The 72089-nt window shown below is 36.1% G+C and overlaps 5 protein-coding genes and 1 pseudogene across 6 annotated transcripts in view; 2 read left to right on the top strand and 4 right to left on the bottom strand.

Annotated features, from left to right (window-relative positions):
• Positions 1–1688: 1688 nt before the first annotated feature.
• LOC132049994 (uncharacterized) lies at positions 1689–9467 on the bottom strand. The gene is made up of 4 exons (XM_059440991.1): positions 9152–9467; positions 2730–3170; positions 2436–2500; positions 1689–2331 (listed from the first exon to the last, which is right to left on the bottom strand). The coding sequence occupies exons 1-3, from the start codon at positions 9326–9328 to the stop codon at positions 2453–2455; spliced, it is 666 nt and encodes a 221-aa protein (XP_059296974.1). The 5' UTR covers positions 9329–9467; the 3' UTR covers positions 1689–2331; positions 2436–2452.
• Positions 9468–44893: 35426 nt separating this feature from the next.
• On the bottom strand, positions 44894–46747 carry LOC132051013 (6,7,8-trihydroxycoumarin synthase-like; annotated as a pseudogene).
• Positions 46748–50073: 3326 nt separating this feature from the next.
• On the bottom strand, positions 50074–51260 carry LOC132051014 (uncharacterized). The gene is made up of 2 exons (XM_059442324.1): positions 50930–51260; positions 50074–50499 (listed from the first exon to the last, which is right to left on the bottom strand). The coding sequence occupies exons 1-2, from the start codon at positions 51189–51191 to the stop codon at positions 50234–50236; spliced, it is 528 nt and encodes a 175-aa protein (XP_059298307.1). The 5' UTR covers positions 51192–51260; the 3' UTR covers positions 50074–50233.
• A 2935-nt stretch (positions 51261–54195) lies between these two features.
• On the bottom strand, positions 54196–55551 carry LOC132048751 (F-box protein At3g26010-like). The gene has a single exon (XM_059439439.1). It carries the CDS (start codon positions 55549–55551, stop codon positions 54196–54198), a length of 1356 nt encoding a protein of 451 aa, XP_059295422.1.
• Positions 55552–58987: 3436 nt separating this feature from the next.
• LOC132051015 (uncharacterized) lies at positions 58988–60179 on the top strand. 2 transcript variants are annotated; one of them, XM_059442326.1, is made up of 2 exons: positions 58988–59304; positions 59778–60179. In XM_059442326.1, the coding sequence occupies exons 1-2, from the start codon at positions 59046–59048 to the stop codon at positions 59942–59944; spliced, it is 426 nt and encodes a 141-aa protein (XP_059298309.1). In that variant the 5' UTR covers positions 58988–59045; the 3' UTR covers positions 59945–60179. The 2 variants fall into 2 exon arrangements, with proteins under 2 accessions (XP_059298309.1, XP_059298308.1); XM_059442325.1 differs by having other exon boundaries at positions 59679–60173.
• Positions 60180–69285: 9106 nt separating this feature from the next.
• LOC132049995 (putative F-box/kelch-repeat protein At1g15680) overlaps positions 69286–72089 on the top strand; it is a 27843-nt gene continuing 25039 nt past the window's right edge. The window contains exon 1 of the mRNA XM_059440993.1: positions 69286–69568. The gene's annotated coding sequence lies outside the window, so the exon portion shown is untranslated. The remainder of the gene's footprint in view (positions 69569–72089) is intronic.

Here is a 72089-nt window from a genome sequence, read left to right on the forward strand (position 1 = left end):
TTCTAACACCTACGCACTGGGGCATCCATGCATCTCCTCTACACATGTATCATCCGCCGAGGCCACTCCCACCTTGTCCCGGATATCTTCATTTCTAACCCTATATCCCTAGTATGCCCACACATCCATCCCAACATCCCTATTTACGCAACTTTCATGTTCTGAACGTGAGAGTTATTGACTGGCCAACACTCCGCCTTATACCTTTAAGTTTTGATGGCACCTTCTTGTCACACAAGACTCCAAATGTGAGCATCCATTTCATCCACCTTGCCCCAATATGATGCATGACATCATCATCAATCTCTCCATTTTCTTAGATAATAGACCCAAGATACTTGAAACTTCCGTTCTTTTGAAGACCTGAATACAAAACCTCACTATCCCGCCAGCCTCATGTGTTGCGTCGCTGAGCTTGCACTCTAAGTATTCTGTCTTGGTCCTACTCAACTTGAACCCTTTAGACTCTAGGGTTTGTCGTCAAACCTCCATCTTAGCGTTAACTCTAATACGAGTCTCGTCAATCAGAACTATGTCATCCACGAATAACATGCACCATGTCATCTCACCTTGGATTTTCTACGTCAATCCATCCATCACCAAGACAAATAAAAACGAGCTTAGAGCTGATCCCTAATGCAACCCCACTGAGAAGTTCTCTGAGTCTCCTCCCACAATCTTTAACCTGATCTTTGCTCTCCATCATACGCGTCCTTGATTGCCCTAGTGTATGCCACAGGTAAACCTCTACCCTTTAAGCATCTCCATAGTACCTTTGAGACATTATCTTATGTCTTTTCTGGATCGATAAATATCATATGAACATCCTTCTTCCTCTCCATATACTGCTCCATCAATTTCCTTAAAAGATGAATGACTTTGGTAGTCAAACGCCCCAGCATGAAACTGAACTAATTCCCAAAAATAGATAGGCCTCTCCGCACCCTCATCTCCACCACCCTCTCCCAAACTTTCATTTTGTGGCTTAGCAGCTTTATACACCTATAGTTGTTGCAACTCTGAATGTCACTCTTATTCTTGTACAAAAGAACCATTATACTCCACCTCCATTCTTCGGGCATTTTCACCGTCTTAAAAATGACTTTAAACAACTCTGTCACTACTCCACAGCTACCCTGCCTGCGCTCTTCCAAAATTTCATCAGGATCTTGTCAAGCCCGATCGCTCTTCCCCTGCGCATTCTGCGAATGACAACCTTAACCTCCTCAACCTTTAGACTCGTACAATACCCAAAATCCCGACACCTGCAGAGTGCTCCAAATCTCCCAACTATCTCCGCCCCCTTCTTCGTTCAAGAGTTTATGGAAGTACGACTGTCATCTCTGTCACAATAGCCACATATGCATAGATACAATATTATCACTTCAACTTTCACTTTAAACATTATTTGCAATTTGCAAATCAACATTTACTTATAATTTGATCCTTATTTCTTATATAGAGTGAATAAGACCACGTAAAAATAATATGACAAAAGAAGACTCTGTGCAGGTATCAAAGACCACGTTATTTGATCCTTTTATTTCTCTTATGGAATTTGGTGTACCTGGTGAAGACTCTGTGCAAGTACAATTTTTTCAAGGGCAGCTGATTTTAGGTAGGCCACGAAAGAAAAAGAGGACTTCTAAACCTTCGGAAAATATTTGATTGAAGTTTTAAAAAAGTACTTGAAAATTACCTGCCTGTATTTCTTTGTTTTGCATTAACATAAATGTCTAGCTTGTACATTTCTTGCTGCTTTTCACAAGTAGGATATTGTCAAAGATGGCCTCAGTAATCTTCAACTAACACATCAGAAAATCGGGATCAGAGAATGGACAGGAGGGAAGCGGAATTGCTCACACGTAGTGTGCCAGACTTTCAGCCATACCACTATACTGTGAGCCCCGATTATTTTACACCTAGACTGAGGAAAGACGGAGTAGATGCCAAAACTGAAGGCCATGTAATTCATTTCCCAATGGCTTCACCCTGCTAGATTTGTGGCTATCACAAATTGAGGATTTAAAGGGATGAAGTAGAAGAAATAGTCACCTCAGCTGCTCAACCGCTATCCAGCAGATCAGAGCAAAGCATTCCAGCTCAAGTGCTCAGACCTATCTCATACAAAGCAACATGTTTACCATCCATATCCAACTGAAACCGAAGTATCATATTCAGAAACGCGGACCAGCTAAATTGAAAACTCATCCAACTTCTACACTATAACTTGTAGCATGCTGGCTTTGTACACATAACCATGAATTACTTGGACCGTCATACATTGGAATACGTCTGGTTATTACTTGAGTGGGACTAGTATTCAACTCCCTGTGAGGAAAGTGATACATAGTGATGGACACCTGTGACAGAGTTAGTTTTGGCATCCATTCAAGTTTAGCTGAAAAAGAAAAAGATCAAGTATAAAATCATACTTGTTTTCAACCAATAGTCATGGAAGACAGAGATTAGGATCTTCTTCATCTGAGTCAAACTCTACCTGGCAACAAGTCAAAAGGTGCAACCCAGATTAGTTTTATATGGACCTTATCATACCTTCGCTCAACTTAAAAACATTTACTTTGATCGATATAATTGATAAAACAGCAATCAATGTGATAAACCCCTTGTCATAGTTTAGCAGTACAAGAAAAAATTGTTGCTTCGCTATAAGAAACAATAAGAGAAAATTTTCAGCACTGGTTCAGTGCTTCAAATAGAAAACTCACATTTTCATCCCTAAACCACCTCCCATGGCCATCACGCTTCCAGCCAGCAGAGGTGAACTTAAGCTCCCTCTCTCGAAGCTCCCGGTTGTATGCTTGAGGCATGATAGTTTGATTTGTTGCGACTCCTACATGAACACATTGACTATGTCTTTTATTAGCTAGACCACTTGTAGTATCACCCTTGTTACATTTGATCTCATCCACTTCAGAAGCAGTACTTCGTGCCAAATTTTGATGAAGTATGTCAGAAGCAGCTTTCCTTGTGCGCTCGATCAATGGTTTGCTTGCTGATTTACGTAACTGGCTGGATGTCAAGGTGCTCGAGGTGGCAGTACCACATTCTGACAAGGCTATTCTTTTGTTTATTTCATCTTGCCTCCCTAATTCTCTTTCTCTAAGCCTTGACTCTGCTGCCCGATGGCATGAACCTTTCACATGTACCTGCAGATGTTTTTCTGATAATCAGGGAATTATCACAGAAGAGAGGACGCATCCCCAAGTTCAGTATTATAACGTGAGAAGTTTTTTTTTTTGTTTTTTTTTTTTGATAAAGTTATAACATGAGAAATGTCTTAATACATCTATCAATGCAAATATAGAGACATATTGATCCACATTTTGAAAAACTGTAAACATGGATACACTGTCTGTATAGTTTGTCTATCAATTAAACACAGAATTTCATTAATCGAAGACATCGGTCCAAGGAAGTAGATGTCCTTCATCGACCGAGTCACTTTTCTTTCTTTCCTCGCAGCAGGAAGCACCTCAGAAGCGTGTGTGGCATGATTAAGATAATCATGCTCTACCTACCTTCCACAGCTCACTTGGACCTATTAACAACATTTTGTCCGAAGAAGTAGAGCTCTTTCTGATAATTAGGGAATTATCACTGACGAAGATGGTAGGAGAACAAGCATCTCTAAAGCTGAAGTACTATAACGTAAGAATTTTCCTAATACATCTATGAATGCATACATAGACATACATGTTGCATTCACGCATTGCAAAATTGTAATATGCATGCACATTATGTCTGTATGGTTTGTCCGCCAATTAATCACAAAACTTCACCAATTAAAAATTATCTGTCTGACACCACCATCAACAACCCCCGCCCCAAAAGGAAGCGTATGTGTTTTTTGTAGGACACAAATATGCTATTTTAACCTTCCTTCCCCCCTAACTCTTTCAAAACCAATCCAAGCTATTTCTACCCACATGTAACCATCCTTATAACCTTACAAATCAAATTACAACTATATTTCTCATATTCGAATGACAATATTCTCATTCTGCCAAAATGCCAAGAGAGGTTTTATGGAGATGTTTAGAGGCTACAGGTGTACCTGTAGTGTACATTAGGGCGATCAAGGACATGTATGAGGGAGCCAAGACCAGGGTAAGGACAGTAGGAGGAGACTCGAAGCACTTTCCAGTAGAGATGGGGTTGCACCAGGGATCAGCTCTTAGCCCATTTTTATTTGCCTTAGTAATGGATTGTTTGACGCGGCAAATTCAAGGTGAGGTGTCATGGTGTATGTTATTCGCGGATGATATAGTCTTGATTGACAAGACACGCAACGGAGTGAACGCTAAGCTGGAGGTTTGGAGACAAACTCCGGAGTGTAAAGGGTTCAAGTTGAGTAGGACCAGCCAGTACATGGAGTGCGAGTTCGGTGACATGACACATGAGCACTGGCGTGAAAGTGACGCTTGGTACCGGTGCCGTCAAAAGAAAAGAAGTTTCAAATATCTTAGGTCTATTATACAAGGAAATGAGGATATTGATGATGATGTCTCGTCGTATTGGTGCGGGGTGGATGAAATGGAGGCTCGCTTCGAGTCTTTGTGTGATAAGAAGGTGCCACCAAAACTTAAAGGCGTTGTTCTACAAAGTGGTTGTGAGACAGACTTTATTGTACGGGATAGAGTGTTGGGCAGTCAAGAGCTCTCACGTCCAAAAGATGAAAGTAGCGGAAATGATAATGTTGCGATGGATGTGTGGGCACACCAGACGAGATAGGATTAGGAATGAAGATATCCGGGATAAGATAGGAGTGGCATCAGTGGAGGACAAGATGAGGGAAGCGAGGTTGAGATGGTTTGGGCATGTGAGGAGAAGAGACACGGAAGCTCCAGTGCGGAGGTGTGAGAGGTTAGCTATGGATGGTTTCAGAAGAGGTAGGGGTAGGCCGAAGAAGTATTGGGGAGAGGTGCTTAGACAGGACATGGCGCAGTTTCAGCTTACCGAGGACATGACCTTAGATAGAAGGGTATGGAGGACTCAGATTAGGGTAGAAGGCTAGTAGGTAGTCGCAGTTTTTGATCTATAGTCTATTGTCCTTTGATTCTTGTTACTATATGTTGTTTGTTGTACTTCGATTATCTTATTTATCTATGGTAGCCCTTTGCACCTTTTTTCAGACTGCTCTATCATGACTTATTCGCTTTTTTTAGTTTCGTTTTCATTTTGCTTTGAACTGCTTGTGCTTATCTGACCTTTTCTCGTCGTGTTTTCTCTTGAGCCGAGGGTCTTTTGGAAACAGCCTCCATATCTTCCGAGATAGGGATAAGGTTTGCGTACACTTTACCCTCCTCAGACCCCCACATTGTGGGATTTCACAGGGTATGTTGTTGTTGTTGTAATATTCTCATTCTGCCATTGTTGACAAGCAGATGATGTACTTAGTATTCGTTAGTGCACTTTAGAGACTTAAATTTTAACAAAATTATTCTGGGTCATTACAATTTGGTACAAGTCCCTAGTCTCTTTTGGTACGCAAGGCGTTATCTCTATGTGTTGTTGGCACACTTTAAAGTCTTAAAACCTTCCAAAAAAAAATTCTGGGCTTTACAACAACATGAATAACTTATAATAAAGTGACAAAACTATTCTTTTAATAGTTAAAGATTTTTTTTTTTTTTATTATTTTTTTTTTGCCATAAAAGTTTCTTAAAGAGAAAACTTTCTAAATCATACTTGACTTTATAGACAACTCAAATTTAACACTCACAATATTTGGCTACCACCATTTGGAAAGTAAGCGCAGCCCGGTGCACAAAGCATCCCGCGTTAGCAGGGTCCAAGGAAGCGCCGCACCTTAAGAGGTATGATGTAGACAGCCTACCCTAATGCAAGCAAGTGGCTGCTTCCACGACTCAAATCCGTGATCTATAAGTCACACGGAGACAATCTTACCGTTGGAATGTAGTTGACAAATTTTAAATTTATTTCTAAAATACCTATATTTCAAGATTTAGAGTCTAGATCAATTCCTCCTTAGGTTAGTCTTAATTGATCTCATGAAGTTGAGCAATAATATCAATTTCTTACCATTTTCTTAAGATATACAAAATTTTCAGAACTCATTAATTTCCTAATACAATAACGTGCACTTTGATATTATGTTTGGTAAGCACATTATGAGATCAATCTATATAAAGGGATTTTCTCCTCTCGAGAGAAGCAAGTCAAATAGCAAACTAAAGAAAAAAATTCGGATCCTCTTCTGAAGCTAAACACAGAAAAAAATTTGTTTCTGAAAGAAAAACAGAACTAGAAAAACTTCTTTGTTCTTAATTACTCTAGTTTCTAATTAACCAATGAATTCTGCCAAAAAGAGTGCTTGTTCATAAACAGCGGGATTTCCAATATTAAAAAGCAAACAGATTATCTGTTGGCAACAACTAAAGTTGACCTGATAGTGTGAAATATATTTACATCGTCAGTGAATAGAAAGGGGGAAAAGAAAAAGAAATGAAAAAGAAATGACTGACTTTTCAAGTTCTTGTTTTGAACTAACACCCTTTTTTGGCAATCCATTGGTTAATTAGAAACTAGAGCAAATTAAGAATAAAGAAGTTTTTCTAGTTCTGTTTTTCTTTATGAAACCAAACTTTTTCTCTGTGTTTAGCTCCGGAAGACTATCAGAAATTAGCCTTCTCAGAATCAGTAGTCGAGGCGCGTCAAAATCTTAAGGTAAGAACATGAAGATCCCTTCGCAATTCATGATTTCTCGTCTTCATGATTTCATTTGGGATCTTTTATGTCTCTGGTTGAATATCAAGTTAAATTTTGTACTTTTCAGATATCAATTCTACAATTAAAAAGAGAAACTTCTGTATTTGATTTGAAAATACTGATTTGATGGATCAAAAATTGATCTTATATAAAATTGATCTTATATAAGAAGACAATTCAATCTTTGTCTTTCTTTATTAGTCCCTATTTTTTGTTCTCCTTAAAAAAACCAACATACTCCTTGAGTGTTATCTGAATTGCAGGAACTATAGAAAGCTCGAGGATTCAGACCAACCAAACATGGGAAAATTGGAAAACATTTCTGGAAAGTGTTTTCCTCCATACCAAACACACCCTACATCTTATTTTATTTTCTGTGCACTACTTACATCCTATGTTATGCCTTATAAAAAACTTACACCCTCTATTATACGTGATCATTTCTAATTTGTCCAATCTTGAAAGATCACAATATCCATTTTAACATCTGCAAGTTTATGGCATTCACCCTGTGAATATGTTCGGTGTTCAAGCAAACATTCACTCTCATACAACATTGTTGGTCTCGCAGTGATTTTACAAGATTTCTATTGGTGATTCTCGCCAGCCATTTCAATCTTTACATGAACCTGGTTCATGTTGAAGGCCTCCAATTATTCATCCTATAGAGACGGGATACAGGAAGAGTCAGCCCCCAAACTTTTAAAGCAAACTATGCTATTTCGTCAATAATAGACTTTAAAACTTGTCTTACTCTTTAGGGGCTTACTCTTGTACTTAAATTCAAACCAAAGCTGAATGACATGTTAAGAGGGACTTGAAGATAGGAGAACATATATGCCAAAAAAGTATGAAGTCAGAATAATCTGGTACACGGGTGATTTACGTTCCTAGTACTTCATCTCATATTTGGTTTCTAAATATTTTAAAGTTTGAACATCGTGATCAGGAATTTAAAGTTTAAAAATGATCATCGACATCAAACTAAAGTTGGTGCATCAAATTCCTAAGCTCAGGCGGTTAAGTTCCAACTGTTTTAAACGTTACTAAATGAACCTAATTCATTCCAATCTCATCTAAGGAGTTATCGTTGTTGTAATTGTTGAATATGTCCTAACCATTATTGCACTCATTGTGACAAACCACTGGGTGCAGAGATACTTCACCTACCACAATACTGGATCCAATATCAATTTCTTATTATTTTTTTTCATAACCGTTGTGTCCCGGGCCAGCTTGCGCGCACCTCAACTAATTCTAAGGGATATCTGCTACCTCCCACCAGCAATAGCGTTTTTGTCTGCGGTGGAATTTGAACTGAGACCTCATGGTTCCATCCCACTTCATTAACCACCTAAGGAGGTATCATTGTTGTTATTCATGTGGCACATTTCGAATTACAAAAGACAAACAGTTTGATTTTGACCGTGAGTTCGGGAATGAAATGTTTAAGTTTTTTCAAATAAAATTTACATATTTGAAAATTACGTAAAAAGTACTATAAATCACAATAATTGACAATTCAAAATATTTAAAAGATATATGAAAAAATTAAGACTTGCTTGAATCTCGAAATCCGAAAGGTGCCACATAAATTGCGACAGAGAGTATTATTTTTATCTTCACTAGAATTTGAACCTAAGGCCTCATAGTTCTCAGTCGAATTCAATAACCGCCACAGCCTTAGGTGCTCAATACTCCCTCCGTTTCATAATAATTAGTTGTTTTTAGCTTATGCACACCCCTTAAAAAAGTGTTAACTCTTAGAAAATTAGGAGTGATTTTACTAAATTACCTCCGATTAAATGCCTAGAAAAAGAAAAGCTACTTAATAATTTTTGGTTATGTAATTATGAGTATAAGGGTAATTTTGGAAGAATAAGATCAATTTCTTAAGCATCACTTATTTTGAAATAAAATGAAAAGCCTAAAACACCATTTATTTAGAAGCAGGGGAGTATAAATTTCTTATAATTAGAAGTTACGATAATCAAATATAACCAAAATCAAGATTAATAGCCTATTTGGTCAAGCTTATTTTTCCCCTAAAAGTGTTTATTTTAAAAAGAGTGAGGTGTTTGGCTAAGTTTTTGGGAAAAAATAAGCGCTTTTGGGAGTAACAGAAGCGATTTTTTAAAATTAAAAAATAAGCTTTTTTCAAAAGACTTTTTTTTAAAAAGTATTTTTTAAAAAATACACATAGAAGCAATTTTTAAAAGCTCGATCAAACATTAACTACTACTCAAAAATATTTTTAAATTAATTGACCAAATATAAACTGCTTTTAGCTAAAAGCACTTTTTTGAAAAGTACCTTTTTCTTTTTAAAATAAATTATTTTTAGAAGCTTGGCCAAAACAGGCTATAAAAGAGACCACCGGAGCAAAATAAGTACGTACAGAGAGCATGAGGGGAGTATCGAGGACCGGACGATGAGCGCAAACGAGGCAAGCGAATTTGCCGCTAGAGAGCTTCTTATAAACAGAGGAATGGATGTTATCAACCATCAATTCATCGAGTCTTCTCTTCCTATATTGTGCTTCTCTTGCCCAACTATCTCCTCCAAATACACTCATAGTTACTTTATTCGCCGGAATATGCTAAAACAGCGGAAAATGTGAACGGTGAATATTCGCCGCTGCCGGAATTGAATCGCCGGTAAGTAACGGATTTAAACTAGTAAAATGTGAGACCCAAAACACCGCTTTGTCTTTCTCTTATTTATATGTAATTATTTTGAGAAATATTTTTTATCAAAGAAGTATTTTTAGCGGAAATCAGATTGTATTTGACCAATTAATTTAAAAATTATTTTTAAATATAGTTTTTTCAAAAGTATTTTTAAAAAAGTGCGCAGAAGTAACTTTTTTGAACTTCTTAAAAATAATTTTCTTTATTAAAATGCGTTTATTTTTTGAAACGTCAAATCTAACTTTTTAAAATAAAGCTTACTTAAAAAAATAATCAATTTAGGAAAAAAATAAACTTGGTCAAACAGGCTAATCACTTACTGACCAAATACCTATTTATTGTCGAGAAATCATATTTAAAAAATATAATTAAGAAAAGGGCCTCAAAGGAGGGGGGAAAAGCAATCACATCTCAAGTTTACATTCCGCTAATTTTAATATTACAATCTTTTTTTCTTTTCATTAAATTTATTTTTAATTTTACTTTTTCAAGTTCACATTTATTGATTTCTTATATAAGTTGTTTGATGTTTAACCTAAAACATTTTTCATAGATTCTTTTATGAAATTTATGAAATATGTGTGATTAACAAAAATTTGTTCCATTTTATAAAAAAAGAATTAATGGTATTAGTATTCCACTGAAGTTTAGTTATTTTTCGAGAATTTGAAGAAGTTAGTCAAGCTAGATTAAAGATCTAATAATTTAATAAAGTAGTGTTTTTCTTGTTTGTAATAGAAAATTGCTTAAATATGACTATACACTCAGAAGATTGCTCACCGATCAAATATCTATTTTACCCTCTAAATTATCACTTTTATCATTTTTTACTTTTTATATTATAAGTTCTTTTCTCTTTTTAATCTATATTATGGACTTAACTATAGAAGAAATAAATTTTATTTATAAAGTGAAAAAGTAAAACATTTGTTTTCAAGCATATATAATGATGTAATAACAAAATAAATAAGCATAATTTTCAAGCACATAATGTATATTATAGAATGTATCTCTATTTAAATAACATTTTTGTATTACATGCATTGAATATATGTTTAAAAGCTTTTATTCTTTTTCATTTTCAATTATGTAAATAAATTTTTGAGTTTTTTTAATTATCAAAATGACTTATTCGCACAAATCATTTGAATCAATTTTTTAATCAGGTTCAATTATTTTATAATTCAAACATTATATATGTTTGGAAATTGTTTTTTACTCTTTTGCTAAATTTGCAGTGAGAAGCTGTTTATACCTTCCAACTGTACATCACAAGAAACGTTATTGTATCCAGTAACGAAACAGTCGCAAAAGTTTTTCAAATGAATGAATTGTAATATTACTTATATACTACTATATAGAAGCATGGGTCTCAACCCATGCTTTTTTGTCCTTTATTAAAAAAAAAAAAAGTGTAGTAGCAAAAAAATTGATGGTGTATTAAAAAAGCTTAAAAAATGGACCATATTAATAAAAACCAATATTAAAAAATTAAAAAAAAACAAAAAATATATAATATTAAAAAAAAAAAGAATATAATAAAGTTTTAAATCCGCCATCTCCAAACTATATGTATATATACGGGAAAAAAATAGTCTATTAATAATGTCTAATAAAAAAAAAAATATTAACAAAATCAAATCAAGCAATATATATAAAAAAAAAGTGAATCCCATATTAAAAAAAACAAAAATATATCAAATAAAAAAAAAAAATTTCCCTGATATTATATTAATCGTGTTTTGTATTATATATATACGTAAAAATAATATAATATGTCAAAAAAAAAATGTTTTATAATATTCTTCATTAAGGTGATAATGATGGACAAACTACAATGATATTATATTAATCGTGTTTTAAACATTTTATTTATATATATATATATATGATATATTTTAGAATAAGATAAAAAATTATTTTTATTTTTATTAACTATATAATAAATGTAAAGATTAAATATATGTAAATAATGCGGTGGGCCCCATATAAACAATCGACGTTTTCTTAGTTGACAAATAAAATGAGCCTTAAATATACCGGAAAATTAAAAAATAAAAAAAAAAAGATGTAAAATTAATTTAATAATGTAAATTATATAAATTTGATAAAAAATAATTATTTTACACTTTTAAATTAATCGAATTAAAATTAAAGGAAATGCATTAAATATTGTTATTGTTTTATATAAATAGTTTCTTCTTAAACAAGTCTTCTCCTTTTAAAAATATTAATAAAGTATGCGATTTTGTATTCGTAGAAGATTAAAAAAAAAGGGGGTGGGCAATGTTATATTAATCCTTTACTAAATATATATATATATATATATATATATATATATATATATATATATATATATATATATATATATATATATATACTGAGACCTATATACAGAAGGCAGAAAACATTATAAGCTCAAGTTATTGAGTAAGGGCAAATCTGGGGTAATCGTCATCAATGATCAATACACCATAACCACCTTTCAAGTGATGAAAAGAAAGTAAAAACAATAAAGCGATGAAAATTAATGGAATTAGGTTAGAGATGCAAAAGGAAAAAAATATCAGCATCAAAAAAAAAAAAAGCTTCATCATTTAAGGAATAACATACATGAAGTTTTATCACACACAATTATGTAACATAAGCATTACACAAACAAAACTAGTGTTATGGCCTTACAAGAGTATTACTACTATATAAGCCTCAACCCATGCTTCGTCGTCCGTTAAAAGTTTTAAAAAAAAAAAAAAAAATAGTGTGAATATTAAACACCAACCAATATTATTTTAGATAAAGCACAAGAAAAACCCATTGATCGTGTCAACTTATTAAAATTTAATGTTAGTCTATGTATATATATTATATATATTAAACACCAACCAATATTATTTTTATTATATGACACATTTCAAACCCAATATATTAAAAAAAAAAAAAATAATAAACACCAACCAAATATTAAAAAAAAAAAATGCATTAAAAAAAAAAAAAAAAAGTAAAAAAAGTGAAATAAAGGGTGGATCTAAGTATATATAAAAAAGTGAATTCCATATTAAAAAACAAACAATATCAAAAAAAAAAATACTAAATAAAAATAAAAATAAACTGTTATAAGTCGTGTTTTAAACTAGTGTATATATATATATATACCCTAATAATCATCTCCAAACAACACCAAGCAATAAAAAAAAAAAAAAAAAAGAAGAAACTATATAAAGCATATTTAGGCCCATCTTATTAACAAAATCAAGTAATGTCTTAAAAAAAAAGGGTGGGCCCCATATAAATAACACAAACAATAAAAAAAAAAAAAAAAAATAAAAAATAAAAAATGAACCCCATATTAACGAAAATCAAGTAATATAATGTTAAAAAAAAATATAATGTTAAAAGAAAAAAGACTTTGTATTCGTAGCAAACACTAATATAATAAAGTTTTAGATACGAAAGACAAACTACAATATTATATTAATCGTGTTTTGAACAATATATGTATATATATATATATATATATATATATATATATATATATATATATATATAAAGCATCTCCAAAATTATATAATGTCAAGCAATATAAAAAAAAAAAAAAGCACCCCATATTAAAAAAAAATAATGTTAAAAAAAAAAAACAATATTCGTAGTAAACATTAATATAATAAAGTTTTAGATAAAAGTACAAACTACAATATTATATTAATCGTATATATATATATATATATATATATATATATATATATAGTGCAAATTAATAATGTAAAAAAAAAAAAAATGCACCCCATATTAAAAAATTAAACAATATTCATGTAATTTCCAAAGTATCATTAAGTCAATAACGATGGATTCTATCACATGCGTATCAATCCATTAGTGGGAGCAAATGAAATTGCTTTTCTTCAAAAGGTTAAGTAGTCAAACTATACAAATTTTTTTATTTTTTTATATTAGCCTGAGATCTAATCTAGATATTAAACTGTTGTATTTGTTATTCCGTCATGTCATTTATTTGTTATGTTTACTAAAATAAATATGCTTAAAATATTTATATTTTAAAATAAGATAGAATTTAATTACTTTTTTATTTTTATTCTTACTCTAATAAATGTGAAAAGAGATTAATGTCGTAAAAAAAAAAAATATCAAATGGAGATCAAATAATGAATAAGGTAAATTAGTCAAATTATAATTCTAATCGACGTTTTCTTAAAAGACCATGCAAAAGACAACATGATAAGTAAAATGAGCTAAATTGAGAATATTTACCAAAAATTAAAAAATATTTCTTCGTTTAAATAGAAAATCAATTTCTACTTTGTTTCGTTTTAAACATGTAAAATTAATTTAATAATTTGAATTAGAATTATCCAAATCAAAATTTGATAAAAAATAATAAGTATTTTACACCTTTAAATTAATCGAATTAAAATTGAAAGTATCACCGATGCTTAAATATTCTTGCTATTATTTTATCTCAAAGAGAGAAAAATAGTTTCCTTTTAAACAAGTCTTCTCTTTTAAAAAATATTAATAAATTTGCCGATTTTGTATTCATAGCAAACATTAATATAATAAAGTTTTAGATACGGAGCACAAACTACAATGTTATATTAATCGTGTTTTGAACATATATATATATATATATATATATATATATATATATATATATATATATATATATATATATAATATAATCTAAAGTAACTGTTGTCCCATAATGTCTAAAGTCGCGCGCGCACGGGCATACGCGGTCTAGTTTAATTGAGAGATGGGGAGGCAAGATATAATTCACTGCTACTTTTGTTGCATATTTTTTTTTTACAACCTAGCAATCTAGTATAATCACTGTGTTGATAGGTTAGTAAAAGAGTTCTTAGCTCTGATTATGCATACATAATTATTTGATCATTTTTTTGCTGCGATACACACTGATGCAAAAAAAATAAGGAGGGCGAGGGAAATGAAGGGGAGAGATGAAGAAAGACCCATATGATGCATCACCAATTTGAGCAGTCAACAACCTAATTCAAATTTTTCAATCCTATACTTATTCATAGGATTATTGATTTTCCATCGCCATCAGCAAACTTCCTCTAAACAAAACACAGGAATTTTGATACTTTTGAACACTGTTTTGACTATTAAAGTTCACAATAAAAATCAAAATCAATGAAGCATACGTAAAATCCATAATAGAATCATTTAATAATAGAATCAACATTCAATCAGATTTAACAATAGAATTGATTTTTCCTATCAGATTAATGATCTCGAGAGAATGCTAATGAAATCTGTTAATGCAACATCGAATCGCCTTCTTACATAAGATAATAATATTTGATCCACAATTATCAAATGAAATACATAAGTTTTCTTCTTAATAGTAGAATCGATATATGAAAAGTACAAAAAATCACTTGATATTCAACAAGAGACGTACAAAATCCCAATCAAAAGCATGAAGACGAGAAATTATGCATAGCGAAAGAATTTTCATATTCTTATTTTAAAATTTTGACGTGCCTCAATTATTGATTCTAAGATTGAAAATTTCTGATTGTCTTTTGGAGCTACGCACAGAGAATTTTTTTTGTTTCAAAACTTATTTATTCATAAGTTGCAATAGTTTCTAATTAACAATGGGTTATGCAAAAAGGGTTTAGTTCAAAGAAAGAACTTATAAAGTGAGTTTTTTTTTTCATTTCCTTTTCTTTTCCCCTTTTTCCTATCCACTGAAGATGTAAATATGTTTTACATTGTCAGGTAAACTTTGCTTGTTTCAACAGATAATCTAATTTATTTCAAGATTACAATCTCACTTTTTATGGAGATTTATTTGTAGATATGTCACACCCCGAACCATGGCCTGGACGTATCACGACACTCGGTGCTTGACTGCATGTGACCGAACGAACCACATGGTTGGCTAAATCAACATGAGACATGTACGGATGTGGAATATAATACATAAACATGCTGAGCTGCGGAAATGTGCAGCTGAATAATCATATATGAGGAATAAGTCTGAAGTGTAAAAACACAGCCGACATGGCTAACACAAAAGCATGCTAAACACTGACTAACTATTGTTCTAGTCTATGAAGCCTCTAAAGAATAATGAAGTACTGACTATTTACCGGGACAAGTCCCCCGGCATACCTGACTGACTAAAATACTTAAAGATTGTAAATAAGATAACGGAAATGGGGGCTCACAAAGCAGCTGATACTAGAATCCTAGCGAGCAGATCTGTCGTCCTGTAAATCAGTACCTGCATCGTGAAATGCAGGCCTCGGGCAAAAAGGACATAAGTACATTTGAATTATACTTGTATGTAAAACCAAATGAAATAACAAATAGTTGTGAGGTGCTCGGGAAAGGACAACCCAAATCAATAAACATGAACATCTTTGAAACTGAAACGGATAGTTGAATTGAACAAGAGAAGTATAGTCATAAGTACTCCCTGTTCTGAATGTGAAATCACTTGTTTTAACTGAGTTAATAATCTATGGCCTTAGGCTCAATATAAGTGCACAAGTCTGTGACCTCGGGGCAGTATACAAGTCTGTGTTCTCGGGCCCAAATACAGGTGTTCAACATTCAACAATTTATATTAAGGAATTGAGAATCATACTGAAATGTATAACACTGGAATACTGAACATTGCTATGCTGAGACATGTATTCATGAACTAATTATGGAGCTTAAAACATTAACTATTCATAAGCATACCGAGTTTTCATGACTGAGACTCATGAGATATCAAACACGATTCTATACTGATTAATACTGAGTTCATGACATTCAGAATGACAATTATGAACGAATTACGAAACTATGTCTTTTAGGGAGTAGAATTTCTGAAGCTCTTCATGAAACTAAGTCATAACTACATTTTTGATACAATTCATAATAGTCATGTCACGACCCTAATTACCGATCGTGCGGGCACCTACCTTATTATCACTAGTAGGCGAACCCTTACTCGTTAACCCATTAATCATTAGCCAATTTCAACTTCTTTAATCATTTATTAACAGTCAATAGATAAATGAATGAATGAATAAATAAAACAAGTTAAATTTAATAGATAATATAAGTGCGGAAGTCTAACTATTACACCGCCAAAATCTGAAAGTCATCATACAAGGACTCTAGCCAACAATGTCTAAAGAATATATCTCAAATATAATAACAAATAATGTCTGGAATGAAATTAGACATCTGAAAAGAGAGATCTTCAGGTGGCATGGCATGGATAGAAGCTCACCCTCGGATCTGATCGAGCAAACTAGCTTCAAGCTAGAGATGTAGTTTGGATGAAATCTCTGGAACACAATCTTCACTCAAAAAGGGTGCATCAAGGTAGTATCAGTACAAACACTATGTATCGGTAAGCATCATAGGCCGACTAAGATTAGTTCACGCATATGGTATAAAATTAACAAGATAAATAGATAGGCACTTAACACTTAAATCCAAGTCACAGAATATCCCATTACGGAGTCACAGCCTAAGATGAAGCTTCTAAACCACAAGTCTGTCAAGTTTCAATAATCTCACCTGATGATCACAAGTCCAAGTTCCTTCCCTACGTAGAGTCGCTAATCCATAATTTAACTCAATCAATGGTCATCATCATATCACAATAGGCATTCAACATCCATACCAAAATTAGAAACAAACGAGCATATAATAATGTAGAATAAAATGTAATGAGGTGCAATGCAAAATATGATGATGTGCAATGCAATCTTTGTCACACCCTTAATCCGATAGGGTGTGATAGGCACCCGACCCTTACCTAGGGCCGAGCGAACCCGCAGACTTTCGTAATACACATAATCATACTGGGCCCGCAAACGTGTCAAAATGCAGAAAGAAAATTTTCAAAGAACATCATACTTTTCGTCTTTTTCAAATCAAATAAAATCTGTAACATAATGCGTACTGATATATCGGCTTACATAGCCGATTACAAAACAAATCTGCAGCATAATGCATAATAATACATCGGCTTACGTGTACCGCTCACAAACCGACATATCACACACACGACAACATGCCGCAAAGTCTCTAACATAACTCCGGATACCATATCACACATCCGCTTTCGACTCGGCACACTCCGGAAAAAATGGAGCTCGTCAATCCAGTGGAACATCTTCGCTAACATCACCTACTTAACCGCGGGTACACGCGCGGCATGAAACGCGGCCCCGAAGAAAGGGGGTCAGTATGAAATATGTACTGAGTATGTAAAGCATGGCATACAGAAAACGAGATCATAGCCGAAGTGAGTAGTACATAAAAAATAGTGCAGTAATCAGAACCCACAAGGCTTACTTTTAAAACCTAATTCGTGCATATCCATATCATATCCGAATCATCATGGGACTTAGAAACATGAGTAAATAATCATCATACCATCATGTTATCATATATCATATCAGACTTCGTGTCACATCATATTTCGGAATATATATCATACTTCGAATACACCTCATATAACATATAACGTGTCCCGCCCTCGCCGAGGGACTCGGTGAACGTAATCATCATATCATCACCATATATATATATACATATAGCGTGTCCCGCCCTCTAGTGAGGGACTCGTAATCATGTATAGCGTGTCCCGCCCTCTAGTGAGGGACTCGGTGTATAGCATGTCCCGCCCTCAGTGAGGGACTCGGTGTATAGGATCATATCATCATATTATCACATATCACATACCACATATACACACATACCGCGGTCAAATATCCAGCGGTCAACATCACACATACCGCGGTCAAGTATCCAGCGGTCAATATCACACATACACATACCGCGGCCAGGGAACCCGGCGGTAATATCACATATACACATACCGCGGCCTAGGAACCCGGCGGTAATATCACGTATACATATACACGGGAACCGGCGGTAATATCACATATATACACGCCGGCAAATGTAAATAAACGAACGCGCGAACGATTAATCGTAAGTAACCAAATACGATTTAAAACATCTTCAAAGACTTAATAGGTTAATCAAAACATCGTTTATAAGCCACAACAGTAGTCAAATCAGATTTTCTTCCGAATACCACTCGGGAACATATCAAACCGAACTTCAGAAATCATAGTCACGTATCGGAATCATAAGTATACGAATCAACATTTCAGGCTCAACAAACAAATATATAATCATACTCGGGGGTCGAAAAGGTAGTCATATTAAGTTCTTTTCAAAAAGTCGTTAGTACTACACCAAAAAAAAGTCGCGGGACCCGCGGACGAGCGTCCACCCAATTCGGGCCCGCCTACGAAAATCATAGTCATCCTATGTTATCGAATCATTATTACAAATTCAAAAGATAAGTAAACCGATCGTACTTGAAATCGGAATAATAATCATATCATATCCTTTCAAAAATCGTCAGAAGTACATAAGGAGAGTCGCGGGACCCACGAACGGGTGTCGACCGAGCCGGCCCGCCTATGGAAAACATAGTCATCATACATCATGGAATCATTTTTGAGCATATCAAGGCCATCCGGTTCGTTTGTGAAAGTTACGGACGTTCGTAGTTTTTTAATCGTTTAGGAACAATACTCTTTTTTTTATTTTTTAAAAAACCAACTTTTATGCAACTTTTGAAATTTAGTCATACAAAAGACATAAGATTCTTTCGGAACAAACCGTGTACATAGCATTTCAAATCCAATTATCTCAAGGACATACGGATCATAGCTTGACCATATTAAGGATGCCAACATCACCAAGAGAATATGAATCATAAACATGTTCGGATTTTTCGAATAGAATTACCCCAAGGCTCATAACATATCATACCTTACTCATATCTAAGACATGCCAAAGGAAGGAAAGGTAAGCCTTACATACCTTGCTTGCTTCCTAAGCTAATCCAAATTCAAGTCTCGGCTTCTCAAAATCTACAACACGTCATTAGACACCAAACATTAGTCATAGGCACCTCGGAATCCCATTTTAAGCTCGCACTTTATTTACAAAAATTTGGGCAGCATTTCCGTAAATTCAACACCCCGAGAATTTAACTCGGCCAAATTCATCAACAACAATACCAATAAACATTCTAACAACATCAACCAAAACATAAGGCAACCCGAAACCTTCCAAGTCCAAGGAAATATCAACAACGCATTTCTTTTCTTCCAAATTCATAAACCATACCAACAATCCATACTTTAACAACATTAATCTCAAAAATACAAGAAACCATATTAAGATCACATTAGGTTCCAAAACAGCCCACATGATTTCAACTTCACTTTGAACCATTAAGCCTTCATTTTACAATATAGAATCTACAACACAACATCCTAAACATACCAAATGAAATTAGTTCTTCACTTCTACCTTACATCACACATACACGGCCACAACACAACAATTACAACTTCAACTCAAATCATTCAATACCTTCATTCTTATCACATAATCCATGACAACAACAACCAAAATACTAAGTAAAATCAATTCGCCATAACTTACCAAAAAACGGCCCACTACACGGCCAACATCAACATACATAGATTCCATAATTTTTCATCCATTTCTACACACTACAACCACACTCGAACACGCTAAATACAATTAATTCATCATTCCTACACCAAAGCAACATGTACACGGCTACAACTTCCACACCACAATTTCATGAATTTCATTCTTTTCCACATATCACAACATGCACAAACCATTCTTAACATATAAAAAAGAGGATTAAACTTACCCTTTTCCACTTTGTTCTTCAACTTGGCTAGGGTTGAGATTTGTAGGAACCAAGGATTTGTTTGCTCCAACAACCACTTCATGTTGTTTAGGACCTTCCAATTAGTGGGAAAACTAGAAGAAACCAATTTTTCTTGGTCAATTTTTGGTCCTCAATTTTCCAAGCCATGGCCGAATGGTTGCTTCAGTTGCTTCTCCAAGTTTCTTGATTTTTCTCTAAGTGTAGAAGATGATAAAAATGATTGACTTGGTCATCTTTTGTTACATATATAATGCTTCCATGTGGCCTATGGCCCACACCCCACACATGGCCACATATGGCCATTTTCATGAAATAATTAGTTTTCAATATTTCACTTCTAGCCCTTAATTTTCATGAAATGCCCAACTTTCCATAATTCACTTTTGATCCCAAATTTTTCTTATTCCAATTTTACCCTTAACACTCCATGCCAATGAAAAGATGAATATGCAACTTATGCATTTTTAACAAAATCGGAAGAAATTACAACCTTGTCCTTAACTTATCATGACTAACTCGGATTATCCCAATGTACCAAAATACGGGATATAACAAATGCAGTGCAATGCAATGCAATGCCATGCACTGGCCAATCACTCGAACTGTACACACATGCTAACTGATGTCATTGCTCAGTAGTCATGACCTGCAGGGGACCCATGGTGTCCACGTACCACTCGTTCCGGATACTCATCGGACCCGAGCCATAAATCCTCCGCTCCGAAAAGAACCTCGGACGCGGATCCACATCATGTACCACTCATTTTCAGAATGAACCTCGGACCACGGGCTCACAACTAGGCCACATCCTCACCCCCGGTCAAATGTGCCTTTTCATATGTATAGTAACACTGTCACATCACTCTCAATGATCAATTCATGAAGTACCATGTATCAAATAGTATCACAAGTTCAACAAGAAGATTATATTAACTTCTTCACTAATTTCAAATCACAATGTATGTCTCAACGTATTCCAGTTCATTAGTATGTATGGACTATGAACAATTAGCAATATCAATGTTAAACACAAGGCATCATGCCGCAAGTCTTCATGAATTATTTCCGAACCATTTCCATCATGTATGAGTGTATGAATGCATAAATGAGTGTAAACAGGGTAAATCAATGCAAACCAATAAAGCAACAGTGAAGGAACAAGTGTCATATCTAGACTTGGATCAACTCAACCATGAAATGAATACAACCCGTCTCAACCAACATAAGAGTCTATGTCCCTCTTTACTTCCATATATAACAAGTACGCCTCCCAACTAAGTCTTTTATCACCAAGATGCTCCATTTTTCTATATATTATCATCAACAGTAAATCATACATCAAGTGTTCATCTACGTACTATCATAAATATATAAATCACAATACAGGTCTAAACTCGATATCCTTACTTTCTCCAATGATATATGTCACAATAAGAGAGAATTGCTACATCACATATTCGTCATCTGATATATCGAAGTCTGACGATACTAATCTCAATTTATACTTCTAATGATTACAACTTCTCTAGACCCTTATGATCACCAACGGAAACAACAAATCTTTCTTAGATCAGTAAACTAAGATTTCATATCTCGACACGCTTTGTTTAATACTACTATGTCAACCTTTTACCTATCAACCATTCAAGCCAAGTAACAGTTTATCACGGACTTACCCAAACCTCTTTGTTTTTATCACTTACTTAATACTATAAAAGGACCACGTGAAACCCAATAGCCTTATCTATTCCACCAACTCATTTACCCTTTTTCCCTCGAGACTAATTAGTTAGGACACTCTTCATAACATCCTGTCCTATCGGAACTTTTTAACATCCCTATATTTCTCACATTATGACAAATTTACTATTTATCAGGAAGTCACAACAGTATATCAATTCTTAGACAAATCTCAACTACCATCAATTTATTAATCATTCCTCATATCTATCTCAACAAACTGGGACTCAGACACCTGCTTCACAAAGTTCATACTTAACCCTTTTTCTAATTTAGACAACTAATTTAACTAAGATCGCCATTACTCTAATACGACGGAACTTAACTCAGAGATCTCGAAAATAAGCCTTACCTTATCAAGATGCCGTACAACTCAGAAACACTAACCAACAAACATATATGTACGCTTAATAACCACATAGGTAAATACGAAAATATAGTACAATAAATAATATCATCTCTCACCAGCCATAAGTAACACAATAACCACTAGAGTCTTTGTTTCTGTTATCCAACCAATGTCCCCTATAGCCTATGACATACTAGAACTTACCAATTCATACCTAACCCTCAAGTCGACTTCACAGTGTACAACCTCAACATAACTCTCAAATTATTAGCTCTTGTTTCGAACTATCCCCCTTTTTATCCTTATTCAATCTTAGTCTAGATTAGAGATTCAAGCTTATGATTTACTACCTCATGAAATCCCATCTCACTATAGGCAAGACTCACCAATTAAACTAATATTTAAAGCCTATTATTCAATTCTCAATGCTAAGGTAGAAACTCATCTTCTTCAACTAGTCCCCATATATTTGCACCATTAATTCAAGCCTAAGATGATAGATAATCATAAGATAAGGTAAGGGAACTCACCCCCAAAAGAAACAAATTCAAGTTAAAAAAAATGGCTTATTGTTTCCCGTCGACCGCTGCGGCAGTCAAACCACTGCTACAGCGGTCTTGCTATAGCGGCCAAATGCCCGCTATAGCAGACCAAAAGAAAACCGACCACCGCTATGGCGGCCCATGTTCCGCTATAGCGACATCGCAATAGCGGGACATAGTCCGCCACGGCAGACATATGAACAATAACTGACCGCTGGCGGTGAGGGGCTCACCGCTATAGCGGTGCCGCCGTAGAGGTACAAGCCCCACCGCAGCGGTCCTATTTGGGCAGTAAGCTCGACTTTTGCCCAGTTTTTCACTCTATCACCCAACATTTCATCCAAGGCCTCACACACACAAACAAAACATGTATATTAATGTAAAAACACCATACGGACTCACCCGTGGCCTTGCAATCTCCAACGAAAGTCTAAATTTCTACGTCACCCCCCCCCAATGGACTCAATACAACCAAACAATAATCACAAACCGCTCGCATAAGAGTTTAGCGGAGGGGTTTCCATCATTCGGGGAAGAATAAGACAAGGAAGTGCAGATACCAATTGGAATCGTCTAGATACCAATTTGAATGAAGTAGCACGAAAGAATGAAAGAAGTGAAAGTTTCCTAAATATCCCATTGACTCTCGCAGATAGGTACGGAGCTCTTCTTACCGATCCGCAAGACTCTACTAGACACGTCCTTGTACAACGAGATTCACGAACCTAGGCTCTGATACCAACTGTCACGACCCTAATTACCGATCGTGCGGGCACCTACCTTATTATCACTAGTAGGCGAACCCTTACCTGTTAACCCATTAATCATTAGCTAATTTTAACTTCTTTAATCATTTATTAATAGTCACTAGATAAGTGAATGAATGAATAAATAAAACAAGTCATAATTAATAGATGATATAAGTGCGGAAGTCTAACTATTACACCCCCAAAATCTCAAAGTCATCGTACAAAGGCTCTAACCAACAATGTCTAAAGAATGAAGTATATCTCAAATATAATAACAGATAATGTCTGAAATGAAAATAGACATCGGGAAAGAGAGATCTTCAGGTGGCATGGCATGGATAGAAGCTCACCCTCGGATCTGATCGAGCAAACTAGCTTCAAGCTGGAGATGTAGTCTGGATGAAATCTCTGAAATGCAATCTGCACTCAAAAAGGGTGCAGCAAGGTAGTATCAGTACAAACACTATGTACCAATAAGCATCATAGGCCGACTAGGATTAGGTCACGTATATAAGCATAAAATCAACAAGATAAATAGATAGGCACTTAATTCTCAAATTCAAGTCACAGAATATCCCATAACAGAGTCACAGCCTAAGATGGAGCTTCTAAACCACAAGTCTGTCAAGTCTCAATAATCTCACCTGATAATCACAAGTCCAAGTTCCGTCCCTAGATAGAGTCACTAATCCACCATTTAACTCAGTCAATGGTCATATTGATATCACAATAGACATTCAACATCCGTATCAAAATCAGAACCAAACGAGCATATAATAATGCAGAATAAAATGTAATGATGTGCAATGCAAAATATGATAATGTGCAATGCAATGCACTGGCCAATCACTCGAACTGTACACACATGCTAACTGATGTCATTGCTCAGTAGTCATGACCTGCAGGGGACCCATGGTGTCCATGTACCACTCATTCCGGACTCACTCCTCGGACCCGAGCATAAACCTCCGCTCCGAAAAGAACCTCGGACGCGGGCCACATCAATGTATCTCTCATTTTCGGAACGAAACTCGGACTACGAGCCATAGTCTAGGTCACATATGTGCCTTTTCATATATCTGTACGTAACGGTCACATCCTCTTATTATCCATGCTGAAATCATCAAGTTCCATGTATCAAATAGTATCACAACTTCAACAAGAAGATTATATTAACTTCTTCACTAATTTCACATCACAATGTATGTCTCAACGTATTCCAGTTCATTAGTATGTATGGACTATGAACAATTAGCAATATCAATGTCAAACACAAGGCATCATGCCATAAGTCTTCCAAACCATTTCCATCATGTATGAGTGTATGAATGCATAAACGAGTGTAAACATGGTAAATCAATGCAAACCAATAAAGCAACAGTGAAGGTACAAGTCACAAAGCCACAAGTCATATCAAGACTTGGATCAACTCAACCATGAAATGAATCATACAAACCGTCTCAACCAACATAAGAGTCTATGCCCCTCTTTACTTCCTCATATAGCAAGTACGCCTCACAACTAAGTCTTGTATCACTAAGAAGCTCAATTTTCTATATATTATCATCAACAGTTAATCATACATCAAGTATTCATCTACGTACTATCATAAATATATAAACCACAATTCAGGTCTAAACTTAGTATCCTTCCTTTCTCCGATAATATATGTCATAATAAGAGAGAATTGAGTACAACACGACAATTTAGGTAATAAGTCTAATCACAATAACAGGGCAACGAGCCACCATCAACAACAATCAACCCAATAGAAATCCATCCCGAAACGCCACAGTATGAATGCAACTACACCCCATATTTAGTACATAAAGTAATGGCGACGAGCCCACAAAATCAGAAGTCATATCAACCTAACTAATATCCAAATAAAACACCATGTCTGAAGACCTAATCATGATTTCTCCCATCAATTCTACACAGTACATACGTTTCGCTAATCAAAGTCTAACTAAAGTAAGCGGTGACCTACCTGGAATATCGAGTAACAGTCTCGAATCGCCAAACCTTAGCCTTGTCTTCCTCTTTGGAGAACCTCAAAATGATTAACATCTATCAAATATGAATTCTATGTCAGAATACGAATCTAAGGGTACCCATATTGCCATAGTTTTACCCAAAATCCAAAAATGGACCCAAAATAGCCAAACCCGAGCCACAAGGGAAAAACTGTAATTTTATTGAAAATTCAGATACAATATAGTCAAAATAGTACTCTACGAGTCTAAACGAGTCCAACGATACCCATATTGCTATACTTTTAGAAAAATGTCCAAAATACCCCTACAATGTGAATCCGGGTTCATGAGGGTAAAATGGGAAATTTAGTGCATAATTATGTTACCCATCATCTAGTTAACCTTCAATCTTAATTTCATGGAATTCTATTCATCACAAGATATCCAAATTCATCTTTTTCTATTTTTAGCCCTAGGGTTCTTAACCCATTAGTTCTTCACAATTAGTGTGTAGGATGATTATGAGATGATGATAATCGACAAATAAATAATGAATACTAGGTTAGAATCTTACCCCAAAGTGCTTGTGAATGATTTTCCATTGCTCTCTCCCCAACCCTTCAACTATTGAAGGTTTCATCAATTCTTGGGTACTAATCTTTCACCCACCATTAATGGAGCTTAAGCTTGTCATAGGATTTGAAGAAGGAATGATAATGAATCACATAAGGGTTTGCACTTACCTTCAAGGAGGAACTTCACCCTAGCCCTAAGAAAATAGCCTCTCACATTCTAAGGAAGTGTTTTTGAGTTTATGAGGGGAAAGACTGAAAAATAACACTTAAAAATGACTTTCTGCCCGGGTGCACCCTTCGCTACAGTGGGTGCACCCTTCGCTATAGCGGCTGCCCAAATTTTTGATTTGTTCAAAACTTCGTTTTAACCCCTAAAACTCATCCAGAACCTCCGAACACAAACCATTTATGCATTTTGATTGTAAACCACGTTACGGACGCACCCATGATCTCGAAATTCCCAAAAGAGATCATTTTAACCCGGTGTTGACCAAGTCAACCCCAACACTATGAAACTAAGCCTTCACTCGAGACTCAAAACATCTCCAAACACCTTGGGACCCAAACCAATGACTTCACTAAGTCATAGGTCATACTAACGGGACTCGGGGAAAGGGTCAACACGGTTAAATGGGTCAAAACACTATAACAACTAAACGGGTCGTTACAAGTTATAAAAGAAACGTGGCGTGGGGAGAATCATTAACATTCCCACACGTAGAGAGTTAGCCTTACATATCTTAATTCTGGCCTTTTAGTGTACTACAATGTTTGTCATCCCTTTCGACTTTAATCTATAGCAATACATGTCAAAGGGAATCAACATTAGTAATAATACTCATGTTTTGGTCATCTAAGAATTTTATCAAACACTTGGTGGACATGAATCTCCATGGTGTTTCTACTCCCAACAACCCATCCTCTTGCTTCTAGATGATTCTATAATCTCATAATGCTACAATTATCATCATCCCTCATCACCCATAAGATAAACACCACTCTTAATCAACAATCAACAACGAACAACCCAAATATGTAATAGTTCATGCTTTTCTATCAAACCCATCATACTCATATCTCATGAAATTATAGTCTATAATCACCAATAAAAAGATATAATCTATTAGAGGATGAGGATATTGCCTTTTTGATGTTCGATTCTCTTGAATTCAGATTCTAGGGTTCTTTCGTTCAAAACTAAGTTTCAATCGATTATCTAAAGATTTAAGGGTTTAATCATGTTAATAAGGTATTGGGGAATTGAAATCAACTTAGAATCATCATTAAAACTTACCTTGAAGTGTTCTTGAGGTTTGGAACGAGTTTTATCTCCATCTAGGTCGGTTTTCGTGTTTGGGGAAGTTGGGGAAATAAAACCTAACCCAAAATATATAATAAAAATGCAAAACTAAGAAATCCCGACATGTGCAGCACCTGTGTGTCTCATGGGTGCCGCACAAGACCAATAAAAGTTCAGAAAGGGTGCCTACGAGTGCCACCTGCGTGACGCGTGGGTGCTGCGCACTGCCTTTAGTAAAATGGGAACCACTTCTTGTATAGAGCTCTATTTGGCCTCCACCATATATCGATGGAAAGGTGTTATATCCCGTATTTTGTACATTGGGACATTCCGAGCTAACCTCGATAAGTTAAGGACAAGACTATCTCGGGATACGAGGAAGAGACTTTTAACCTCCGATTTTATTTTAGGGCAAAAGTTGCTTATAATTTTATTGGTATGGAATATTAAGGAAGATTAGGGGTTAAAAGTTAATTAAGGAAAGTTAATTATTTCATGAAGTGCAAAAAGGGCCATGTGGCCGTGTGGCTTGGGTGTGGGCTCCCACCCATGCCTTGGCCAAACTTGATTGCTTCAAGCCATGAAAGGGGGCATGTGTCCACCTTGTATTTGTAGGGGCTATACATATATATAGATGAGTGATGACTAACAGATCATATTCATCACATTCACAATTCAAGAAACTTGGAGAAACTTGGAGAAAAAGAGAGAAGCCATATTCGGCCATGACCTAGCCGAACAAGAGCCTTGAGAATTGATCAAAAAAATAATTCTCTTCTATCATTTCAACCAATTGGAAGGTCCTTGTTAACGTGGGATAGTTGTTGGAGCAATCAAACCATTCATTTTTGCAATTTACAACCCTAGCCAAGTTGAGAAGTTAAGTGGAAAAGGTAAGGTTTAATCTTCTTTTACATATGTTATGGATGGTTTGTACATGTTATAGTGTGTAGAAATGGATGAAATTCATGAAATCATGCATGGTGATGTTGAACCGTGTGTGGACGGTTTTTGTAGAATATGGTGAACTAAATTTACTTAGTGTTTTGGTTGTTGTTGTTGTGGATTCTATGAGGCAAAATGAAGATTTAATGACTCAAGTTGAGGTTGTAATCGTTTGTGGGTTGTTTTAGAAGATAATATGATTTTAATATAGTTCTTGTATTTATGAGAATGATGTTGTTAACGTGTGGATTGTTGGTGTAGTTCATGAATTTGGAAGAAAGAAATGTGTTGTTGTTGTTCCTATTGAAATTGGAAGGTTTCGGGTTGTGTTGCATATTGGTTGGGCTGTTTTGAATATTGTGCGGGTTGTTTGAAATGTTCTTGAGCCTTGTTTGAATGATCTCGGGTTAGTACTTGAACGTGTGAGCATTGATGTTGGCTTGATTGTATGTGGTTGAATTGAATGTAAATGAAATGCCGTCGAATTATGTAGAAAAGAGTTACTAACGTGAGAATACGTTTTGAATTAATTGTTGATGTTGTTAATATAGTTGTTGGTATTGTTATTGGTGATTTGGCCGAGTTGAATTCTCGGGGTTGTTGAATTTATAAAGGAAATGCTGCCCGAATTTCTGTAAATAAAGTGCTAGCTTGGGATTGAATTCCTAAGTACCTGTAACTAATGTTTAGTATCTAATGACGTTGTTGTAGATCTTAGGAAGCCCGAGACTTAAGTTCGGATTAGCTTAGGAAGCGGACGAGGTATGTAAAGCCTAACCTTCTTTCTTTTGGCATGTCTTAGATGTAAGTAAGATATGACACGAGCCTTGGGGTAACTCTATTCATGAGATCCGAGCATGCCTACGATTCTTATTCACTTCTTGATGTTAGCCTTCCTAATATAGTCGAGCTATGGCCCTTGTGTCTTTTGTATGATTGGATAGTAAATGTTGCATAAAGAGTTCTTGTTCCTAACAGATTCTATGTTGAATAAGATCCCTAACTTTCATAGACGGGCTCGGATCGCTTCGATACGTTCTTAGGGGGTCCTAAAACGAATAATGTGTGTAACTTTCATAGGCGGGCTCGGATTGGTTTGGTACATGCCATGGTCCCCGAGACTTTCCTTGTGTAGTTCTAACGACATCTTGAAAGAACTTAACATGACTATCGTCTTAACCCTCTAGCGTTGATTACTTACTTGTCTATTAAGTCTCGAAAGATGATTTATATACATATGACTATTTACCATTCTGTGTGTGCATTTGCTTGCATCTTTCTCCAAGTCCCTCACTAGAGGGCCGGGTTCTGTATATCTATATATGGCGTTATGATGTGTTCTGGCGATATGATGTGTTCTGGCATTATGATGTGTTCTGGCGATATGATGTGTTCTGGCGTTATGATGTGTTCTGGCGTTATGATGTGTTCTGGAGTATGATGTGTTTACTGGAGTATGATGTGTTTTTCGGAGTATGATGTGTTATGGCGCCAATGACGGGGTGGCGACCATGTTCACCGAGTCCTATAATGGGCCGGACTTACATGTATGTATATGTGTGATATTAATATGCATGTTTGTGTCTCAAAGGCAAGCATTTTGATATTCTGGATATTGTACGCGTTTTCTGTACTTCTTACTTTGGTTATACCCCGTCTACTTTATCTCGTACTACACATACTCGGTCACGTATTCGTCGACCCCCTTTCTTTGGGGTCGCGTTTAAATGCCGTAGTACGGATGCTCGATTTGGTGATCCGCCGACCTAGGATATCTATTCTGCTACTTTGGGCGCTCCCGTTCGGAGCCTACATTTTGGTACGGACTCTTTCGTTGTATATGTATACGTCCGTTCGGGGGTACGGCGGGGCCACTGTCCGTCATATGATACTGTCGTTACTCTTAGAGGTCTGTAGACATATGTGTGGGTTGTGAATAGTTACTGTTCAGTTATGTCTGCGTGATTTATGTTTTGGGCGGTCCCATTCGCCATGGCAGCCTTATCGGCTTGCGTATGTATATATTTTGGGATGTTGTGTTTTATGACAGTCTTACCGATTTCTGTGCGGTATATATGTTTATATGTGACAGTTTGAGACGACGTCTGACCTTTGTATTTGTATAAGTATTTGTATGCTGATTCTGGTTAACGGGTGTGTACGAGTGTCCAGCTCGGGCACTAGTCACGGCCTACGGGGTTGGGTCGTGACAAAAGGTATTGCAAAGGGCTACAACTTTCTTGAAGAAAGTTTTCCCAGATTCCCAACGAATTTTGCACGCAATTAGGCTGGAAGACAGACCTATCAAAAACTTAGTCAATTTTATCGAATCTTATGCAACTCACTATCTGTCTTGATTTCAAAACAACTATTTCCTCCCAAACTCATCCTGATGGGACTTCATATGGAAAAAATGTCATATTAATACTCATTTAATATATTCACACCTAACCCAGATTTATGGAGTGTTACAAGATATCTTTTGGATGACCTAACAGTGTAAAGTTTTCATTACAAGGTGAAAATGAGTTAAATTCTATTTATTTTACATTCTTCATGATGTTTTTATTTTGATGATCCTTTAGGTCATTTTGGAAGTTTTGATAATTTTACCCCAGTTGACCCTTTCCCTAGCTTCATTAGAGTATATTTGACTTGTGAGGATGAGTGACGTGATTTCCGAGGCATTCAGATGTGATTTGAATGAGAAAATGAAAATTTTAGAAGTTCTTACGTATTTGGTTGACCAAATTCAACATTGGAGGTAAAAGGGTCTTTTTGGTAATTGCGTCAGTTTCAATAGGTTCGGAATGTCAATTATGACTTAGTAGAATAGTTAGTTCGGTTCCCGAGGGACTAGAGGGTATTTTGGTCTTTTTGGTTGGTAAACTAATTTTAAGGCATTGGGTGTTGACCGAGTCAAGACAACCTCTTTTGAAAATTCTGAGTGCGCGAGTGAATTCGTAGCGTGTTTTATAATTAAGATGCATATTTGGTTTGTATCCGGGAGGTTCCGGATGAGTCTCGATATTTCAGGGTGGAAGAGTGAAAAACCACATACTTTTGTTTTTTAGTGATCTGTTTTCCTTCTTCGCGTTCACGAGAGTTGTGGGCCAGGTGGGACGTATTCAAGTGCATGGGCTCTCTTTCGCGAAGAGAGGGGTCTAGGTCAGGTCGACTGACCCATCACGTTCGCGATGGGCTGGTCGAATTCGCGTAGGCCTAGGCCGGGTCGTTGATCGTGATGCGAGGTAGCCTCGCGTTCGCAAAAAAAGATTAATGCCTGGACAGATTTTAAAACCCCATTTCGTGATTTGATTGCTTATTCACATATTTATCATTTGAAGCTCGGTTTAAGGTGATTCTGAGAGATTTTGCAATCCATTGGGTAAGAATCTAACCTTCCTTTTATGATTATTTCATGGATTAGTAAGAGTTTTCATGCTATGATTATGATTTAGGAGTAGCAAATTGGGGGTTTTGGACCTTAGGCTTGAAATAAGAGAAATTCAGTTAAGCACGAATTTGTGGATAGATTTTATTCATTTTTGAGATATAGATACTATAAATCATGGGTAAACTAATTTTGGGTTAAATTTCCCGTTTTTCCCTTCGAGGCTCGGAATCCTACTTTGGGTGACTTTTTGGGTTCGGATTTAAAGTGTGCTAATATGTGTATCATTGGATTCGTATGATTTCTAGAATGATAATTTGACCTTATTGAACTCCATTTTCCTACGAAATTACAGTTTTGACCTTCGGTATTTAGAACGGGGTTTTTCAGTTGACTTTTTAGACACGAATCTTTTATAGGGCAATATGGGTATCGATTGACTCGTATTCTTACGTATAATCCGTGTTTGAACAGATTGTGATCGTGTGGTGGCTCTACAGAAGGTCAAGGCATCACTGTGATTATCGGACTCCTGTTCCAGACATGTTGAGACTATAAACCTTAACTTACGCGTCATGGTTGGTTAAATTGGAGTAATAAGAGGGGAAATGGGGTAACTAAAGGGGGTCTTGATACTTGTGAGGTGACGAGTACTTATAGCGGGTACCGGTGCCATGATAAGGATATTTTTGTAATTTTAATTGTATAGTCCGATTTGAATGCCACGCTTTGGGCCTTAGCTGATAGCATAGATTAATTTGCGTTTGTGATTGGTATATGAGGTCCCTTACTTACTGCTTCTATGCTTATTACCTGTCTCATGGTGATTATGTGTTTCACCACTCCTAAATACTCGTTTAAAAGTGGAAAGAGCTAACGATTAAGTCTTTATTGCATAGTTTGATTTCTTATTGTTGTGCATTCCTTATTCATGTTGTTTATTATATCTCATGAGCATTTGAGGATACGCGTGTAAAGTCCGAGGGGGAATGATTTCGGATGGAGTGACGATAGTGATATGAGCCAGATTGGCCAAGTGACAGATATTGTGAGCTTATGGGCTGTGTTTGATGATTTGGAAGCCTAATGGCTAGGAAACCCAAAGGGAAATGGTTCCTGGTTGGTATATAGACCTTGCGGGTCCCACATGGCTCGTGATTCGTTAATGTTCGAACGTGTGTGTACTGGGAGATGGAAAAGGCCTTGCATTTCATATCATGGCATATCATACTATCTCATTGATCTCCTGGTTATGATTTACTTGTGTTGTTGCCTGGTGTTATTTTTAAATGCATATGTGGTTATTTGACGGACTGAGGATTTCGATGCTTATTTGGTTATTTGATGGACTGAGGATTTAGAGGCTTATTTTGTTATCTGACGGACTTGTGGATTGGAAGCTTTCACCTAGGCTTATAAACCGATTTATCGTGAATATTTTTTTGTTGACTAATATCGGCTAAGTGTGGAAGCAGTAATCATATGCGAACCCTCGCCTCCATTTTAATTAGGGTCAGTTCGATGATGTTGCTGAGTACACGTGTTTCCCGTACTCACGCTACACTTGCTGCACCTTTTTGTGGGCAAATTCTATTCCTAGCATAAGTGGATCTCTGGACGCTTCCGGCCGTTAAGGAGACCATCTAGATGATTCGGGGTGAGCCACTAGTGTGATCCGTGGCACTAGATCTTCTTCAGTTATCTTTACTTTCTGTCTTTTGTTTTGAACAACTTATGTATTTTCGGGATGTATTCCCAGACTTATACTCTATTTAGTTCGTTCTTTTACTAGTGACACTATATTTGGGGATGGTTGTACTTTTATTTCTGCACTTTTATGAAAATAAGGTGTTTTAAAGACTTAAAAGTTGACATGTATGTTTATTCCATTTTATTTGTTACTTAAACTGCTTAATCAGTGGGTTGTGGATGGCTTACTGAACCCGGGGAGTTAGTTCCTCACGACTTGTGAAATTGGTTCGTGACAAATTGGTATCAAAGATTTAGGTTAATCAGTCTCACATGTACAAGAACAATGTTTAGTAGAGTCATGAGGATCGATACGATAAGCTCCGTATTTATATTCGAGGGGCTATAAGACATTCAGGAAACTTCCATTCTTTCATTCCTTATCGTGTGTGTTTGACTCGGTTAAGGTCTAAATTTTGTTGTTCCAATATCTCACTGATGTTGAGGACACGTTCTCGGGTTCGTACATGAGCGGCTGGATGTGACATCGCTTGGTATGGTACAAGGTGTGTGACTGTGATAAAGGCGCGTGACCAACTTCAGATTTTAGCTTTGACTTGAAGACTCGATTGAATGGAGCCATGACTAAGATTCCCCGATTGCGGCGATATCCCTAGGAAATGGGCATGATGTCACAAACCACTACATGATAGCCAAGTCTCAACGGTTAGTGACTCGGAAGTCGCGGAAGTGCATTTATGGCATGTGACGGGAAGATGTTGTTGATTCTAGATGGTACGGTTAGCCGGCTAACCATGTCATAAGTGTGGAATGGTAATCTGGTACGTCGGCCCGCTATGGCGGTCAAAACCCGCGCTATACGCTATAACGGACACTCCGCGTATAGCGCTACTTTGACCGGCCAATTTCTGGTATCTTCCAAATTTGGAATCAACACCCGGAACCATTCCGGAACCTCCCGGACACAAACCAATTATGCAAATATATATTAAAACGCACTACGAACGCATTCGTGGCCTCGAAATTCCCATCGAAGGTCTCGTTGACCAAGTCAACCCCAGGTATCTCAAGCTTTCCGGCCGTCCCCAAAATGCACACGAGTGCGTTGGGAGCCCGAGCCGAATATTCACACAAGTTCTAGCGACTATCGGACCTCTCAAAATCGACGGATATCGCAAAAAGGTTCGTTTACCCAAAAATCAACTATGAGTCGAAACGGTTTCACTTGAAAGCCAAATTTTCCAAAGTCATCAAAACTCACTCTGGCCACCTACCTGACCATGCATTTTTTGTCCCAGGTGGGTCAAAATGATACTAATAAGGCTCGAGGAAGGGTCAACGGGCAAAATAGTCAAAAATGCAATAACGACCAAACGGGTCGTTACATCAGATACCAATTAAACAATCGCTCGTCCTCAAGCGACAAGGAAGAGAACGGGGAAAGATGCTTGAGCCCGCAACAACTGAGGATATCTCACACGTATCGAGCTTCTCCTAATAGGAAGATTCTCATCGAACAAAACTGAATCCTAACGAATAATATAGGAACCATCAGAATGGCAACCCGATATAAAACCATGGAAGACCGGATGACACGACCGGTGCGGTGGAAAACCAACTCGTAAAACACCGGGTACAACATAAGTCTCGAAATAGCCACGATACACCTCGGGCTCCTTGCCCTCCTTTCCCAAATCGCGTGGCCTACATGGGTGTGACCTTGAAGAACTGTGCACTCGCCAATCGATCTGACTCTTTAAACTTAGCTCAAGATCCAATCCTCGTATCTCCGTATTTGAATTTTCCTCACAATTGATCCTTGAATTAAAAAATTGCTTTTGCTCGAATTCTCTGATTTGATAAAGCCACAACTCTGAACGCGATCAATAGGCCCCACATACACTTTCCCAAACCGAGCGATCCTTTGAAAGCATGACCACGAGCCATAGCCCGTTACGAGCAGGAAAGATATTACGGTGCTGCTAATCTTTCGCACTTGCTAAAGCCGTTTCGTGCACGATTACTTAGAAACACATGAACACATATACTAAAATTCTGAAACCATAACTTACTCTCGCCAGAAAGAATCCTTGATACCATAACTTACTCGCCCGGAAAAGAATCTTGATTAATACGAGATCCTACGTAATTCCATGGCTGATCTTGTTGATGGCTAACTTGGCTAGTTCTAAGTCTTCTTAAACCTTGAATCATTATAGAAACATACCACAAGGCTCTCTCGCGGCGAAGTCGATCGGAACTTCGGCGACCCCTTACGAAGATTTATCGCATCTATAGTACCTCCTCAAATCATTACCATGCTCATTACAACCCCTTATACTAACCGAAAGGTTGACCCTGGTAAGATATTATTCAAGCCTAGTCGCACAAACCCCAAAGCTAAACTGAAACTCATCAAATCCATGAAGTTGATTTACTGGGAACCCATAAGTTCTTTTGGAATTATGAACACAATTCATCAAGTTCTAATCAAACCACACTGACCCGAAATCATTGCACAATTCCTGAACATTTATCAATCACAACTCAAACTGACTCCAAATTTCGAAACTAAACAAGGTCTTACCACGCATAATAAATAAAGTATGTCACTCTCCGCTCCCAAAAGCTAAATCATGTCCAAATTGTCCCTTTGATGCCGAATAACTATACGCCGATCTCGATTCATCTTACTCGATCTTTACCGGCAAACGAATCCGATACGATCCAAACTTTTTTTGACGCAAAACCTGAATCCTCATATAATAGTCATTTAGTCATTCAACCATCGAACCTCTCATTGTATCACCTCGATATGCCCATAAATTTTCCGAAAGTATCCAATTTTACAACTGCCGCTCTAAATCTTACACAACTACTCCTGAGTCCTTAATATCCACGATCTTGCTCACCTAGGCTATGCAATCAATATTACTTGCAACATAAGACACTACCACGAATATGGTCCCCGAAAATACACTGCTAACCCTCGCATAATCGAAACTTCCACAAATCCTACCTCTTAAACCCACACTAACTCACCCACTGTGAAGTATTACGAACTGCCCAATGGGGTACCACACAAGCCATTTCCATAAGCCTTAACATGTCGGTTACATGAAATTTGCATTCTTACTAGCCGATGATCACGAAACCACACGGAACTCTATCGTATCACTTAGTCCATTTCTGTAGACTTCCTTTTTTAAGCTACTCAACAAACACACCCCGTCGGAAATATGCAAGAAGACAATACCACAATTCATACTGACCCAAGAAATCCCCAAGATGTACCTTTTACTTATCGAATCTCAAGTAACTATACCTTTCCTCGACTCTTTAATCTTCAATTTCTATTAGTTTGCATACACCGACATCGTCTAACCATTACTCAAACCCACTCAGTAGTCTATCACATAACATTAAGTCTCGCACACTAGCTGAATCACACCAGGAGATAATAGTAGGCCACAGACTCTAAACATTATAGTTTTCCCTTAACTCACTCAACTCTAAACCAAAAACTCTCAAAATCCTATGCATCGCATAATCCCAAGTCCGGCGTATCACATCGCCAGTCTTACTAATATCCTTATGTATCCCACTGAATCGTCCTTGCCCGAATTGTCTTGCTCAATTTCTGAAATATATGCCAAACTTAACTCAGTTAACCCACCCTTGAACTACCATTTCAAGTACCCAGGTTTACTAATCCCTTACTCAAATCGTTAACGTTACTAGTCCTCGAAGAATCACCTCTTACCTCAATTATCGAATCTGAACACCTCTAACCGTTCGCACGCCAATTCCTTTTTATTCAATCACATAAGCCAAGTAATAACACCACTAGTAGCAGGATCTAGTCAATTTTACACAATGAACACAAGATTCTCAACCTCAGTCCCCCACTGACCTCTATTAGTTTATGACATAACCGAACATACCAACTCATCCAACTCTCAAGTCCACTCTACACTTGTACAATCGCAACCAAGCTCTCACATTACTTACACTTGCTTCAACGATTTCCATTCTGCCCTTAACCTCAAAAACACCAATCAACCTCATCGGTCGTACCCCTTATTGTACGTCATGATATAATGTCCCCACGACTCAAGTAACCATATTACCTATCCTCAAGTCTTACAAACCCTAATCCTCTGAACCCGATAGCAAGATGCCTCATTGTAATCCTTTAGTTTCCATATTTCATTTCAAATCACTTTATCACTATCAACCAACAAACACTCAAATCCGCTCGATCCTCTAAACCAATCATCCGTCTGAGCCGAACAAACCACAAACAATATCAATACTTCTCCTCAAATTGAAGTGTAGCAACCAGTAACTTCCCAAGTTATTAACTCATCGCATACGCCCATAATTGAAGTGATTTCTATCAGTCGATTACTAGCTTCTCAGAAAGCCACAACTCAGTCAAATTTACCGATCAATCGATGTGCCCATAGCATTCACTTAATAACAGAGTAGTCCTTTAACATCAATGAGCTTATATCAAGAACGACCTTTAGTACCATATTCCCGAGATATCACGTGAACATGTAAGTACGACTGTTACCAAACCATGCCTAATTATTTCCACAAGATTCAATACTCCATATTAACCATAGCTCAGATGACCAATTTTATCGGTACCGTTCTGTCATGCCGAACCCCCTTTTACCTTTCACAACTGAACATGAATTTCGCTCCCGTATCAATTGCAACCTTATCCTGACAACTATATTAGATACCAACTTTTCCCTTCCCAATCTCATGAAAATTAATCATGTCTAACATGTTCTATAAAGTCTTACTTCGCTACACGCTTTTCACGAAAGTCTTCCTTCATGACCTCATTGTCAACTTTTTTTCTTATGACACGCGATCACAACACGTTTGCCCAATTCGATGGTCATTACCGAACTTACACTTGTTCTCACATACCGATCTTTAATACTCTCTTTGGCTGCTGAATCGTTGACCAGCCATTATTACGCCAGTGTCACGCACACCATCATAAAGCCTTGATGAAGCTGAAGTTTTTCCTAAACCGATCATATCATCGAGCAACCCACTATTGTTAAGCCATCAATGCACTTTGTCAACACGAGCAACAGCATATTTGAAACATGGAGACCAGCAACCCTCGAACTATCTTTCCCATTTCTCACCGAACCCTTACAATAAACGAGTCTAATCGCGACTCCGCGCAATCAAATCCTTGGGCCATAACTAGGGCGGAACTTGATCACGTGTCGAATCGAGAATAACACACCTCGTACCATACCACGACACGTCATAGATCGACCGTTCGCAAAATTCGGGACGGTTCCACCTCCTCGTGGGTGATTAAGATAAGAAAGTTCGAGATACTAATGGAATCCACTAGATACTAATTTGAATGAAGTCGCACGAGAGAATGAAAGAATTGGAAGTTTCCTAAATGTCCTATAGCCTCTCGCAGATAAGTACGGAGCTCATCGTATCGATCCACAAGACTCTACTAGTCCCACTCTTGTATTATAGACTGGGTGACCTAGGGCTCTGATACCAACTTGTCACGACCCAATTTCACAAAGTAGCGCGGGTACCTACCTATCCCATCTTGGTAGGCCAACCCTTAACCCAACATTCACAAACATAGTATAAATAGCGGAAGAGGATAAAGTAACGAAGTCTGTCATATGAATATATAATAAATGCGAAAGTAAATCAAAAACTACCCCAGTATCTGGTCTGGTCATACAAGAGCATCTAACTAAAATCTATAAGTCTGGAAGTAATAATAATACATCAATAGTCTCAATAATGTCTCAAAATAACTAACTAAGACATAATGGAAGAAGAGTTTTTGGGTGGCGAAGCGTCACGTACTCGCCCCAACGGACTCGAATCGGCCGGCCTCGAACTCGGCCGCGGGGGTAGACGTCGATCACCTAATACTGCGTATTCGTAAAGGAATGCAACAATTGCAGGTCAGTACAAACAAAGCGTACTGGTAGGTATTATAGGCCGACTAAGATTAGTTAACATATACCAAGACAATAAAGTAAGATAAACAGGTAAATCAACAAGATATAAGTCAGTCACGAGCCAGTAACCAAGTACAAGTCATCATCTATGTTATAGCATCTAAACTCAACTGTGTCAAATCTCAATATATCCAATCTGAATCCATTAATCGCAATACATATCAGGCATATAACACCCAATTGGGCCAAGTTTCAGTATATCATTCTTTGAATATGTATATCACAATACCTACCACAGGTCTAAGCCCAAATGTTCTAGGTTTCAATATATCAACACCGAATCCGTATATCACAATGGCATCACAATAAATCACAGGAATATCACAGGAAGCCATATGATACAATGCAATGGAATAATGTATGAAGTGTTAATGCAATGCATATGCACCGTACACATATACTCCGATGATGGAACATTACATCTCGGCAGCACAACCCATGAGGGACCCACGAAGTCCACGTACCCTCACGATTCGAGCAAAGACCTCGACAATCGCTACCAGCACTCATACCTCGATTCGGGGATAAATATCGGACATCGGTCCTCACGTCACTCTAATCCAACTAAGCCCAGCTCATAACAGTGTTTCCTTGTTTATCATCAATGTATCAACAATATATCATGAAGGATGAGAATGCGTGCAAGGAATGAGTGCAATATCAATAATCAGATCAATCTCAAATAGTACCACACACGGGCAGACCAACAATATCAATAAAAGGCTACACAATAAGCCACAATAGAATCACAATCCTCGTCTCAACATCAACAAGTAAGGTGCTACAATATCATCATCAAGATATATCACTAGTCACCTATATCTAATATCTCACGTGGCAACGAGCCAATAATAAATAGAACAAGATAAGTCGCACGACACGACGGGGTGGCTGGCCCCAAATCATACAACAAAGGCCCTGACCTAAGGCAATATTCAACCCAAAATATTCAACTTCATTCTCGAAGGTTTACATGGGTTCTCTAACAATATCGTCTAAATATATGCTTCGGCCAATCGAAGTCTCACTATAAAAAGCCGTAACCTACGGAAGGACGAACAACAAAGTCTCCAACAATCACACCTTAGTCTTTCCTTTCTTTTGAGCCTTGTGATAATGGAAGCCTAATCATATTCAAAATATGCAAGTAGAAACAAGAAGAACATCAATCAAACCCTACTTCTATTCAAGACCCAAATCCCAACCTATGGAATGGGTTTTATGAACTGGAAAGATGAAATTAGAAATCTATAGGTCCCAACATGAAATTAATGTTCTAGGTGATCAAGTCCCATCAATTATAAGCTATAAGAACTAACAAATCACTTAAATTCAGATTCTAGGCAAAATCCCCAAATTTGGGTATGAACCCTAACTTCCAATTCCATAAATTAGCCACTAATTAGGAAGGAATCATGAAAAAATAGATTCTAATCATCAAATCCATGCTTAATGAAGCTAACCCAATCAGTAATTCAAGGTTTTATAGCCTAGAACAATGAATCGACAAAAACCCTCTTTTAATCCTTAAGTTCTTAAAGAAACTAGCATATTTTATAGATTTCCTATGATGATTAATGGAATATGGAATAATAATGAAGATGGAAGGACTTATCACAATCATTCTCCCCCAAGAAATGCCTTGAAATGCTCCCAAAAGCTCTATTTTCGAAGTGGGTAATGAATGAAAGACTTAGGGCCTTTAAATAAAAAATCTAGTCTGTCAGCCGCTATAGAGGTCAAACCACCGCTATAACGGTCACCCCACTGCTATGGCGCTCACCAGACACCACAAAATTTCTAGTATCTTCCAAACTTGGAATCAACACCTGGAACCATCCCAGAACCTCTCGGACACAAAAAAAATATGCAGATATACCTAAAAACGCGCTACGAATGCACTCGTAACCTCAGAATTCCCATTGAAGGTCTCGTTGATCAAGTCAACCCCTGATACCTCAAAACTAACTTTCCACCCCAAGTCCCAAAATGCACGTGAGTGCATTGGGAATCGAACCGAATATTCACACAAGTTCTAAACGACTATCCGGACCTCTCAAAATCGACGGATATCCGAAAAAGGTCCGTTTACCCAAAAGTCAACTATGAGTCAAACGGTTTTCACTTAAAAACTAAATTTTTCAAAAGTCACATCAAAACTCACTCCAATGCCTAGGGAACCATGTCAACTGTCCCCGCAGGTCAAAATAGTACTAATAAGGCTCGGGGATAGGTCAACGGGGAAAAATGGTCAACAATGCAATAACGACCGAATGGCCGTTACAGTTGGTCTCTATTTCTAATATTAAAACCGTTGTTGAATAGACTTCGAACGTTCGGAAGGGCAAGGCTTGTATTGGATAGTTCGTGGCACCCGTTTAGCATCGAGGCAGGTTACGGTTTACCTTTTACGGTAGAATCTAATTAGTGAAACATATGTAAGAGTTAGATATTGACGGGGAAAGCATACTAGGCCTTCGGGTATGGAGTTGAGGTGTAATCCTATTAGGTTGGTTGTTGTTGTTTGTGGGCTTGTCGCCTTGTTGTTTTGATTGGGCTTGTCGCCTTATTTGGTTGTGACTTGTGTATGCATTCATCTTTCTCTTGTTATGTCACTTATCATCGGAAAAAATAAGGATAATGAGATTACGCTTGAATCGTGATGTGTGCTTATGATAAGACACGAATGAGATCTTGATTATGATTTATTGTTGATTATGATATCTTGCATGGCATACATACTCATTTCATATGATACATTGATATGAACTATGACTTGGTACTGATGATGATAAGTGAGACAAAGGAACATCCGAGGTCTTTGCCGGATTGTGTATAAGAGGTGAGAATCCGTGATCTGAGGCTGTTACCGGAGCGGAATGTGTTATACTCGTTGTTCGAGGTTTCTTGTAGGGACGAGGATGTACATGGACTTCGCGGGTCCCTCATGGATCATGACTATTGAGACGTGGAGGTTTCCGTCCTTAGCATGTGTGTACGGTATTGATAGTTGGCCAGTGCATTGCATCGCATATACATTCACACTTATAGTTATTTGGGTTGGGTTGATCTTATGTTGATTTGGTACGTGAATGTTCTTGATTGCTTACATGCCTACTTGTTAATTTCTTTCTTCATATATATGAACTAATTGTTGTCGGCCTATGATACCTACTAGTACATAATGTTTTTACTGATACTACCTTATTGTACTTTTTTCTGAGTGCAGAGTTTGCTACAGGATCCATATCAGCACCTCGTGAGTTTTTCCCGAGGCTTCTTATTTCAGTTTCTAGGGTGAGCTATGTTCCAGATCCGCAGCCCGAAAAATTCTTCTCTTTTATACCTATCTTTCTGTTTCTAAACAATATTTCAGACACTTATGTATTTCATATATTCAGATTTATGTAGTTTGTAGTGACTCTTGTACAATGATTGACCAGATTCTTGGGGGTTCTATTTGTACTTCCGCACTTAAATATTTATGATATGATTTGAGACTGCTTAAATAACTTTATTTTCTTTTCGTATGTCTAAAATGTATATTGAATAAGGGAAGCGTTCGCCCACCAGGAGGGTTAGCGTGGGTCCCACCCCCTCCCCGATCCACGAGTTGGGTCGTGACACTTGTGTGTCGTTAAAAGAGTTCTCAGAGTTCAACTAGCTATAATATATTGTGCTTTTTTCTCTATGATTTCATATTAATAAAGCTATATAATTATATTACCATTGCACGAGTGTGTGTGTTTTAATTTCCATTCGACCGAAAATATATAGTTATCATTCCACCGCAGTCTTTGATAATTCATTCTATATAGTTGTTAAATGTTGCTTTTGTGTCAGACTTAGATCATCCCCCCCCCCCTGCCCCCACCACCACCACGACCAATATGTTCTAATTTACATTCAACCGATAATATATAGTTATCAGTCCACCCCAATCTTTGACAATTCATTATATATAGTTGTTAAATGTTTCTTTTGTGCATGTCTTCTAACTAATTCATTTTTTTTACCTATATCACCCTACCCCTCCCCCTCCCCCCATTGAGTGTGTATGTTTTAATTTCCATTATACCGACAATATCCTTTGAGTCTTTGACAATCCATTATATAAAGTTGTTAAATGTTGCTTTTGTGTATGTTTCCCAGGGCCGGCTAGACCCTAAAGCAAGTCAAGGACTTGCTTTAGGCCCCAAGAATTTGAGGGCCCCAAAATAATTGTTATTTCTCTATACAATAGTATACAATTTACATAATTATATATTTCTTATCATTGATAAATTTATATCTTTATTTTCATATTACTGTTTAATGATCTATTTTTTTTTCTCTCACTAAATAGTACTCCCTCTGTCTTAATTTAAATATTGAGCATGGAGTTTAAGAAACAAATGGATACATTTGAATATTGTGATCTTAAATTAAAGATGTATGTAATCTTTTAAATCTTGCGGTCTTAAACTTACCGTAGAATGTTGAAACTGGAAAACTTACTATATATAGAAAAATGTACTCTTTTTGAGACACACCAAAAAACAAAGTAAGACATTTAAATTGCGACGGAGAGAGTACTAATTAATATTTTTGCCAATTTAATTTTACTTTTTAATTGAATTCTTTTTCGCTATTCACTAATTACTCACTTAACTCTATCTAATAATCCAACTTATCATTTATTTTTCTCACGTAAATTGAAAGTTCCTTGGGTTCCCTCCTTTCAGTTGTGATGCAATCAAGTATGCAAGTGTCGCAACAAACAAAGTTGTCAACTTTTAATTCATTCAATTTTTTGTAATATAAAACAAAGTTGTCATTTTTTTTATTCCTCATTTTCACTTACCTAATTTCAATCACCGATGCTCATTATATATAAGGCCTCCTATAAAGATTTGGCTTTAGGCCTCCAAAGTTATTGAGCCGCCCCTGATGTTTCCTAACTAATTCGTTTTTGACCTATATCACCTTGCCCCTCTCCTCCTCCCCCCGTTGAGCGTGTGTGTATTTTAATTTTCATTTAACCGATAATATATATAGTTATCACTCCACAACAGTCCTGACAATTCATTATACATAGTTATTAAATAGTGCTTTTGTGTATGTTTCCTAACTAATTCCTTTTCGACCTATATCACCCCCCCCCCCCCCCCCCCCCCCCCCACCCACAAAACCCCCAATTTAACTTAGCTTTGTGTTCAATATATATATATATATATAGACAAATGTTAACTAACAAAAATTCAAATTTATTTACAATAACAACAAAGGTAGGGGCACAAAACTGTACAAGCATATAAAATATTGGTAAAATAATTTAAATACTAATGTTTGGTCTTCATAAAATTTCTACACATAATTTCTAGGAACAAGGCAAAGAGCGTTTTTCTTATGCATAGTAAGTCCAGGTAAAACATCAGTGTCAGTATCTTCAATCTTCATCCCACAAGGCAATTTCCAATCAAATGCATAAAGAAGATTGGAAAGTATAATCTCCACCGTTGCAGCGCCAAGTGCCATACCTGGGCAGCTTCTCCTGCCTGCTCCAAATGGAATCAACTCAAAATCTTAACCTTTATATTCAATAGCTCTATTCAAGAATCTCTCAGGAACAAATTCTTGTGGATTATCCCATATTTTAGGATCTCTTGCGATAGCCCAAGGACTAACATATATTATAGTTTTTGGTTGAATTTCATACCCTTGTAGTATGGATTTCTGCATTGTTTCTCTTGCTTATAGCAATGGAATTGGTGGATATAATCTAAATGTCTCCTTTATTACTACTTTGAGATATGGAAGATTTTGAATATCATCTCCATTCAGGATGCTCTTATTGTTCCCAACAAAGTTTCTAATTTCCTCTTGAACTTTTTTCATGGCTTTTGGGTTCATCATCAAGGCTGTCATTGCCCAAATTAATGTACCTGTGCTAGTGTCTGTTCCACCAACTAGTATATTCTGAAAAAAAAAAAAAAAAAAAAAAATTGAGGAAAACAAAAGCATATTATTGAGCAGTTGATTACCCTGAGGATTGCCTTTATACTATCTAAAGTGAGATCAATTGGTGTTGATTGCTCTTTCTTCAATTGGAGCAAGAGATCAAGAATATCTCCATTCATGAATTTTGGCCTATTGGGATTAAGATGTTGCTCAATGAGTTCTTCATAAAACTCATCCAAATCCTGAAAATTCTTCTCAAGTCTATTTATATTTCCAGAGAGATTATCAATCCATCTAAGAAAGGAAAATAATCAGATATAAAAAAGCCTGCCAACATTTCTTCAGTCACTTTTAAAAGTTCAACAAATTTCATCCTTTCACGTGTTTCTTCATCATACCTAATACAAAAGCAACTCTACAAATAATTGTACTTGTTAGTGAAATCACTATACTACTTAATTAGTAATTTTTGAAGTGGCGGCTTATTGAGATATTTTCTTGATCATTCTAAAAACTTCATTTTCACGAATTGGACCAAATATTGCCCTTTCTTGAGACTAAGTAAATGAGCAACACAAATTTTTCTAATTTCTCTCCAATTGTCATTGTAAGGTGACATGGCAATATCTTGACCATTGTAAGACAATTTTCGCTGGCCAAGAAAAGAAGGTCTACCACAAAATGCTAAATCTTGTATTTTGGTTACCTCTTTTGCCAGATTTGCTGAAGAAACTACTACTATAGAAGAACCAAGTTTCAACGAAAAGATTTTTCCATATTTCTTGGAAAGTTTCCAAAAATAAAGATGAGGGGTTAAACTCGGAATGCTAATCCGAGATTTTTTTTTTTTTTTTTTTAAGAGGATGGGTTCACCGTTTTAAATAAAATTAGAAATAAATAAAAAGAAGTGCATTTAGTTGGGTTCAATCCCATGACCTAAAGGGATTAAACCTGAGGCTTAAGAGGCTCCACTCCCGCTTCAGTTTAGCCTACGTGTGTGTTCCTTCGGTTAATGTTAGATATATTTTAAGAATTATATACATAATATATCGAGTTTAGTAGGGTGATCATATGTTCACGTGACCCATTTTTTATGCCTAAATTCGCCCCTGGTTAAACTATCAAATTGATGCAAATTTCCAATGAATGGCAACCCTGAAGGGCCTGGTGGCAGAATGTTTTTCCATTCTTTTTGCCTTTAGGAAGAAGGAAAGTGAGAATAATGATAAGAAGGGCTACAAAGAGCGGAAAGAACATCATGTTTTTTGGTGAAGTCACTTGAAATGTCTTCTATATCTTGTATTAAAATTTTCTATACTTCCTTTCATTTATAGTAAAGTAAAAGGAGTTGGGACTTTGGATCAACGGCTGTGATATAGTATCAAAAAAGAAAATAAGTATTTATGATATTTAAAAAAATGTACAAATAGAAAGAAATTGATAATTCAAAGGAAAAAAATGGCATTGCATTTGTAAGTCACAATGACCAGATCCTGTGATAGAAAAAGGATAAACGTCGACGTATAGACTATAGTTTTGATTTTTAGAGGTACAGTAGTTTGATACTCTCTCTGTCCCAAAAAGATTGTCTTAGTTTGACTTGACATCGAGTTTTTAATAAATAAAGAAGACTTTCGAAATGAGTGGTCCAATACAAGCCTTAGATATTTGTGCGGCTGTAAATCATCTCATAAAGTTAAATTATTCCTAAATATAGATGTGTTAATTTTTTAGAGATAAACTATAAGAAAAGTAATATAATCTTTTTAAGACGGAGGGAGCATTTAGTATGAAGTTGAAAGAGACAAATGATTTCAACCATTTAATATTCTATTATTTTTTTTTCCCATGAAAGTCACACAGAAAAATTCACAGGCCACGATCATTAAAGCCTGAAAAAGGACCTTTGTCCTCTAGCAATCTATTTTTTCCACATTATCCACATGTTTTGTCTCACAATAATTTCATAGCATTAGACAAAGACAATTTGACAACTGAAGAAGTATATTGGGTTGTTTTCTTTTTAGAAGGGAAAAGAATAAACTCAAAAATATTAAAGCTTTCGTTTGGGTCCAAAATTATGATTCATTCATGGTCAAGAAAAAGGAATTCTAAATTTAATTTTGACAAGGGGCGCTTCGTATTATATATTTGAACCTACAAACAATTCTTTATATTATCAGTTGACGAACTTTTCATTACTCTTCATGAAGTTAATCTAGAGTAGTTAATTAATTTTGTATGGTTATGTCTTCAATTTGAATGTCATAGAATTTCAAGTAAATAGAATTAATAAAGGTGCACCCTCTTATATTCAATTATTATAAATTACAAATGTGACACCCATGCTGGGGCGGGTCAAAGAGAAGAACTTGTAGATTTGTAGGCCGGCAAGCTTCCAAAAAGGGTGAAAGTTAATTACAACGTACGCGAATCTCACATCGAAATGGAAGAGGAAAGTAAAAATCTTTATAAGGAATAACACAAGTTCACATGGTATGTGCTTTTGGGCTCACTAATATTGGTATAACCAAGGGACAAATCCATGAGGGCTGTTGGGCGAAAGTAGACAATACGTGTCGTGTGATTGGGCTATGACAAATATGATATCAGAACCGAACATTCCCTCTGGACTCGAGCCTTCCCAATGCCAATGAGAGAGCGGTCTCTAGAAGCAGAAATGCGACGTTTCAAACCCCTCGTGATAAATTTCCCTTAAGGGGGTAAATGTGCCATAAAAGGCGTTTTTGTGGCCTCTTCCAAATCTAAGCTATTCCCTTAGTACGGTAGCGGGACAAACCTCAAAGAGAACCTTTCAAAGAAGGAGTGTGCATTAAACTATAGTCATAAGGCGTGTTTGGCCAAAGCGGACACTATATGCTGTGCGTTTGAGTTGTGACAATAAAGGCATTGGTCTAGCTCCTCTCGATGTTCGCTAATTAGGTTTAACAATTATCAGCCACCCTAATTCCTTTTTTTCTGTTGTTGTGAAAAGGAACATAGATAATTCAACAATTCTTGACGAAAGTTTGAAAGGTATCTAATAAGCATTGAAATCAGATATTAATTGTTGGTATTTCTGGGATAGACAACAAAATTTATACACCCTTGAAGTAAACGGTTGTACTACTGTTTTAGTTATTTGGCAGTAATCTTTATTATTTTATGCTCATACTTTCATACTAAGGAGAGCTTGTTGAATCTTGGGATACAACACTACTGGTAAATAATCCTTAAGGATAGCATCGTTTACACGACTCAAACTATGAGAATTTCAATTATTTTTTGTGTGATTTCCAACAATTTTAAAGATATTTCATACTCTATTCTTACGGAAAATATCTCTTTCAATTGTGATGTAATTAGTCCAATACTCGCAAGAACTTAGCAATCGTAATACCAAAAGACAAAACAATATAGCACCCCAGGACAAGTTCATAACATAGACCAATTTGCTAACTTCTCTATATCTTTCTTTCTGTCTGGTCCTTCAAATGCAGTTTGAATCTACTTCTGGTTTAGAGTTAGTGTCTTTTTTATTGCCTGTATCACCTTTTAAGAAAGTATTGCCACTAATTAGGTGACAAAGAGAAATTGTTCAAGTTACAGAGGCAGAATAATAAGCAGGCCAAATCAGGAGAAAGAGTTGATTTCAGATTTTCCAATAAAAATCAGTATTTTCCCACTGAAAAATGTTCAGTGGCTATTCCCAAAGATATAGAAAAAATAGTTTTGTTTTTACATGAAAAATTAGGAAGTTAAAGGCGTTTATTGAAGCATTTCTCACCATGCGTTTTCTCGGTGGAAATTTGGTTCGGTAAAAATAAGGTAAGATAATCGTATTTTATAACACAAATTTTTGAGAGAAGACAACAGGGATAACTATATCAAATTGGTCAACCAATATTGAGACGGGGTAATTAAAGGAAGGACACTTACGGAGAAAGAAAGAAAAAAAAGATTGCGAATGAAGATTAATCTGGCAAAATTTTCTGAAGAAAAAATTCCAACGTGATAGGAAGTTTAGGCCAAAAGTAACATGGATGCTTGGTTGATGTTCTTTAAATTTGCTACAGTTCGACGAACAACCAAACTTACAAGTCATGAACCAATCCTCTCCATTTTCTCCAGTTGTGCTTTATAATTCTAACATTTGTCAATTTAAAGAATTAATGGATAAGTTTATTTTGATTAACTAATACTACAACGTTTTCAATTTACACTAGTGTCCAGGGTGATGCTACTCCTAAAATTTGAAGTAAAAACCCTTCTCTATAAGTGCCTCAATGTTATTTGGTTTGGAGGGAGCTGTACTTTTCTGAGTTGGGTATCTATTCTTAGGGGGTACTTTAATTGCCATCGGTGTTTAGTGTAAGTAAGTTGGTTAGGATTATAAGGTCTAGTTGGGGAAGAGGAAGATTTGGGACTATTAAGTTTAGCTAAAGTTTGAAAAGATTAGCTTCATAGGCATAGACAAAAGCGGAGTGAGAAAGAAATTTTGAAGAAAGTATAATTTTCATTATGTTTAGAGGTAAATCATACCTACAATCAATCTTTATAAGTAGACCTTTCACCCTGAGAAACAATTTGAAGCATTAAACATTATAACCACTAATCAAAAACTGCTATTACATTTTAGTTTAGATAGATCTCTTTATTCAAACACAAAAACATAAAAAGGAAAGTGTAATCAGTATGCATTTTCCAATTTCCAATCGACAGCACAAGCTACAACTCTCTTTTCATTTAAAAACGCCAATGTTTGAGAGGCATAACAGCAAACTTCATGTTGCCAGTCTTGCAATGGATGCCTTGGTGTTCTCCACAAGCAAAATAGTAAGTTTGCATTTTTTTCAACACAAATTCAAATCCTTCCCCTGCACCTTGAGTTGGATCTGCTATTCTTTTAGCCCTCCTGAAGTCGCACCGGATGAAGCTCCTGTAGTTTGGTAACAAGTAAACACTGTGTGGAAATCCAGTACCATTTGCGTTTGGTGGATCATACTTGAACACTGCCACAAACAAAAGCGTATTCAAAATTTTAAGTCAGCAGATATAAGATACTTCTATTGCATCCACTATTTATTTTGTGTTAAGGAGTAGAACTTAGTATAAATATAGGCATATGAATAAAACAAAAAAAGGCTAGTGTCATGCTTAGAAGTCAAATCCTTGAGTACCTAAGCTTATTGTTATAGGGAGTAATTATATAGTTTGACACTGTAGTGGAAGTATTCCTTGTGAGGGGATTCAAAATTGCATGCATGGCTGTGCTTAAACAAATTGATCTATATACACTGACACGGTATAGTTATTTGACGAAGGGGAATTCAGTTGAACAAATCTGCCAACGTAGCTTCGCCCTTGAGTTTATGTAAAAGAAATGGCAATTGCACAAGCACTAAAAGCAAAAACTTAAAAGATATATATATATATACTTACCTAAGGTGTCATTAACAAAGAAAGGAGCACTCTTGCGAGCCCAATCCATATAGTTGAAGCCATAATGCCAATTTTCCGAACCTCCAACAACGAATTTATTGGAAGTCTGAGTAGCATTTGGTGGATGAGTATAAGGACAATTAGTTTTGTTCCAGGTTCTTGGCCCCCAGTTGAAGTCATAGTTGGCTAGTCCAATACCAAACATGGATGAGAACACTACTGCAAGTAAGAGAAATGCTTGTGCATTGTTAGCTAAAGCCATTTTACAAGAATCAGCTCTCTAAAACTCGCAAGTTTAATTTTCTAATGAAGAAGAGAAGTTGAATTGTTGGGAATGATGAGTGAATATGGACTATATATAGAAAAAGTGTGGTCAAAATGAAGACTAATTAGGAAATGAGTGTCCAAAACACGGTCATTTTCCTGAAGTTGGTTGGTGAGACAGGAAAATTAGGACAAAAAGCTCTTTGTTGGGTTTTTCTTTTTAAGCGAGACCGAGTAAACTATTTTCCAATTTCCAGTTCAACCACTGAAACGCAATTTCCCTTCTTTGCCTCGTTAGAAATATTTAAGAATTTCAACATACTAGTTATTTACTAGTATTTCTTTAGCTCATTAAGTTAGTATGCAAATAGTTTGAAAAGATGTAAAATGTATATATAACCACGAAGTCCTAAACTATCGTCTCACAGAAGTAGTGCGTATATACATTGGATACTTAATTTGCGCCCTCTGATTTAAAATTTCGGATATGGCTTCTTTCTTGGAATTATCCAAAGGGGTGTGCCAAAAGTAAAAACACCAAATAATATGAACAGAAGGAAATACGGAGTCGTAAATTAAGCATTAACGGAATTCAGGAGAAAAGTGAGATTAGAAGAACCTAATTCCACATGTGAACGGACACACACACACAAATTTGCCGCTATATTAAGCTTTGGCACTTTTTGAAGTTGGAATGGAACCTTAATTTTTCTTCTCTTAATTAAATATCAATCTGAGTTGGAAATCTTTTGCTTTTATTGTTAATAATCCATTAGAAGGCAGCTGCAACTTGGAAGACCTAACAAAAGTCAAATTAACTGTAACTTCTTTACTCTTCCTGGTTAGTGGAATGCTGGTCAAAAAGAGATTATTAATCCTTCAATAGATGCGATAATAACTGGAAAATATTAAGGTTAAAATGTTTGAATCTGAATACACACCTGGATATTAAGACATACATTAAGATTTAGATAGCTGAATCTAAATACACATGAATATTAAATATTGTGATGTAGGCAGCCTAACTCACATTTGGCACTCATAATATTTCGCTATCTCCATTTGGAAATCAAGGGCTGCCTAGTGCACAAAGCATCTAGCGTGAGCAAGGTTCGGGGAAGGGTCGCAACCCAAGGAGTGTGATGTAGACAGTCTACCCTAATGCAAGCATTAGTGGTTGCTTCCACAACTCGAACTTGTGACCTATATAGGTCACACGGAGACAACCTTAGATTGGAAAGTAGTTGACAAATTTTAAATTTATTTCTAAAATACCTATATTCCAATAAGATTTAGAGTCTAGATCAATTCCTCCTTAGGTTATTCTTAAATTGATCTCATGAAGTTGAGCAATAAAATCAATTTCTTACCAATTTTCTTAAGATATACAAAGTTTTCAGAACTCATTAATGTCGTAATACAATAATGTGCACTTTGATATTACGTTTGGTAAGAACATTATCAAATCTATCTATATAAAGGACTTTCTCCTCTCGGGAGAAGCAAGTCATATAGCAAACTAAAAAAATAAAAAAAATTATCGTCTTCGGTTTCTGAAAGGAGAAAAAAAAAAAAAAAAAAAAAAAAAAACTACCAAAACTTCTTTATTCTTAATTGCTCTAGTTTCTAATTAACCAATGAATTTTGCAAAATGAAAAAGAAACTCACTTTATAAGTTCTTGCTTTTAACAAGAACTCTTTTTTTGGCCGGATCCATTGGTTGGTTAGAAATTAGAGCAAATTAAGAATAAAAAAAGTTTTTCTAGTTGTTTTTTTCTTTTCGAAACCGAAAATTTTCTCTGTGTTTAGCTCCGGAAGACTATCAGAAACTAGCATTCTCAAAATCAGTAGTCAAGGTGCGTCAAAATTTTAAGATAAGAACATGAAAATCCCTTTGCTATTCATGATTTCTCGTCTTCATGATTTTATTTGGGATCTTTTATGTCTCTTGTTGAATATCAAGTTAAATTTTGTGCTTCTCAGATATCGATTCTACTATGAAAAAAAGAGAAACTTCTGTAATTGATTATGGATTAACAATTGATCTCATTTAAGAAAGCGATTCAATCTTTTTCTTTCTTTATTATTCCCTATTGTTTGTTCTCCTTAAAAAACCCACTTACTCCTTAAGAAACTTAAAACTAAAGTGATCGGTCTTACTAATGAAATGATAATGTTGTAATTAGCACCTCCACGCACTTTTCAATTAAAATCAGAAGAGTTATCAACTCTTTCTCATAAGTAGATAAACCTTTGTGTCTGTACAATCAAAGCCTGACTTAAGAAATCCAGGGGCCTCCGTTCTTGTAGGATTAAAGGTGAGCCTCACACTTGTACTGTAAGATACATGCGAAGAATTGGAGACATGTTTTAGGAAGGCGACACATTAGATTTTTGATATGTTTCTAGCCGTCGTGAATTAGAAAGAGAGCTATCTAGTCTTTAAAGAATGCAACTCTTTTTCCTATTCTTGAGTCTTTCATCAAGGTTTCGGTTGTGAATTTTACTCAGTTTAGGCACATAATTCATTTTGATAATAACAGTACACCCTCAGCATAATTCATGCAAATAAAAGTACACTTTCAACATAATTCAAGAAAATTTAAAGAATCTATCAAACTTATCCTTTTGGATAAATTTTGCATATCAGTTTGAGTTTTTTCTTGTGTTGTTGTATCAAATTTTCAAGTAATATATTATTCCCTTCTTCTTTTTTTCTCTAAAAAAGGAAAATAATGAAGCACATATCATTATATACTCAGCCATCTCAGTTTAGACACTATTTAACTTGGAAGAAAAATGCTGGTTTCTGATACCTAGCAGCTACTGAATGAGATTTAACATCATGCAAAAGACATAACGCTAGTAAGCAAATTGGTAAAGAAACAATATGTCCCTACTAAATACAGGTAGCTAGAGCAAGCAGCCTCACAAATACGAGAAGCATAAAGTCTAGATTGAGACAAACATTGGCTATTTCTCGATTTTTTTAAGTAGGTCTACTAAACACCATCTTCCTCCTTCAGACCTGTGGAAAGATTATTCGGGATAGAAATTGGCCATGGAGGAAGAACGTACAAGAATGCTAACTTTGAAGGTATTCGTTCACACCAGGACAACCATCCTCTTGTTTCGCACAAGCAATATTCAGTAGCAATTGGATTACCATGAGCCTCCAATTTTAAAGTCTTGACATTGTATGTGACAATATAGACCCCTAATCTTAGCCAAACAATGTTTCCGTCAAATGGATGGAAGGCAAGAGGAACAGGACATGATCCAGTTAACCCTTGGCTAGTTAAGATATCATCAAACAAGATATCAGTAACCCTAGCTCTGTGCTGCAAAGACCAAGTACTAGAGTCATAATCATCAAGTACCCATAGAGCGAAACCTGAAAATCCAAAGGGATCCGAGGGTGCAAGAGACACCTCAAAGTACCTCAATCGACCCTGATGCACGCTGCAAAAACTATACAATCCATTATTTTTGAAGTCATTACATTGCTTGTCAATGTCAGGTGGAAGTCCAATGATGCGGTACTGATTGAAATCCCTGCAAGGATCACATGCCATAATCCCAAGTGAACGGTCAATCCAATGTAACATTCCACTGAAGGAAAAAGGCATCCCTAACCAGGTAATCTGAATTGCTTGGTCACTGTGCACAACAGCACTCTTCCAGCTTCCAGTTTCAGAATAGAATATCTCAAACTTGAGGTTATGGGACTCCCGTAATTGACAATCAAATCGCACCACTTTATAGCTCTTTAATGTCCCCCCTTCAATTTGGGTTAGAAAACCAGTATTGACAAACCGAAAGCACAAAAGAGGTGGAGGAAGGGCAATACACTGCTGTGTAATGGGGTTATACATGTGATAATCTATCATCTGATTGAAGTAATTCTCCTTATACACAAATCGTCCATACAACACTAGTCCATCGCTAATTGCTACGATGTCATAGCGTTCGAGCACAGAAGGTCGTGGTTGAGAAGGAGTAAACTGAAGATGACATGATAAACTAGTCGGGTACTCAATCAGATCATTTTCTTCTAACATGTCGTCCAGCATTAATGGGGGATCATAAGTGATGAAATTTGTGCCTTTAGCATGCAGACGGTGACTAAGAACGGTCCATGGTCGTGGCTTATGTGACAAAGAAACTCGAGAAATGTACAAGTTGACAAAATAAGGGTCCGAAATAAACGAAAGCCACTGCTTTGATACACATTTGAACCTAAAAACACTTTTCAAAGGCAATCTTGATAAGACTTCCACCAAGAACCAATCTGGAATATAGCCAGTCTCAAACTCATGAATCAGACTTCTTGTGGTGCTCCTGAAATTCACCTCCATCTAGTTGAACTTGCTTAATTTGCTAAATCAAGAAATTAATGAACTCACTATAGAATTACCAATTAAACAGCCCAATTGCAATAGAATTCAAATCAACTCAGCTGAGTTACAATTCAATTCCTCGGAAACAAACTAAAAGATCAATCCAATAACGAAAAGGAAATAGTTCAAATTAAACAACTAATCAACAATTACGACAACTAAATGGAATCGAAACAGCCCAACAACATATCCCAGCTCAGCTCATCAGAACATACCTGAAATGGGAATAGAAATGCAGCTTTTAGTTCGATCTACAACTCGAGAATATTAGCTACTCCATTTGGTAATTGAGTAATTTTAGGTATTTATAGTTGACCTCTGATGCAATCCTCGCCCTCCATTCTCTTTTAATTTGAGCCATTCACGACATATAACCACGTTTTGAATACGGAAAAAGGTCAAATATACCCCTTTACTATGAGAAATGGTTTAAATATAACTCTCGTTATACTTTCGGTCCAAATATATACACCTGCCGTTATGCTATTGGTTTAAATATACCCTCCTCCGTTAAAGTTGCCTCATGTGGGCATCTAATCCTACGTGGCACTGACATTTGATGAGGTAGATGTCACGTGGCATCCACCTCAGCACCCCTAACCCTCTATATTGTCTTCCACCACTAAAATTTCCTTCCCTCCGCCATCATTGCCAGCATTACCACCACTAAAGTAGGAAATAGGAATGAACCAACTTCTACTTCTCGAGCAATGGAAGGCGGAGAAGGGAATATGACCACTGGCATTACACAAAGTCCGACATTGATGAAATTTTTTCTTGATAAATGGAACCTAAGCTGAAAGTATCTGCTTCCTCATATAGTCCATCCATAATTTTCTAAATTGTACGGAAAAATTCTACAGACCCATTATTATACATATTAGCAAACTATTACCAACCAGAGACACCAAAAACATTAAAAAAAAAAAAAAAAGGATAACAATAAATTGCCAGATTCAGATGGAAGACAAAGAGTTCAATAAAATTCAAAAACCTTCATAATCCAGTCACAAACCCAAATTTTTCGAAAAACAGAAATGACATGCACAAAAGTTGAACTAAAGATCAAAAGTAAAGAACCTGTCGGTGAAGAGCATTCCTGCACAGAAGCAGCTAATACAGAAGAAAAATGGTCAAATCTCTTCTCGAGCAATGGAAGGCGGAGGATGGGTGAGGGGTCTTTGAGGTGGCACGTCACGTGGCATACACCTCATTAAATGTCAGTACCACGTTGGATTGGATGTCCACCTTGGACGACTTTAACGGAGGATCGGAGGAGTATATTTGAGCCATTAGTCTAACGGTAAGGTTATATTTGGACTGAAAGTATAACGAGGGTATATTTCTAGGAAAATTTTCAATAATATACAATCCAACATAAAATATTACATTCATGTAGCCATATTTTTAATTTACTTCCGCATTGCCAACTTTTTTCTTTGCAACAGTGTTTATACGCACGATATACAATATTATACACTTACAGTAGAGGATGACTTTCTAGGTGAAATACAAATAGTTGAGTGACTTTCTAAGTAAACTACTCTTAGTTGGATGATTTTTGGGTTAGAAAACAAAGTTGAGTGACTTTCTGAGTGAACTACCCTTAGTTCGATGACTTTTGGGTTAGAAAATAAAATTGAGTGACTTTCTGCGTGAACTACCCTTAGTTCGGTGATTTTTGGGATTAGAAAACAAAGTTGAGAGATCATATCTCCCTAATTATTATCTCCTTTCTTCCTTTTTAATACTCAATCTGACTTGGAAGTCTTTTGCAACTGCAACTTGGAAGACCTTACAGAAGTCAGATTAACTGTAAATGGGATGTTGATCAAAAAGAGGTTGTAATCCATCATTGAGTGCCATAATAACGGGAAAATATTACTTGTGGAACAAAATAAAAAGAAGCCGGCTGAGCAAATGCACATAGTAAAATAGTTTTATACACTAACAGTACACAAAACGTAAACTTCTTTTACAAACCTTCACGCATATGTATAAACCTAAAATCAAGAAGAAAAAAAAAAAGATCGACCAATTTTTGAGATAGGATTCGCGTATAGATGAATTTATTAAGAATCACACGAGTATTGTCATTGAAATGGCGTTTCCAACGATCTACTGCTAACATTTGATTGCTAGTAGTGTATATTCTCCTTTTTTATCTTTCACTTTTTTAATTCATGTCATTCTTACATCTATCGACCATCCTTGAAGATTAAATAGTCCTTATATATCCACTTTCTCAGTCGGCTGCCGGTAATTTTGATCAGTTCCATCTTCCAACTTCAAAAGCAATGCTTTCCCCTACTATAGCACTAAATGATGGATTATGACCAACATCCCAATAACCAGTAAAAAAAAAAAAAAAAAAAAAAAAATTACTGTTAATCTGACTTTTAAAAGTCTTGCAAGTTGCAACTGATAATGCTTACTTGCATAGTGTTTACAACAAGCAATGTCGTAGCATGAATAAAGTAAATAACTTTCTATAACTTAATTTACATTAATAATTTAAAAATTGATTACACTGGCAATATATAAAATAGAAAAGTTTAAGCATTAACTAGTTTCCCATCTGAACGGACATTATTAGTTATGCTTAGGTGATAAATTAAGATGAGTGTGTAGATAATTAAATCTACTTTAGTTAGTGATAATATTATGAAAATACATAATTGTTTATTTATTGAATTGGTATAAATACGAGTCTGTGTAAGTATTTTCCGTTGTTAGTCGATCCAGCCAAAAACATGTGTGCTCACAATATTTCCAGTTTAGAAGCTTGGAAACTTGTGCTTAAACTTAAATGGTTCTAATGGGTTTAGACGGTTAATTTAGTCTAGTAAGCATATTGAAATCGTAAAGACTACTGCAGCATATGTGGAAGAGTATTTGCTTTTTCATTGGTGCACATAGTTACCCAGTCTCACTTAAAAAGAAATTAAAGAAACTTTGGGAAAAAAAGAATAACTTTTTGCACTGACTTTCCCCGTCTCACCAACCAACTTTCGTCTCTCATTTCCTAATTAATTTTCACTTTGACCATATATTCCCTCCATCTCCTCAAATTATCTGTTTTTATTTTTATTTTAATCGACTCCTTAAAAAATATCAATTGCGAAGGATATTTGACTGCTCTTACCTTTATCTATTTCTAAGTTCTAATCTCTCTTCATTAAATGTTTACTTTTTTTATGTGTCATCTCAATTAATGAATAATTCTACTAAAGGTAAAAAGGGAGAAAAATAATTAATTGGGCCTTAAACTTCTAAAACGACAAATAATTTGAGATAACTATTTTTAGTAACCACGACAGATAAAATGAGATGAAAGGAGTATGTTTTTCTATATATAGTCCATATCCATGGGTTCACTTATCATTCCCAGAAATTCAACTTTTCTTTTTCATTAACAAACTTGTGATTTTCAGAGAGCTGATTCTTGTAAAATGGCTTTTGCTAATGCACAAATATTTCTCTTACTTGCAGTATTCTCATCCTTGTTTCCTATTGGACTAGCTGACTTCAATTGGGGTCCTAGATCCTGGAGCAAAACCAATTGCCCTTATACTACTGAGCATCCACCAAATGTTACTCAGACCTCTAATAAATTTGTTGTTGGAGGTTCGGAAGATTGGCATTATGGCTTTAACTACAGGATGGATTGGGCTCGAAAGTGTGCTCCTTTCTTTGTTAATGACACCTTAGGTATGTCTATATCTCTCTCTTTTAAGTTTTTGCTTTTAGTGCATGTTCTTGTTATTATTTTCTTTTACAAAACTCATATGGACGTTGGCCGAAGGGTTCAACTAAATCTCTTACGTTAAAAAAATATATTGTGTATATAGTCAATTTTTTTTAATGTATATGTATTGTTGAGTTCCTCACAAGAGAACCTCTAGTAAAGTGGCAAATAATATTCAAAAATTCCTTAGGTTTCGGTTATTTATATGTGTATATTTATACTAAGTTCTAGTCCTTAACAGAAAGCCGGAAAAAAAAAAATAGTCCTTAACAGAAAGTAAATAGTGGGTGCATAAGTATCATTCTATAAATTATGAATTCGCTTTTGTTTGTGATAGTGTTCAAGTATGATCCACCAAATGCAAATGGTACCGGATTTCCGCACAGTGTTTACCTATTAAAAAACTACGGGAGCTTGATCAGATGCAACTTCACAGGGGCTAAAAGGATAGCAGATCCAACCGAGGGTGCAGGGGAAGGATTTGAGTTTGTGCTGAATAAAATGCGGCCTTACTATTTTGCTTGTGGGGAGAACGAGGGCGTCCATTGCAAGACTGGGAACATGAAGTTTTTTGTGATTCCACTCAAACATCGTTCTACATAGACTTGTTATCAACTACTTATTGACTAAATTAAGTTAATGTTGATTATTTATTCAAGCGATTTTCCAAAATTGTTGATTATGCTTAACCAAAACTCATGGAAAACAGTAAAGTAAACAATCTGAAGAAACGAGTAGGCAAGCTTAGATTGAATTCAACGAGAGACAAATTCTAGAGTTTTGGGTCGACTACCAATCTTGTTAAGTCATCCACTTACATCAATCAATTTATTTATCTCAGTTATTAATTAACAGAGTTAATATTGTTCGCAAGAATATTTCAAATTCTTACTCGCTTATAAAAAATATACTAAAGCCTATGTCACGATCCAAAATCTGCTATGCCGCAATGGCACCTAAACCCCAACCTGATAGGAGAATCAATTCCTTTTTTAATCCATTTCAATTAATTAAACTGGAAAAGTAAATGTGAGAAACGATAATAGGTCATAAACGGTGGTTCAATAACCATAATGCTTGGAGATAACAAATAAAACCTAATACATGGTGTCACTAATGCAAGAATGACTATAATACTGAATACAAGTCTGAAAGTGATCTAAATACAACTGTCTAAGGAATAAAAAAGACAGAATAAAGTAGTCATAGATGGATTCCGGAGTTGCGGATCAGCCAAGCAGCTCACCCTGCGATCACCGAGAAAGCAACTGAATCAGACAAGTCCGCGTGCTTCACTAGTGCACGAATCAAAATCTACACAAAAGAAGCAACAAGTGTAGCATGAGTACGGGAATCGACGTGTCCTCAACAAGTATCATCGATTGACTCCAGCGAAGTAGTGGCGAGGCCTGGCCTTTGAAATACTTGCGTCTACACTTTAACAGTTATAAGTCTCAACAGATAAATAATCAACAAGTAAGAGTGGATTAACTCAACTGGAAAAAAAAAATAGGTTCCATAAGAGGAAATAAGAACAATTGCCTCAACATTGTAGTATGATGCTCAAGCAGATTCAACAAGATAATATAAGGATGTAATACAATGCAATGCAATGGCCATAACTACTCAAAACCCGGCATAAAACTAACTCTAATAGAGGTGTCGGAGAGCGTGACCTATGAGGGACAACCATGTTGTCCATATGTCAGCACGGAACGAGGTCCCATCCTGCTACTAATCATTTCATCGGCCCGCCAAGCTAAAATAATCACTCCGCTCGAAACAAAATCCTATCTTTCCATAACCATATGAATCATCACGAAATAATAAGCATGGATGTTCATATATAGACATGAATTTCATATGCTCACATAAGGCATATCGCAGTGAGAAGAAACAAATCTATGTAACACAATTATCACTAAGTATATGATATATTCAGAGTGATGTTTAAGGATGCAAGTTGATACTATAAGAATCGCCTTAGTTTAATCAAAGCATGCTCATAAATCACAAATATTGTCAGCTAATCACACAAGATTCCACGTAATCTCCTAAGTACACCAACATGGCACCAGGTACCCCCATAGGTGCTCATCACCTCACATATATGGTACCTCCTTACCTTTAACCCCTTCCAAGTTACTTAATTAGTAAAAATATTCCCTCATTAGGAGTCATGTCTTAACTTACCTCGATTTGAAGCATTACGAACTCAAAGAATCACCTTCCCTTTCTTGACACTCCCAAACGCTCCCAATCTATTCAAAATCGAGTTCAATGCGATTAAACGAAGCTAAGGATACTCATTGATATAAAAATAGCTGGTAAAAAGTCAACCCCGAGCCCCTTGGGTCAAAATAAAAAATTTCTTCCAAAATTGGGTTCCCATAATCCAATGGTCTCCCATCTCGAATTTCACCCAAATCCAACCCTTAATCGCTCCGCGAATCCTCAAATTATATTCTCTTAAAGTTTCAGGATAAAGACCTTTGTTCTCCAACTCAAAAATAAATTAAAACACTAATAGACATAGAATCATAATTAATCACTAAAATGAAGGTAGAAACTTACCCCCTTGTTGAATCTCGAAATCCCTTCCAAAATAACTCCAACTTGAGGTCTTGGACTCAAAATACGATACGTAATTTGAAATGTCAAATCCTAAACTGGGAAATGTTTAAGTCTGTCTAGGTGCCCCTCATCGCGATTGCGGCCCATGGCCCTTGCAATCGCGGCCGTCACTGGCACCCTTCTCTCTACACTATCGTCAGGCCTCAAATGTCAACACAACGGAAATCCATAACCTTAGAACTAAAGAAACTAGTCACGCATAGTCATGCTAGCAAATTCACGAGGGTTAAAAATCATAAAATTACAAGTAGGAGATGAAAGAATGATTTGCTCATTTTGCCTCGATTATCATTCAACTTACTTCCTACAGAGTAGAACATAGTAAATATTAAGCATCGCATTGGAATTCACCCTTGGGGTCTTGCGAAAAAGTACTAAAATGCAAGGAGAATACTAGCAGAACATAGAAGTTTGTAGCCAAAATCAACACCTCACGCTTAAATTATTGTTCGTCCTTGAGTAAGCCTAAAAAAAAGAAAGTGATTTAGGGAATTCCTTTCAAACATCAATTTGAGCCTCAATTTACACACATCAGTTGAGCATATTATTCAATTAAACATTCATCTACCTGTGACTATAGTTGATATAAAAAAACAAAAAATAAAAACTTTTCATATGCGCATTCTTTCGAGTCTGGAACCTCAATGACCCAGAAAAAAAAAGTGACTAAAGTACCTTATAAAAAAATAACTAAAGTACCTTTAGCGCCAGAAATTCTTGTGTTAAAGGAGTTAACCGTTCATCCAGTTAACTCCTTTAACGCAAGAATTTCTTGCGCTAAAGGGGTCCCTAAAAGGCACAGGCCCTTCTCCTTCCCCGATGGTCTCCCACTTGTTTTTTTCTTTTAAAAATGCCATTAAAGACAAAACAAGGAAAAATATCTATGTCGGCACTAATGCATATATGAGCTTTGATGATTGACAAAAGATGAACAATGATTGACCATGATACCATGAAGAAGACAAACCAGGTTATACCTATGGCTAATTGAAGAAAATGTGTGCAATGTCTGAATGAGTAAGAATGCAATGCACATGGAACTAGTACAAAGAACTGATCGATCCCAAGAGACATCTTCAAGCAATGCACATGAATCAGGTCCACAAGCATGTTTCATCAGATACAGACAAGCAGACAAACACAGTCAAAGAGGTGAAGAAGATGACATAGTCGGGCACACAGAGATGTTCAGTATATATCATGAATGATATATGAATAGAATAACTAAACAAGACAGCAAAGGGAGAATAGATGACTTAGTGAAAGAAGCAATTCATTGAAGAAATTGAACAAGTATGCAAAACAAGTTCTATAGCAAAGAGTCATCATATCTTTGAAGGAGGAATGAGGAGGAATGATCACATGTGATCAGGTGCAGTGGATGAATGACCTAGAAGCAAAGACATTGTATGAAGAAGAGCCTAAAGTGATCAGAGGTGAAGTTGACCAGTTGCAGACACAGAGCTTACAGTTATATGAAACAGATCTGTCAACATGTTCCATCCAAGATCTCAGAAGAAGTTCAACGGCAGATGAAGAATGAAAGAGATTGGTGGAACAGGTACAAGAACATGTTTTATCTCAGACAATGCAGGGATTCAGAGGCAAACGAACAAGGTGGATGAAACTGGTTCGTGAACATGTTCCAGGGCAAGTTCTACAACAACTAGGATTTGCAGAATTATGAAAAGAACTTGGCGGTCAAGTATGAAAGATTCCTTACCATAATTGTAGGTATTAGCAATCCTTCTACAAGGAAGAGAAGCCGACTCAATAAGGCAAGAATCCAAGTACAATACAAACCTTATGTGCATGTCATTGACCGACTAGGAAAGGGTTTTGTGTTCAACCGACCTACGGAGCATAATGTTATAAATACCCAGGTCATTTCAAGAAGAAGTTTGCACGCCTACAAAGAGAGAATTCAGAATATTGAGCGAAGAAGATATATCCAAGAATATTCAAGAATTCGAGGTTGCATCCCTATTACACAGAGAAGGATCGATGGAGCTGTTTTACTGAATAATGTTTCCCAGTTCTAAAGTCTAGATTTGTGTATTAGGTTGGTTTATCAAAGTGTATCTTTATCAACTTATTTAGAAGCATTAAAGTAGATACATACAATTGTAACTCCAAATAGGAAGTTTACTATTTGGAGATAGCTTGCTAGTCAGAGTTTGGGTAGCGAGGTTGAGGTAAGAGTTAGATTACAGAGGTTATAATTTGTAACTCGCAGTTGGCTCGTTGTTGTGATGAAGTTGGGGAAAATCCTGTAGGTCTGCAGGTCCTGGTTTTTATCACCTTTTGAGTCGGGTGGTTTCCACATAAAAATAATGTGTCCTTTACCTTTATTTTTGTTCTTATTCCGCAAACACGTTTGCAGAATAGGTTCGGTAACGCATTTAATTTGTCCACAGGCAAAAAGTAGGAATACTTTAGGACAGATACTTAGGTCGTGCAAAGCTAACAATCTATATATTTAATAATATAAGATCTTATTTAGTATGTTGTGTGCTTTACTCTTAACTATTTAAGTCCAATAATTATGAATAACTGTTCAATTTCATTAGGCTAATCCATTTAATTGAGCTATAAATGATAGCCTTCGAGGAAAAACTGACGGATTTGACAACATCAAAAAGTAGTGCCTCAGAATGAAAAAATGATGTACCATCTCTATTAAATTTGAGGGACGTCCATCGGTTATATGAAATAAGTAAATCTCAGTTTGCATTGAAAAGCCGATATAAAAGAAAAACAGACAGAGTTGCTTGGTTTTAAAAAAACGAGCACTCCGTCGATTTTCCAAAAATCATTAAAAAAATAATAATAATACTAACTACCATTGTTTTTATTATACTCTTCAATTACAATTTTGCACTTTATTTTCGTGAAGAAAAAATCGACGGACTTTTGTCCCCCCCCCCCCCCCCCCCCCTTTTTTTCCTTTCTAAAAAGCAATTATACTTTCCATGTATTTTTTGCACAAAACATAACCAATGGTAGTCGATCGATTTCTTTAAAAGAAAATTAAAAAGAACCCAATATTTTGAGCAAAAATCTAAAAAATAGAGCCCAAAGAAAATTTTAACTCGGAATATATCGTACATAAGAATTAAATGGAAATTTCGAGGGGAATAAAGTATAATTCCGCTCCCCCAAATTCACTCATCATTGTCGTACTAGGTAAATTCTCAAGGCTACCTAAGGTTCAAAATCAAATGCTAGAGGGTCAACTTTAGATGTACAATCATGTAATGAGCTGAAGAATAATTAGAACTCATTTCGATGAGCTTATGGCTTTTGACTTATAAGCCAAAAGTCATAAGTTAGGAATTCTAGCTTATGGCTTATTTTTATTGTTTTGGCTTAAAAACAAGTGTTTAAAAGCACTTTTTATTTTATTTTATCCATATACTGAAAAAGTGGTTAAAAGTTATTTTTGCTTAAAAGCACCTAAAATAAGCCAATCCAAACAGGCCCATAGAAGAAGCAGGGTAAAATCAATTAATGCTACAATAGCGTTTAACACATAGTTAACCAGCTCATTAACGATAATTTGGACATTATTCAAAATGGAGAAGGGCCAAATATACCCTGTACTAGGAGAATTGGTTTAAATATGCCCTTATATAGGGAGTCCGCAACTTAATTGACCCACAAAGTGGGTGTTTGATTCAAAATACCCACTAAAAAAAAAGTTACACGCAGGAATTTTCTACGCAAAAGGACTTAACAGTTAACGGCGATGTTAAGTCCTTTTGCGCAGGAAATTACTGTGCAATAGGTAGAAGTCCTTTTGCACAAGAAATTCCTGCGCAATGGGAGGTTAATTATTTAGCAGCCCATATTTGACAACACTATACTCGCTTTTGACCGCATTTATATAACTCATTCGGTTAAAAAACTCACATTTTAAAAAATGCCTAATTCAAGATGCTTCCTTAAAAAAAAAAAACCATCATTCATTACAATAACAAAATACTTAAGATTCATAATTCAAGATAATTTGAATACATGAAGAAGAATTAAAATACATTCATAAAATCATGACGTTCTTCAGCCACGAAAGGCTCTTCCACTACGAGAGGTTCTTCTACTATGAGAGGTTCTTCCACTACGAGAGGTACTTGCACCACCACGGCCTCGCAGGTTACACAAACGCTTATCATGGCCAAACTCTTTACACGTCAAGAACCTTCGAGAGTATGTCCTATTCGGAACATCCATTTGATTGAGAATCCGAGTTCGTGCGTTAACACATATTTTACGGATATACTCCTTGTTAGCAATCATTGAAATGGCTCGTTTGGCCAATAAGAATGATCACCAAGTGGGTAGTAACTACCGGCATATGCTTTAAGATAACTTTTGACGTTGTATTCTGATGCCACATAATTTGATACCGTTTTTCCCATTTCCTCGAAACACTTTATGGCATGAGAACACGACATGTGGTATGATTGCCACTTACCACAACTACACGTTCTTGTGCTCTGATAAATGGTATGAATGTTTCCTCCCCGACCTTGGTAATAACCTGTCCTGACTTCATACACATGTTCAATATGGTTATACTATACCATCTTGTGTAGCTTATGTTTTTTCCTATGATGCTCGAACATTTTTGCAGGATTTGGCATCCATTTCCTACCATATGCTAATATGGCTTTGGCATGTCTTGTTCTAGTCACAAACCGCTCCACAACTTGCTTGTAAGTTATTCTCACCATTGCAGTAAGGGTCAGTCCCCGAGCAGATTCTAGCAAACCATTGAATGACTTCGAGCTGTTTGTTGTTAGCATCCCCATCTCCTGCCTTCATCCGCATGTAATATCCATTTGTCAATGTCGATTTCCTTCAACCAATCATATGCTTCCGGCTTCACTGCCTTGATCATCTCCATCCGCACAAGAAACTTTTTTTCTTGATGCTCTATTGCAGCCGCCCACATCAATTTGTTTAGTGTGTTGTTTCCAAATTTCGTTTGAAAATTTGTCCTTATGTGCCTTAAACAAAAGTGATGGTAAGCAAAGGGAGGCTGCCACTCCGCCAAATGAAACATATTGTTCAATATGTCGTGATGTCGATCAGATAGCACGCATATGCACATACGATCCTTAATAACATATTGCCTCAAATGTGTCAAAAACATCCCCCATGCCTCGTTGCTCTTGTTAGCGGCAATGGCGAAAGCAGGAGGGAATATCCACCCATTGGTAACCATTCCTACAGCAATAGTACCCGAGCAAACATATTCGAAGCAATGGATAGGAAATGGGAACTGGATGAGGATGATTTTAAATACTCAAAGAATCCGAACCACATATACAATCAAGAATACAATAATACAATGAGAGCTGAGTGGAATTGGCGTGTTAGGGAGGCTGAAATGCTAGAACAAAACTTGAGGGCACTCAGACTCAAACGTTCAAAAAGCCGTGTTACGTCAATGCCTCGCGGTACACCATAAGAGTTCAATTTTGCTCTTAACCGTTTTTGAGAAGACAACAATCGGATGAAAATCGTTGCCTCATGGTAGAATTTAGTCAACATGGATACGTCAAATTCAGATCCAAGTGGGATTCAAACTGTGAGATGTCCGATGAAGATGATTCGCGGTGATCTTATTAATATTTTTTTATAATAAAGTAGATAGGTAGGGTCATAATGACGACCCCAAGGGTACTTGAGGATTTGCAACTATATAAGTAGCCTTTCATTTGTTATTAAGCTACAACATATTCAATGTCGAGTAGTAGAAATGTATATTGGTCGGTATTCCTTCCAAATTATTCGAATAGCAGTGCTGATGAAAGCTCAAATCATAGTAGATATTCCGGTGAATCGAGTTATCTTGATAACAATGAATTCAAGATAGACGATTTGAAACCCCACCTTCTTATAGAGCGTAATGATGATTTTTGTAATGTGAAATATTCAGATCCACGAGAATATTATTGCGGGTTAGGCAGAGAATGGGCATATCGGCATGCCGAATCAGGACGTCTTGTTTGTGACTTGGAAAATCTCAACGCTCAAATTCCATCAAGGTTCTCAATGACCATGGCTCGAACTGATCCACATTCTTGCGAGGTCGTTGTACAAAGGATTAGAAAAGAAAACAATAGAATGCTAGCAAGACGTTCTAAATTTTACATGCTTTTGTTGGCCGAAGAACAAGCATCATCAACGGGTAAAGAACTAACATCTACAGAAAGAAGATATGTCTTAAGAAACCCAAAATATTGATCTGAGGACGATATTGAAGACTTCTATTCTGATGATGATTAGGGGTTATTTTGGTTCACTTGCTTAGTTTTTGGGTCATTTAAGTTTCAGACTCATGATTTAGTTTGTATTTTTAATTTATGATGAAGTCATCAATTTGAAGAAAATTAGTATGTTTTTAACTTGCTTTGATTGTTATAGTCTATTATTAATTTATATAAGCTTCTTAGAATTAATAATACATAAAAGTTCAACAATTCACAATTTTAAAGAAAACACAAATAAATTAGTACATAAAAGGTGCCGATTACATAACACATGAAAATGTACAACTAATAAAAACAAAATACATAAAAATAACAAAAAAAAAAAATACATAGAAATAATAAACTTAATAAACAAAATACATATAAATAATAAACAACAACAAGATAGCATAAATAATCTTCCAAAATTTCAGTTTTTCTTTCAAAGCATTTTTCTCGTGTTGAGTATCTCTAAGCTTAGCCTTGAAAGTTTTTTTTTCCTTCGGATTCTTTTACCAAAACTTCCAAAAGGTCAATCTTTTCTTGAGCTTCCATAAGCTTAAACTGCAAGTCAAACTTCACGGTATCTATAGTGATACGTGAAGTCACGGTTTCTCTATCAAACGAGGCTTTTTAAACTTGGCCGCCACCGTTTTATCCTCGGGAATGCTATCTTCCCATCGAAAATGTTTGCAACCATTCATATCCTATAAACATTACAAGAAAATCAGTTTTTGAAAGTAAAATATGTAGATAATGTGAAAAAAATTTAAACCCTAAAAACTTGTAAAAATACCTACTTCGGGCACTTTATAGCGCCAAAACGACGATCCGGATTATCTTGGGTCCTTGATGTTCTTAACTTACAATAATAACCGCATTCACAAACATCGGGTTATATAGCAAAGTTTGACGTTTCGGAGCTTTGGGACATGATTTTCGGGAGGCTAAAGCATGTTAAAAGAGTGAAAATAGAGGAGCTGAAGAGTGACTTGAAAATGGATAAGTATTAGGGTTTATATTAACCCCTATTGCACAGAAAATTCCTGCGCAAAAGGTGGTATGGTAACTTTTTTTAGTGGGTATTTATGTTCAAAATCCGACTTTGTGGGTCAATTAAGTTGGACTCCTTATATTGTCAACCCAAATATAGCCGTTATACTATTGTTTTAAATATACCCTTTTTTCTTTTAAAGTTATGGAAGGTGATCATCCAATACTACTGTCCGTGGCATGGCACCCCTAACCCATCCTCCGCCTTCCATTGCTCGAGAAGACATTTGACCATTTTTCTATGTATTGGCTGCTTTTGTGCAGGAATGCTCTTCACCGACAGGTTCTTTACTTTTGATCTTTAGTTCAACTTTTGTGCATGTCATTTCTGTTTTTTGAAAAATTTGGGTTTGTGATTGGATTATGAAGTCTTTGTCTTCCCATCTGAATCTTACAATTAATTGTTTTTTTTTTTTTAAATGTTTTTGGCGTCTCTGTTTGTTAATAGTTTGGTAATATGGATGACAATGGGTCTGTAGATTTTGACCGTACAATTTAGAAAATTATGGATGGACTATAAGATGAAGCAGGTGCTTTCGGCTTAGGTTCCATTTATCAAGAAGAGATTTCATCAATGTTGGACTTTGTGTAATGCCACTGGTCATATCTCCTCCTCAGCCTTCCATTGCTTGAGAAGTAGAAGTTGGTTCATTCCTACCTTCATCTCCAACTTTAGTGGCGGTAACGGTGGCAATGACAATGGAGGGAAAGGATATTTTAGTGGTGGAAGACAAATGGAGGGGGGTGGGGTGGAATGAGTTAGGGGTCTTTGAGGTGTCACGTAAGATTGGATGTCCACCATGGACAACTTCAACGGAGGAGGGGAAGGAAATTTTAGTGGTGGAAGACAAATATAGGGTTAGGGGTGCTGAGGTGACATGCCACGTGGCACCCACCTCATCAAATGTCAGTGCCACGTAGGATTCCACATTGGGTAACTTTAACTGAGGCGGGTATATTTAAATCAATAGTATAACAGCAGGGGTATATATTTGGACCAAAAGTATATCGAGGGGTATATTTAAACCATTTCTCATAGTACTGGGATATATTTGACCCTTTCGGTATTCAAAAGGTGGTTAAATGTCGTGAACAACTCAAATTAAAAGTGAATGGAGGGTGAGGATCGCATCAGAGTCAACTATAAATACCTAAAATTACTCAATTACCAAATGGAGTAGCTAATATTCTCGAGTTGTAGACTGAACTAAAAGCTGCATTTCTATTGTTACATCTCGTATTTTCGGGCGTTAAGTTGCATCATAGGTTAGTCACATAAGCTCAAAGGACAGGATTATGTTTGAAGTTATAAGTGTTTATGTTATGTTCAACAAGTGATAAGTAAGTGCCGCGAAGGTTGGAGGTTAAACGAATCGGAAAAAAAAAAGTTTTGCTAAGTTTGGGATGTTGAATAAGTTATACAGACTGTATGGAGTTTTGGACATATCCAAGTATGCAAACAAAGATATCGATGTATAAAAGTTTTCGGTCTCGAAATAATTTCCGCGGATGAACAGTACTGCTACAGTAAGGCGGTGAACAGTACTGCTACAGTGCCGACTTTGGAGCAACCATATAAAGGGGTTTAACGCCTCATTTTCAGCCAAGAAACCACCCTAAAAAAATTTCCCAAAAATTTTAGAGAGTTCTCCAACCTTCCCTCCATTAAATTTCAACGCGAGTTAAGTAAAAATCTCCGGATTCGGGTTCCGCCGGCGTATAGTTACGATTATAATACTGTGTTGCGGGTGAATTTGTGGCTTGGGAGTAAGGCAAGTATTGGAGATATCGCGGTATTAGCGGAAGTAAGGTACAAATCTTTCTCTTTTGGTATCATTTAAGGCTTATTTACGGAGATAAATTTATGGAATAATTATGTAGCGATTTCGTTTGTGGAGGAGTTGGAGAAAATATCATGTGGAGTATTTGATGGAATATTTTGGTAGTAATGAGGTTGTTGTTTTTTTCGTTGTTGTTATTGGTTGTTGTTTGTTGGTATTGAGAATTCGGGCTAGGCATATAAATAGGGGAGATCTTTGTCCGAATTTCGTTGAGACCTTAAAAGGAATTTATCTAAAGACTTAAGATAAGAGTGTGACAATGAGCCTAATGATAATACGAATGGTTGCCTATGTAGATTATGAGATGACAAACGATCCTAAATAAATCGCGCGACAGGAAGCAAGTTGGAAAGTCGGAGAGTAAGCTCCAAAGGTATGTTAAGGCTCGTCCCTTTCTTTCAAAGGCATGATTCCTATGGTACGATTTCATAAATGTTTCCATAATTTTTTTTGTTTTTAAAATTTAGAAGTTTATGACTCCAAGGCATGATTCCTTTCCCGATAATCCATAAATGTTTTCCAAAATGCCGTATTTTCTAAACCGAGAGATTTATGATTGTGAGCTCTTATGCTACAGCGATGAACATGTTTTTATGATGATAATGATGATGTCAAAGATGAGAATATTTTCTATGATGGTTATGATGATGACGATCTTATGGTTAAAAGTCTCAAGTTATGAGATCAATGATTCTATGAGATTATTGAGCTTATTTCATGATTATGTCGATTTTATTCATTGTTGTTGATCTCACTTTATAATAATTGTTCCTTCAAGGTGAGAGATAGCGATGATGATTGCTCCATAATATAAATCGGAGGTTACCGACCTTACGTCACTCCGATAGAGTCGTAGCTTTTATTTGGCTCTCATGCATGTTTTATATATATATATATATATGTATGTATTTTACTACACCGAGCCGCGCTATAGTCGGCCGGGTACAGCACCTATTGTGCAAC

Source organism: Lycium ferocissimum, chromosome 3 (assembly GCF_029784015.1).
Source record: "Lycium ferocissimum isolate CSIRO_LF1 chromosome 3, AGI_CSIRO_Lferr_CH_V1, whole genome shotgun sequence".
NCBI lineage: Eukaryota > Viridiplantae > Streptophyta > Magnoliopsida > Solanales > Solanaceae > Lycium > Lycium ferocissimum.

Excerpts from the sequence above, each read along its gene's own strand:
- LOC132049994 (XM_059440991.1), bottom strand. The coding sequence starts at position 9,328 with ATGAGTGTATTTGGAGGAGATAGTTGGGCAAGAGAAGCACAATATAGG. Across the intron at positions 3,171-9,151 it reads ATACTCCCCTCATGCTCTCT|GTACATGTGAAAGGTTCATG; the intron begins GTACGTACTTAT and ends AAACATCTGCAG. Across the intron at positions 2,501-2,729 it reads GGTGGTTTAGGGATGAAAAT|GTAGAGTTTGACTCAGATGA; the intron begins GTGAGTTTTCTA and ends ACTTGTTGCCAG.
- LOC132051014 (XM_059442324.1), bottom strand. The coding sequence starts at position 51,191 with ATGGCTTTAGCTAACAATGCACAAGCATTTCTCTTACTTGCAGTAGTG. Across the intron at positions 50,500-50,929 it reads CTTTGTTAATGACACCTTAG|TGTTCAAGTATGATCCACCA; the intron begins GTAAGTATATAT and ends TGTTTGTGGCAG.
- LOC132048751 (XM_059439439.1), bottom strand. The coding sequence starts at position 55,551 with ATGGAGGTGAATTTCAGGAGCACCACAAGAAGTCTGATTCATGAGTTT.
- LOC132051015 (XM_059442325.1), top strand. The coding sequence starts at position 59,046 with ATGGCTTTTGCTAATGCACAAATATTTCTCTTACTTGCAGTATTCTCA. Across the intron at positions 59,305-59,678 it reads CTTTGTTAATGACACCTTAG|TGTTCAAGTATGATCCACCA; the intron begins GTATGTCTATAT and ends TGTTTGTGATAG.